Raw genomic sequence first — 72,089 nt, 5'->3', positions numbered from 1 at the left:
ACACACCTCATACAAGCAACACAATGTATTTTTTCTGTTTGATTATTGCTTTTATTTTATGAATTTTTGCAATTTTACTTGGATTTTAGTGCTTGTAGAATGTGCTGAAGTCTGCTTTGATCGACAGGTATGATTGATGATTGATAGCTCACTTAGGGTACATGTTGAGGCCAACTCAATGAGCTTCTGTTCGTTGAATAAAACAATATTTTGTCCTGACACAAAGCTCTGCTGAAGTTGTGGTTAATATGGTACAGAACAAATGATTTTGTCAGGTGGTTTTATTTGGCATTTGCATACATATCATTCATCAGACATGCCTAAATCTGCCCTTTTGTCAAAATATGGTCCTTTCCCATTCCAAAAAGTCAAGATGGGAATGCTTAAAGTGCAAACGTGATCGTTTATATTGTCTCCAACAATAGACTGTAGTATCCAGTTTTGTTTTTAGAATTAGCGGAAAGCTTAGCCTGCAGATTGACTCTCTAGAGGTTTAAACATGATTTAAAAAGCTCAGAGAAACCAGCGACTCTTAGCCTAGCACTTTATTATGATTTCCTCTCTGTCGCTAACTGCAGTCTAAAATATAATCTGCAGTATCGGTGCAAAGCATGCCTACATTTCATCAGGGAAAATGATCAGCTCAATGCGCACCGCCCACCTTCCCTATCCACAAGCAACCCACAAGCCCCAGTGGTCGGATACCTTGCCAAGGCCTTTTGTTCTCAGCCATAATACATCTTTATTAGTATAATCCCGTTCCTGTGCTTTACTCACACTCCATTAGTCTTTATCCAAATCATGTAGTTACAAACAGACTGTCATTGAAGGCAGGGGAAATACTCTCCGGACAACAGCAATGGATAATTGCCTTAACTTTTCGACTAACTGTTTAGTGCATCAAGTCTGAAAAGCCTTTGGCAATGAGACAACAAGCAGCCCACATTGTGAGCTAAGCGTTGAAATGAAAAGCCTCCTTCTGACAGTTACACTGTTTCCATGCAGAAGCAACCTGGCTCTGCTTAGTCCCCGTTTCTCTCCCCCAGACTGGATACAACAGTGCGCACAGGGGTCCTGAGATTTATGGCAGCAGCTCAACATAGCTGGTGGGGGAAAGTCTTTGGGGGTTTTCACATCCCTCCATTTGTTTTGCACATTACTGATGTTTCCCTTAATGTGCTCCGAGCATCCCCTTGAGAAGCTTAGATGGGGCTGTTCTCAAGTTCAGGCTTCATTTAGTTTTCCTCCTGTTCTTCTCTGGAGATAAAACCTGACATACAGACCTCTCTGGCTCTCCTGAGGAGCTATTAATACAGGAAAGGGAACAGAGGAGAGGAGGTGGCGAGCCCCAGATCCACCTGGCAGACCAAGCACTGCCATGTTTATTTGGTTCGTACACGGGAAATGGATGAATAGGCAAGCAATAGCTTTTAGTAATGGTGGCAAACTGATGCTTCCAGGGTCCCTGATGAGCAGTGGATCGTCGTTGCAGCCAGAGTCCTTCTTCACTAATCAGAATACCTCTATAAACATCATTAATATAACAGTGAACTGTTTAAATCGTTTGTCACGCTGAAAAGTTTATCTGAAAATGTACGCTTTGGTAACGATAGGTTGGTTTAGAGCCAGCACATGAAGCATGTTCAGCATTTGTAGAATAGCAAAAAAATATACACAATATATATTATCCCTTTTCAGAAGCATAGTTTATTTCTCTAGTTTCTTCCTGTAACATTTTTCAAGCTGAGTCGTAGTGGAGGAATTTCAAAGCTGGAGATATGAGACACAGGCTTATGAATCTGGAAATCTCAATTTAATAGGACATGGAAAGATTATAAAGACAATATTGTGGTCACCAGGATTATCATTATAACTAACATTGCTCAAGTTTATAGTTCACATAATAAAGCATCCCATGGGGATTCAAAACAACTTATAAGGATACATAACAGAGCACATCTGGTGTTGATATCAATGAAAATCTGCTATAAAGTCAGTTCTCATGCACGGTAGAAGGTCGGTTTATAACATTAAACTCAGGTCAGTTCAGGGCATGAAACTCAGGTCATTTTGGGACCAGTCGAGACAAAAATTTCGTAACAGCTGCACAACTAAATACATTATTTGTTTGGAGTTTGGTTGCACTAGCTGTTCTATCTTTGACCTTTCACTTCATTGATTTCATTCTAACTGACTCTTGATTTTAAGTCTTTCATAATTAAGAAAAATGTGATTACCTCAGGGCATGGCCACTGCATCCATTGCTTCACCAAAGCACATACCACAATCATTTTGAGCAAAAGGGTCAATGAATAACTTAGAATTGATAAATTCTTTTAAAACATGTTTTAAAGCAGACTTTGGATTTCTATGAGTGCACATTTTTCATTTATGCTATTGTTATGTAAGTTGAAAGAGCATTTGCTTTATTTTCGTCCTAAAATTAAGACTAAATTCCACTGAAAATGTCAAATGTTGTAACTGCAAAAGACTGAAAACTATGACAGCATCATGACATGGAACAGATTTGATTTAACTCTCAAAATTAATTACAATAGTTTGCATTCCATTTATTTTATAACCTTGAACAAAAGTAGATAGTATGATTTATTGAGAATTTCACCTTTTCAAGTAAATTTAATTATTAGATTTTAATTTTACGCCACTCCAACATATTTGCTGTCATTACCCAAATATTCTCATTAAATAACAGCACAAATGTTATGAGGAGTCCTCAACAAAAATAAAGAAAGTGTGAAAGTAATGTGTAGGCTTATTTTCATATGGTAACCTCATCCATTGAAACCATATGGACATAAAATTGAAAACATGTCATTGACCCAAATAGGGAAAAAAAGTCTCACTGTCATTACTAAATCTTACCAATACAAAACTTAAAAACTAAACTTGCTTTGGAATGTCATTAATGCAGTTCAGCTTGGTATTTTATGCCTAATTTTCCAAAATCACAAACAGAAAAGCAAAAAAGCATAAGAGAAGTTATACTTTCTTGTAAAATACTTGTTCTGTTTTTGTGATCTGCTGACGATAGCATGCCAAACTAATAACCTTAATATATAGGGGTGGTTTAGCGTAGCACAGGGTGTCTTTAGAAAGAACTAAGGGCATAATAATATATACAGTGTTCCTACTAATATTCAAAAAATGCTGATTCTTGAACATTATGAGTATTTTTCTTCTGTTTTATGCACTTGGTGGTATTGTAGCGGTAACATTTAAAGTGAGTCTTATGGAAATGCCAAAAAGTCAGATGGAGAATCAATCTGTCAGAAATACCGATTAATTATTAAAATACTAACTACCATCGCCACACATTGTGACAAAGTACAGTCAAAGTCCACACAATCAAGGTTAATGGATATATTTATGGTTTTCCATAATTGTCCTATGGATCACGTATACAGTACACTGAATACATACACATTTTCTAGGGACAAGCTCATGGACGTGCCATTTGGGAATATAAATTTTGCACATTAGTAAAGATTAAAAAAATGAGTGTCCTTGTGTGTGACTGTCCTTTCAGCTATTTTTCATTCAACCACAAGCAAGGTACATAAAACCCAGTCAAATGTGAGGTAATTCCATGCACATACACACAGACACGTCCAGACTGAACAGGACACTGTGTTCACCCTATCTTTACTGTTTCTGCAGATCCCACTGCCATGCCTCAGTCTCCTCTGGCCTTAACATAAGGACAATGAGAAGAAAGCGATAAATCTTTATTGAAGCAATTATAGAGCAAATGTTATTTACACCACCTAATTGGGCCTGGGTATCTCTCTGCTCATAGAAATTAAGGCTCGAGGGGAGTTAAAATGGACACCAATTAATTTTTGCTGACAGAATCAGCAAAACAGCAAATGGCAACAAAGGGAGTTTCCCCAGGAGGTAGTGACTTTAGAGAGAGGTGAGAATAACTCGACTAATGTAGTCACAACATCACACCATTTCCATATAAATAACTTCCAAAGAAATAAGAAACTCATTTGCGCCGTTGAAAAGAAATCAATTACAGCAACAAACAGGCTAGCTCCATTCCCCTAGACCTTGAAAAGTGCGACTGACATGGTTATAGTACATTCTAATGCTTTTGCTTGGGTTCTAGTAGAATATGCATAATGTTCACTGACGGACAGGGAGGGGTAACGTCAGCTAGTAAATGTCAAGTACACATACAGGACCACACACAGCTTATTAAAAAGCTGTCACTAAGAGAAGAGAAGCTAACAGGATGTACCAGACTTGATGAGGATTTATTACCCACTGCCATCTTTGCTAAATGGCATTCTTAGACTCTGGGAGTCTTAAAATAAATCACCCTGCTGAAATGAGTGTGTGTGTGCTTGTGTGTTTGCATGTGAATGTGTGTTATTGGGTCACTTCTGAAAACTTGCTTTGTTGTGCATAGTTTTTTCCTTCCTTTTTTTGGAGGGGGAGGTGAGGATTTACAGAGGGCACAAAGAGTAGAAACAATTTTAAGTGTCGCTGCACAATAAATCGAATAGTCACAAGGAAACGTGGGTTGTGCAGGTTGTCGTTTTAAAACTTTAGCTACATTTACTTGTTGTAAATGGGATGTAAATGGCATACTGTCACCACAGTCAGCCTTAGAAATCGGAGCAGAGCTGAAAAGGAGCACGGTGGCGGATGTGTTCATTATTTAAGAGCTCTTGAGCTGTTGTCGCAGGCGCCAAATTTGTGGCATCCTGCTGACAATTTAAACAAGGTTGTTCTTAGAGCCACACACATCAGCCACAATTCATTAAATACGTTTCTTCCAAATTGTTAAAAAAAAAAAAAAAAAAAAACAAGAGACAGAAGAGAATCCTTCTCACACTGGCCAAGTTAAATGAATACATAGATTACTATGAACAGCCAACGGTTAAATATAATACAAAGTGGAAAATGTCACTCAAGTAAAAGTTGAATTTTACTTTCCACATTTTTCTACTGCAGCTGTATATTTTCCATCAGCATCCTCAGAGGTTTACCTCAGACTGTTAATGAGATCTCTACTGGGGCTTGCTATAGTCTCGCCTGTATGGCAAGCCTCAAGGGACAATGTCAACAAACAAAACAAGAACCTGACAAAGCTCTGTACAACTATGAGTATACTGCTTATGTATTATAAAATCTCAGCATACTTGTGGTGGTAGCATACAAGTCTGTTACTGCTGTTAATCTGCTGCATGTTGTTTAAAAGGTAAACTAGGAAACATTTTACACTCATAGACAAACTGTTAAAACTTCACCCGGTCTCAACTGGATAGAGAAATACTTGATCAACAGTGGAAGAGAGAGTAAAAGCAGTGAAGGAGAAAATTCAACCATAATTTTCATGTTGTTTCACATCGGATATGTTCCAAAACATAAATAACCACAACACACCACTGCAAGACTCTAATGATCCAATATGTGTGATGAGATACAGTTGTGGAAAAAATTATTAGACCATCAAAAGATATCAAAAACAATAGTTATGCAACCAAATACTAACTACTGTGTGTATCATGTGACTAAAACTAGAAAAGCACTTGGAGAGCACAGACCTCCGCCAAGGCAGATCAGCCCCCCCGCCCCCCGATCACCACCAAAATTTAATCAACCTTGTGCCAGTATCGATATTTCCTGAAAATTTCATCAAAATCCGTCATCTACCAGCCAGCATGTCCATGTGGGCCCCATAAGGGTTACATTTAGGCTGGATATAAGGGTCCCAAGTGGGTTTATCCACAGTTTCCAAGGGGACCCCACATGCATTTGCCCATATCAGAATCAGAGATCTGAATATCTCATATTATTTATTTGTCACACTATTTATCCCATGATATTTATCTTTCATGTTATTTGCACTACTTAAATTCTATGTTTTACAAATATCTTAGTTTGCAATACTTTTTATTTTTTAATGTAACTAACAGTGCCTTTTACTGATATTTGTTGTTTTACTGATATTTGTTGTCTGTCTGTAAATTCTTGCACTGAACCTGAGAACTCTACCTCAATTTTGTTGTAGTTGGTACAATGACAATAAAGATAACAATTCTGATTCTGATTTTGATTCTGATATGAGCAATCACATTTGGGGCTACCATGTGCACGAACCCACTTGGTACCCTTACAGACAGACAGACAAACAACCCCCCCCCCCCATTACCACCAAAATGTAATCATTTGTCTCGTGCCAGTATCAACATTTCCTGAAAATTTCATGAAAATCCATCCATAACTTTTTGAGTTATCCTGCTAACAGACAGACAGACAGACCCTGATGAAAACATAACCTCTGCCATAGAATGCCTAAAAGCCCTATTTTTGGCAGTACAATGCCATAGCTATTGATGTAAGAACTTAAGTAATTTTGGTTATTATCAAGAAAACATGGAAAATGGCTAGATATTAGCTCTGAAATTAAAGTCTTATGAGATATTTTTGTTGTTATCATTATATTTGTCCAAACAAATGTACCTTTAGTTGTACCAGACATTAAAATGAACAAGAAATTGAAGAAAACAAGGGTGATCTAATAATTTTTTCCGTGACTGTACATGCTCAAAGGCAGGTTTATGCTATGCCCTGAGTTTTGTCTCAGACAGAGCTGCAGAACACAAAGAAAAGTTCAATAAGTGACGAGAGAAAAATTAACTGGAGACGCTTCATTTTTATTTTGATTCTGTTATTGACCGGCTCAAACACAGCAAAACACGAGGAAAATAGAAAAGGCAGAGAATGGGGTCTCTACAGGTAAATACAGTAACACACACCAACAGACAATCAGAAGTGAGGGTTGAGAGGGATGTGTCTATATATTGTATTTTTTTCTTTTAGAAGAATTTAACATATTTAAAGTCAGACTGTAGGATGTTGGGTTTTATTTCATTGTGACATCCACTAAATTTGCTGTAGATTGAAAAAGCTATTCATAAAACAATAATTCAAATCATAATACACCATACAACCGTGAAACTATGGTGGTTTATTTGCTTTTTCATACGGTTCACGTCAGTATAGTCATTGTAATCTGAAAATATTGTCATCACTAAGCATCTTCAGGTTAAATATGTATTTTGTCAGTGAACACATAGCATTTTCCCGGGTAGTTTTCAGCATTTGTTAATCATTACTTTAAAGGTTCAATGATAACTGCCTGCAACAAACTGAAAACCACCCTCAACCTCTAATAGTGTGGCTACAAAACATGGAAAAAGCTCCCATTAGAGCCAGAATCAGGATAATAACATAGTAGATAACAATAATGCACCTCAAAACTAGATGCTACCTGCTATAAAAAGAAAAAAGAAAAAATTGGCTATTAAGAATCATGGCATGGTTCACTCTACTGTGACATAAATGCAGCAATTAATATATTGAATGAAAGCATACTTATGAATGATAATTACATAGATACCCCAAAAAAAATCCTCCCATATCTTACATAATGGACATAAAACCATGTACAAAACATAAAGTATAGTAAAATTTCCCTGTAAAAAAAGATATATGCTTTGTTTTCTAAAATGTAACATCATCTGTTGTCTGCATATACAAAATGAGTGTGACAGTGTGATTTATTCGTAATAGATAAAGTGTTACAAGGAGGAATGTGACTGAAAACAAAATTATCATAACTTTATGAGCAACGGTGCATTATGAAAATGACACTCAAATATAAAAAGCCTAACTCAATAACAAACATTTGAAAAGCTTGCAAAGCCTTTCCCTCATAATTACTGTCATTTATCATAATCACTACAAATCAAAGGAATATACTGTATTTTTCTGTTAATACATAGTCGCACTACCGGCTTAGACCTTTCAGAGAATCATTAGGAAGTGATCAGTAGGAAGTGCAGTGAAGCTGAATCGTTCATGGGGACAGAAAAAACTGTCAGAGATTATTTTATCAAAGGGTGTCCAAGCTGCAGTTATGTTTTTATGATTCCGATTTTATGATCGAAACGTGTCTTTTTAGAGTCCCCTGACTCCCCAGTACTGTTCAGAATGGATGCTGAGTCAGTCAGTTGTTCGCCTGCTACACTTTTCTTCGAAAGTAAGTTGGTTTGTACTGCATCCTGTGTCTAATACATAACTCTAAATTAAAGATATCGTTCACAAGAAAAACAAACCCATTTTCCCTCGTAAGTGTTGAAGTGACAACATTTTCATCTGTTTTTATTGGATGCTGGTAAGAATTTTACACATTCAATAACTTTAAATTGAAGTAAACTCTGTGTCAGCTGTTTAAAGGATAAAGTGATGGAATTCAATCTGCTGAACAAACTGGGAGCAGTCTTCATTTGGAGTAGAAATGAGTGGGGCACCAGTGGGAAAAAGCAATATTGTCTGCTCTTCCCTCACTGGACAAGGTCAATTAGAGAAGGACATGGATTGGCAATCAAACCTGACACCAAAGATTGACTATGGTGATTATAACCATGCAGATGGGGGGCTTTAAAGGTTATTAATAATGATTTATGGAATTAATTAAAGAAGTAAGATAGGATTCCGTGCTTTAAATACATTATATAAGTCCAGCTGAGGGAACATTTACCACTTGCGGGATCTCCAGTTATAAACGCAATATGTTCTATGACTGGATGGATTGTCATTTAGGCTGTGGTGGAGTTATGATTATGATTACACTGAGTGAAGATGGATTAGCTGAAGAGAGGCGATGTAAATATCACATGTGAGATTTCCTAGATTGATTCTCAGCATGTTTGTCCCAATTTTATGCCCACATTATAAGTGACAAATGCATTGTCTATTCATAAAGCATAGCTTAATATTTGTATAACATGTATGTCAAAATACATTAGGTCTGTGTCTCCATCTAAGTCAAGGTGTTCCTGCACTTAATATCACAGGGATTCATCAGCAATCCAGCAGTGAACTACCTTTTTATGTAAAATATGAAATGCGCAGGCTACACACTTGAGTGCAGGTTCATAACTAAAGCTACATATTACTACAAAGCCTGAAATGTACATATAGTCTGTTTGTTGGGATTAAAAAGCCATGCATAGGCATTTTTGTGTTTGCAAATCTTACATCACCATCTATTAGCTATTAATGAATATCCCCATTCTAATCAATTGCATCATAAACACAGATTTTCTTTTTTAATGGGCTCGTCCCTGGCACATGCCCTTTCTTTTTGCAGTGTTTCATGAAAAAGTGTATATTAGAATTTGTGTGATCCTGCTGACACAAAAAAGTGTTGCAAAAACATGACTTCTTGTGAGGAGGTAATGATTCAACACAGCAGTGGATGAAATGGTAAAGAAGAAACTCTTACAGGTAGAAAAGATGTGTTCCATTTGTCCCTGGAAATGACAAAAACAGGAAATGTGCTGAATGGGGAAAGGTAACTGAGGTGAGAGCAGAGCTAGTCAGAGATGGTCAGAGAAGAGAAGGAAAAGGCAATATCTCTGTGTTACTTCCAGCAGTTATCTTTAAATGTTCAAATGCCATAACTCTTAGCTCACTCATTAGTATCAATAGAGCTGAGTTTCTGAGAAAGTGAAATAAAGGAAATTAGGTCTGCAGGAACACAATTATATGAAATATAGCTTATTTAGTCCTAAATTAAATTAAATTATTTTTCATGCCCATTTTTCCACATTACTTTCTAAATACATGTGTACACAAACGTGACATGGGCTAATTGTCTCAGCACGTCCTCTGTCTTTACAAAGCACAAAGCACTGACTGCATCGATTCTCCAAGAAAATGAGTTGTTAGTACATTGTCACCTATATTGCAGGTTGTTTTCATTAGATATAATATGTCTCAATGACATCTGTCTGGAGACTAGAGGCTCTGAATGTACGTGCATTTCTTAGCAATGGAGTGCCAAATGTGGCGGTGATCCCTCTGACCCTGTGGGTGGTCATTACCTCTACAGTGGACATAATCTGTCAGGGCTGTTTATACTTTAACTTTAAAATTCCATGAGGACGTAGTCGTCAAGATGGTAAATGTTGCATAAGGGAGAGAGTTCTGTTCTGCATGAGTTGGATACATTTCATACCAAAGGGGAAGACAGCAGCGCACCAACACATATATAACAAAACATATTGGTTTTCAGCTAATGAAGAGAGATATACTTTTCATTAAAGTGAGAAAGTATTTCACTGTTCCCTCCACAGCAACACCTGCTAAAACTGGAAGGCACAGACATTTATTTATTTGAAAATGTTGTACATTATTACCTTAAAGAAAAGTGCAATGCCTGAAAAAGTGAAGTCTCTTTTGCCCACTGGCCCTTCCAGCCTGCAAGACAGCCCTTGTAGCTTGTTAATCATTCCCAATGCACAGTCAAAACTGACATGATCATTTGATGCATTACTGTGTAATGCTCCAGTAATTATTCTTCCCTTTAACAAGGCAGGCAAGCAAAGCCAGGCTGCCCTCCTTCCCTCCCATGTCTTACTCATTTATTTCTTCATTTTCTCTCAACTTAGGAACAATCTCAGTCGTACTGGAGCATGGAGGAAATGTGACCATGGGAGTGGTGCTCTTAGGCTAATCTAGGATGGCTAATCGGTAATACAGCACACTGAGCGACACTTTCCTAACACACATAATTGTTGTTTTAACATTTACTCTTCCAGGGAGGATTGAATTAGCACAAATATTCTTCTTTCTGTGCTAAACTGTTCTATATTCAAACATAAACACCCACATGTGTGAGCTGCTGCCACTGAGCGTCTCCACAGGCACAGTTGAGGGTTAAAGGGCCTGCTCTAAGGTAGCTTTTGATGGAAGTCGCAGACTGACTCATTCACTTCCTACGCAAAGGTTTTTTCCTTCCAATCGGGGGATTTGAAACAGATGGGCCTCGGGTCTGCATACTTGCTTTTACCTCTGTGGTAAATTGTGTTTCTTGCTGCAGTTTTCGCTTTCTAGTCAAAGGTGTCAGAGATACACTGGGTGTAATTACAGGTTAAAGCATTGCATTTACAGAGGAAAGATAAGTGTAATGCATTCGTAGCATTCCATCACCAATTGAGATCCTAGTTTATTTACTTTTTATGCCAGCATTCGCATTGACACCTGTGAAGTGGGCAGATTTATTTCAGGAGAAGTGAGACGTAAGAGTTTCATGAATGTTTTTGTATGGAGGTGAGTGGCAGGGGGCGGCCTTCAACTCAGCTTGAATTATCAGAATAAAAAGTTTTGACTCTGTGAAAAAAGTCAATTAACACGACTTTTGTTGAAAGCCACTATACCAGCAATAGCAGATTGTATATCTTTTTACTGTTTAAATGGCTTAAATGTAGCTAAAATCTGAGTGTACACAGCAAGAAAGAAGTGTCTAAAAACAAGATAAAAACACTAAAGCTGAGGAAAAATATACTCAAAACAAGTGAAATATCCGTTCATGCAGCAACATGATTTCACTTGACAAGATTTAATAAGATTGAATTAAGGTTGTTAAATCTAGAAATAAGCAGAAAGTCTATAAGCACAAATCTACAGATATATGAACACTTAAAATAAGAAATTAACTCTTAAAACAAGATAAATCATCTAATAATTATAAATCTAAGTTTTTTTACTCAATTTTTAATCATCATTAAGAACCAAATAATGTGCAGTGTAAAATTCTTTGCTAATCAGTCCAAAACCCTGCCTGCTGGCATCCCTGTGATCCTCTCAAGAACTAAGTGGTTTGGGAAAATGAATAAATAAATGAATGAAAATAAGGAGATATTATATTAGGTAATTTGATATTTTCATTTTGTGTATGGATGATATTGCAAAACATTTTAGATACATCACACTCTTGAAGATGGCCTCTTCCATCTTACAAAGCAGTGTGTGACCAGGTTACATTTCAGATGAGTTGCTAAAGCTATAATCATTATAATATTTAAAAAATTAGGTTCTTCTTCTTGTTCTTCTTCTTTGTCATCTTTTTCGTTGGCATCCAGCTGACAGTGTGAACCAGAGTTATCCAACCCTTTAATCAATTAAGAACTGAACCTTTAACACTTTCAGTAAATTGTGTTTTTACTCTCTAAACCTTTCATGTAGTTTCATTTTAATAAATCTTCGAATCATTACCAAAATCATGAAATCATGAAAGTCCAAACAAGAGACCACACATTAGTGTATCTTGTTCTTCTTTGCACTCCTGTTAATCATGTGATGAGCCCTTGGCTTTATCAGTGTCCCTGTATATAAAACTGGACATAAAATAGCTCCTCCTCCAGCAATAGTAAAATGCTGCATTAAGGCTGAAGCAGAAGCTGTTAATTATCTCCTGATGTCACTTATAATCATGTATCAGCCAGAAGGACATAACCAGCACTTTTAGTTCAATCATTACATAACTATATTTTGCTGATAATTTTTAATGTAATTTTGCTGAAATAGGATTTTTCCTGTAGGTGTCACCTCACAACCAGAAGGTCCTGATCTTAAACTTGGCCTTTCTGTGTGGACTCTGCTGGTTTTCTCTGGGTACTCCATCTGTTTTCCATCCATTCCATTATTGTTTGTCTGTATGTCAGCCCTGTGATGAGCTGCTGACATGTCCCAGGTGTACCCTACCTTCACCAAATGTCAGCTGGGGTAGGATTTAGCACCCCCTGCCACCCCCCTAGAGCACAGGTGTCAAACATACGGCCAAATCCGGCCCGCCAAAGGGTCCAATCTGGCCCGTAGGATGAATTTGTGAAATGCAAAAATTACACTGAAGTTGTTAACAATCAATAGTGTAAAAATCATTTTATTTCAGGTTCCATACATACACATATAAACCAATTAGATCTCAGTTGGGTCAGACCAGAAAAAACCTGTCATAATAACCTATAAATAATGGCAACTGCAGATTTTATCTTTGTTTTAGTGTAAAAAATTTAAATTACATGAAAATGTTTACATTAACAAACTATCCTTTTACAAAAAATGCGAATAACTTGAACAAATATGAACAACGTGAAATGTCTTGAGAAAAGTAAATGCAATTTTATCAATATTTTACCTGTTACTAAATGTTTTGTATATTTGTAATTGTAATGTAAGTTGTAATGCACATGTGTAAATGATAAACTGATAAACTGATACAGAATATTGCTAAAACTGCACTTGTTTTTCTCAAGACATTTCAAGTTGTTCACGTTATTCAGATTTTTAAGGAAACGATGTAGATATAAACATTATCATAATGTAATTTTACTTTTTTCACTGGTATTATTTTACTGCTCCAGCCCACTTGAGATCATATCGGGGTGAATATGGCCCCTGCACTAAAATGAGTTTGACACCCCTGCCCTAGAGGATTAAACTTTAACAGCAAATGAATGAAAATAATTATTTTGCATTTCTGCATTGGTATTTCTACCTCAGCAAAGGATCAGAGCACCTCTTCCACCACTGTCAGGCCACAACATTAGTCTGTGATACTATCCAAAAGCCAAACAGTTTCCAACACTTTCACACTTTACTGCTGTGTTGGCTGGACTTAGGACCCCACTCACAAAGGGGGAAAAAAAAAGAGTGAATTTTGAGCACTTTCAACACATTGTCTCTTACTGTTGTCATTATCATAAGAAGGACATGGGCATGACGGTACCACTGAACATCGAAAAGCAATTCTTTGGTCTCTGTGTGTGTCCTCTTCAGAGACTAAGGAAAGTGAGTGAAACAGAGAGAACAGGTATAAATGAAGGAAGAGGAGGTGAGCCATCTAGAAACACAACCTACATGGTTCAGGAGACTAATTATACAAGAAGGCCAAGCTAAGTCGACCACTTCAGAGAGTCTGCAGGCTACTCAGGGACCATGCGACATGGATACCCCATTCAGAGGAGGGAAACAGCTTCTCATGCATGCCTTATTACCCCATAGACCTAAGTCTGTGGCAGATAAGTCACCTACTCCTTCTAGCCCTGCTCCTCTGCGGACACAGATCCTGTAATGATACATTTCACTTCTGGCGATTTCTAGTTTGATGGGTAGAAATGTGAAAACAAAAAAAGGAAAAAGCATGCAATATGGGACATCATCTCTGACCCCCATCAAAGAGTTCTCTCCTCACATCGTGTAGCAAGGCGACACAGTGCCAACCCCTCATTTTCCTCCGGTCCATCTCTAATGGGATTTGGGTTTTATATTAAGCCCACCCTCCCCTTGTCCTGACACTATGGTGTGAGTGATTTGAATTTAAAAAGTGGCTAAATCCACAGAGCTGGCTTCAAATGGGATTGTGTGCGCCGTTCACTGTTAAACAGGGCCTTCCAGGTAAGCCTGTCCTGTAAAATGACAGAAAAGGTGAGGGGTGCGGTTATGTAGGGCATCACTTACACACTTGCTCCCACACAAGCGGAAGCCTTCTTAGACGGTCTTGTACAACACAGAAAGGAGTGGTTTCAGTCAGAAAGTCGCTGCTGGCCAGTCCTCGTCCAAATGCGCCAGCAGAATGTCACTCGGGGCACTCCATGAACATGAACAGTCAGTGCACTCTGTTTTTGCACATCGCTTTCATTATCTACAATAATGACGGCAGATGAGATTCTGTTAAGTAAATGATTCAAGGTCAGGTAGGGAGTAACATCAATTTCATGAAGCGTTAAACTGCTTCCAGCTTTACAGTCTATGAGATAAACTGCTGCAGCTTTGTTCTCACCGCATGATATCATAAGATATAACAGCATTTTAAAAACATAAAATACATCTAAGAATGTCTGCAACTTCTTACACATATACCAATATAAAGCAGTTCTTTGTACAAAGCTGCATTTCATTGAATGTCATTATGAATAAAGCCTTCCAAAAGAGTTAGCTTATTCCTATTGTGTTAATTAAGTGCAATATAACATTTAACTCTGATCAAGATAAACTGCGTGGCTCTAATTTATTGGCATGCATCCATCAATGTGTGGCTTTTGTCATGCATTTAATCTTAATCTGGCTGACATGTTCAGTGTCATAGCTAATTACAGAAATAATGCATCGGCCCATTAGTAACTGCCTCGACAACACTAGAGCCATTTCTTCCGTAACTAGTTGGGACATTTGCTTTGGTCTGATAATATGCACCAAGCCATGCCTTCAGCTAAGAATGATTTTCAGTTTTACAAAAGCAAAAAAAAAAAAAGCTATCGACTGGGTGTTCAGTGCTGTATTATCACAAAGTGCAGTTTTTTTCCTGTAGAGACTCACATGCTTCACTCTTCTCACTTGTTTGGGTTTGTAGTGAGATGATTAGACAATGATATCAGACCCAAAGAAAAGTCTGAATAGTGCTGATACTTTTAGTGAAGACTCTTTTTTTATATGTTTGAGTGTTACTGGTTGATATTAATGTTATATCTTTTACTCTTTTCAGTGCTGCGACAGAGGAAGCGTATAACCAACGTGCATGTATCAGACTTCACTTGAAAAAGAACATGTCTTCAACATGTGGATGAAGCAAACAGCACAAAAATATTAGACCACCCCTTGTTTTCTTCAATTTCTTGTTCATTCTAATGCCTGGTACAACTAAACGTACATTTGTTTGGACAAATATAATGATAACAACAAAAATAGATCTTAAGAGTTTAATTTCAGAGCTGATATCTAGCCGTTTTCCATGTTTTCTTGATAATAACCAAAATCACTTAAGCTCTTAAATCAATAGATATGGTATTGTACTGACAAAAACAGTGCTTTTAGACATTCCATGTTTTCTTTTCTGCCTGGTTTAGTCACATGATGCACACAGGAGTTAGTACTTGATTGCATTACCATTGTTTTTGATGACTTTTGACGGTCTAATAATTTTTTCCACAACTGTATATCAGCTTCAAAATGTATCCCTGCAGCAGCACCTATTTGTTGTTTTTCACACACAGGGTATGGTCTAATAACAACTATGCCACAGTGGTGTCACTGTGGTATGTTTGGCCACAGTCCAACTGCACAAATAGTCTCCAGCCTTAACAACCATATAAACAAAACATCCATGTAATGGCGTGGTCTGATCTCTCAGTTCTGTCTGTAATGGGTCTCGATCCTTTGTGAAAAAATGTGTTGGCTTTTTCCTTCTCAGGTTTGTAGAATAATTTATAAACCAGATTGGTCACCCTATAATTGGTTCCTCTGTTTTTCTCAGCCCTTTATCCCAGGAAATGCATCCATCTTGGACAATAGAGTACCTCACTGTTTACATTCAGTGCTACAACAGAAAATGAAATGAACCAGGAGCAAATAATGCAGAAATAGAAAGCAATTGTATTGTAAATATTGCATTTTAGAGCATCATTGTGACAGGTAATAGGGTTATGGAAAAAATATCAGGAGTACTTTGCCATTTTCACATACTGATGCTATGATGTTGTATGATATACAGGGTTCACATATGGCAGCATGTTTTGATGTGCAACGTAGTCCAATAGAAGTCAGTGCAACTACTTAGACATCTGAAATTGATTATATATAGACTGTGAGACAAATTGCAAGGGGCAAGAAACTCAGTTCCAAAATGATGCAAATGTAGAAGTATCTTATAGTTGTATTTCTCTTCACGGCCACTAGGGTTGGCCCCAAAAAGCCCTCACTCCTATAGACTTAAGATGAACTTCTCTCTCAAAATACTAAGTAATTTTTTTCCCCCCAGGAGTCATTCTGGTCTCACTTGTTTTATCTGGACCATCTAATAAATCTTTAAATTTCTGCTTTGTTAATTAGATCTCAGGTTTTCATATCTGCCATGTTGGAGTTTAATTGACAGCTCTATATGACAGCTCCCTCGCCTGCCGAGTGGGACTTTCTGAGTTTTTGTTTGTTCAACAAAACAAAGACAGCTTGAGTGTCATTGTGGATAATACAGCACGTACTCTGAACAAGACTGTAAAATGACTTTGTTATACAATGCTTGATGAAGTTTTCTGTTATACCATGTCAGTAAATTAGTTCTTGGGCTCATGGTTCCAAAACTTTAAGTCGAAATATGGTCACTTCTGGTTCCAGAAAGCCAACATGGCGGCAACCAAATCGCAATCTACTGGCTCCAGAATTATAGTTCAGAGACCAAAGGGTGACATTGCAGTTAGTGCATCCACTAATTACAGTCTATTGCTGCGTTTCCACTATGTGAAACCGGCTCGACTCGGGTACCAGGTACTATTCCTGGAGGCCATTTCCATCACAGGATACTACCGACTTTTGAGTACCTGGACGTCATAGCGTACCTTTCATGACGTCTGCTCAGAGAGTTGCTGATAAACTCCCTCGTTGCATGTAGCCCCGTCAAGATCACGCTGAGTCTTTTCATTAGCCACGAAGGAAAGAAATGTCTGAACCTCCTCGACCGACCACAGTGTCATTTTGCGGGTTGTCATCATGGATTAGCCTACCGGTATATTTACCGTAAACGTCCGAATCTGTTTTTTAAAAATGGAGTATCGCACATTGATGACTGTCGTCGGTAGGACTATTGGTTAGCGGCACAGAGGAACAGAGCAGAGCTGAGGCAACATGTCCAGGTGCAGACCATAGTTTCCTTTATTTGTTCTCACCAAAATGCAGGGAAAAATATTTACTAAAAGACACAGGTAAGAAGTTAAAATATACTGTCTGTGCAAAGCATCATCCACATCCAGTCCAGGCAGCACATATGCCACACAATGAAAAAGAGCAGCCTTTTATAGGCTGTCCTATCCCCCAGCCTATCTTATGCTGACTACACAGGTAGGTTTCCCATCCCCCCAATTAATTATTTAAAAATAAAAATTTCCCAACAGTGCCACTATTTACCCCAACACAACATATAAAAATATATACTTTATTAAATCAACAATGAACAATTTTAAAATATCCATAAAATAATTTTAATAGGTCATTCAATTAAAACATTCCTGCTAATCCTGCTCCAATGGTCCCTCCCAGAACCTTCTTAAAGGTGCTCCGGCTCCCTGGAGACTCTTTTTGCCGGAACACCTGCGACCAGACACAAAAACACAGGTAAGTTAATTTCATGCAATTACCCCCATCCATCTTCAAATTTACCTCTTCTTTTTCCTCCATTTCCAGACCACATCGCCACCAAGAGCAACACAATAAACAATAAACACTTTAAAACATAACGTGTGTGTCTTCTTATTCAGTAATGGACTTGCTACATTACAATGACGCAGGGACAACTCTCTGACCATTCAGTGTCTGCAGTGTTCACACATCACATTTTAGTATCTCTTCACCTGTTTTGGAACCTCGGCCGAGCAAGTACTAGAAAAGTAGTACCGGGTACCAGATTCCAGGTTCTTTAACATAATGGAAATGCAAAAGGGCCAAGTCGAGTCGGCACCACATAGTGGAAACGCGACATGATATGTACACAAAAAATTCAGAATGAGGTGGTTGGGGATGGCAGGACACCAAGGTTTGTGTATTTCCACTGAGGACACAAGGGTTTATATCCAACAGAGGGTAAAACTGTTTTGCATTTTGGCCTTTTTGCTGACCCTTTTTCAGAAGCCTAACCAAGTTGTTTCCATATCTACACTTAACTATGCCTTTTAGACTACCCTGCTTGTCAAAAAGGAGGGTACTTCTTTCTCTCCCCTATCTTCTACTTGTCAAAAAGGGATGCTATGAAAGTTAATGCCCTGAGTGTATAATATTCTTCACCTTGGACAATGACATTTTAACAAACCAGTGAGAGTACTCAGCCCAAGATATGAAGAAGTTTGTGAATAATGTACCAAAGACCACATGCCAGGTAATTTAGACCCTTAAGGTGCAGAGCATATTCCTTTTCTTTCTCTTTTAGCAAACAAACAGGGTTTGTTTACCACAGTTTCCTGTTTCTTTCATATAATTCCACACCACATCCCAGTTGCACAACAGCTTTTCCAAGCACATGGGTCCTGTTCACCCACAACCAGAGTCCTGCCATGAAACCTGGACTTCATTTGAGAATGGAGGATCTAAGTAATAGCAATAAAGACTCATATCCTCTAACGCCCAGGTTCAGATGGTTGTAGAGATTATTGATTACTGCCTGAAACCGTAACGTTCCAGAGCCTCTACCCATGTTTTGTTCTATTTCCAGATTTCATGGTTGTTCTCATGATACATTGATGTTTTGAAATCATAACACCGGAAGGAAAATCCCATAGTAACACATCTCTCACCTCCACCAGAGTTATCCGATTGTTTTTCTACCTTTTTGGCCTCCATCAGACCAATGCTCGACATCCTAAAACCTTTTGCAAACTCAAGCGCCAGGAATTCACCAAAGTCAACACTCACACAATTCAGAGCAAAAAGGAAATGAAACACAAACACTTAAAAATACAACCATACACCACTTTATATTGAAGGACATTCAATTGCTTTGTTTTGTAGGCATGTCATTTTTCAAAAAAAAACAAAAAAAAAATTACTCAGATTTACACATTCCGATTTTTTTTTTTTTTTCCCATCTCTGATTTTTTTTTTCATCCAGGCCAACTGATTCAATAGTCAAGAAGGAATGGCTGGATTATACAGAAGAAGAAGATCTTGGTTCCAGGTAGGTCTCAACCCGTTTGTAACTTTGTGAGCCATTTCCTGTCCATGCTCCTTGACCCGTATTCTCACCTTTAGTGACAGCAACAACAAAACTGCTCAAGGATGAGAATCTCACCTACCTGTTCCTTGGTTCTGCTTGGTCACTTCTACTTGTGAAAAAGCTCCCTTGGTGTTTGAGCTCCCAGGGGGTCTCGTCTTCTCTGATGTCAAGTTCTGTAGACTTCTGTCAGAAGAACTCAAACATGATTTCATACATGGACTCAGACTTTATCATATTTTCTCAGTTTTCTAACTCTTCCTGGTGTTTTTTTAACCACTGAAATTATATAAATGTAAAGTACATTTACTTAAATATATACCTGGAGTAAATAAATGGGCAATAACCATACTTTAACAGAAAAGCTACAATATGGCATATTAGGAAACCTTAGAATTGAGTAAATGCATGTATATATAGCAAGTGTGTGCACTGTACGGTAAACATGAACATAATGATAGCTTTACATTCAAAAAAAATAATAAAAAGGCAACCTATAATAAGGAGTCACTCTCTGAGATTAATTCACAGAACGTTAAACAGCAGTTAGTGAGTAGCTGGTGATTATGCAGGAACATTTAACTTGATTTAGACGTTAGTAGAGACCAAATCACAAATAAAAGGGTGGTAAATATTGAACTAACATCCGTCACTGACCAGCAACAACTGTAAATAACTGCTAAGAACACAAAGAAGAGTATAGAGTCACAGTAATCAATGCAGTACTACTGTAAACTCATGGAAGGACATTGCTTTACAGTAAAATCACACTGAGCTGTAGATTAATAATATAATGAGAATAATACATAATAAAGGAATGGATGGGATGATTTGGGCTGGGATAGAGATACCTCTATACATCCACCAATTACTCTTCTTGTATCCTCTTGTTTTCACTCTTACCTCCTTCTTGCAAACTTCTCACAAGAATGTGTGACAGGCAATGTGTAAGCAATCTGAAAAATAAAAAAAACCTGAAGGATCCATGTGTTATATTAAGTGAAACCTAGAAGTGAAGTTGTAACTGTTGCTGTTTTTGTGTGACTATACACTACGTCTGAATAATTTCTTCTATTTCTTTAATTAGATCCTCTTAGGTCCTCTTCAGTCTTACATAAGAGGGTTATGCAGCTCTGGAAAAAAATAAGAGACCACTGCAAAATTATCCCTTTCTCTGATTTTACCATTTATAAGGATGTGTTTGAATAAAATCAACATTTTTTTTTTTTTTTTTATTCTCTAAACTACCGACAACATTTCTCCCAAATTCCAAATAAAAACATTGCTATTTAGAGCATGTATTTGCAGAACATGACACATGGTCAAAATAACAAAAAGATGCAGAGCTCAAATAATGCAAAGAAGACAAGGTCATATTAATTTCTAAACAACACAAGACTAATGTTGTAACTTGGGAAACATTCATACATCAATATTTGGTGGAATAACCCTGATTTTCAATGACAGCTTTCTCGTGTCTTCTCTCTCCACCATTGCTGTTGGATGACTTTATGCAGCTCCTGGCAGAGAAATTCAAGAAGCTCAGCAATGTTCGATGTCTTGTGACCATCCATGTTCCTCCAGAAGTTTTCAAAGTGGGTTCAGGTCTGGAGATTGGGCTGGCCATGACAGGGTCTTCATCTAGTGGTCTGTCATCCACACCTTTATTGACCTAGCTGAGGCCAGGAGCATTGTCCTGGTAGAAAAAACAGTCCTCAGAGTTTGGGAACACTGTCAGAGCAGAAGTCCAGTAGTTTCCAAAAATTATTTTTTATTCCAATTACTTTTGTGGTACTAATTGCCACCCAGCTAGTCCTATTGCAAGAAGATAGTGAAGGCCATAGTAGTGGTTTTTGTACTTCTCCTTCTCAAATAAGACATGGATCAGGTGTTTATTCAGTAGAATAAGGTGTGTTTGTGTTGGAATTCAGACACAGGAATGGAATGACTGTCATACATGCAGACATGCTGATTACAGAGGAAACGGCAGTGGTCTCGTAATTTTTCCAGACATGTATGTAGTATTCATATTGCATACTATAAACAAAAGGGGAAAACTGTGTACCAGAATGTACTCGCAACAGCCAAAACTGACAAACAATTAATTCTACATCTTCCTAGACTGTACCACTCATGAGTAAAGAACCAAGCTAATTTTTACACACATATTATCAAGTTATGGTATTGTTAAATTTTATCCTTCAAACCAAAACTCAAAATAACACTATTTTATGAACTTCACACCAGCTGATAGTTTACATTGTAGCAAAATAGCACAAATCACTTCTATTTTCCATACAGTTTGTGATGTCAATAGCTGCACTAAAGATCTGTTTGAAATTGTAGAAACAAACAGAACTGTCACAGTTTAGAACTGTGGATAAATAGACAGCGAACTTAGCAGAGATAACAATGTAGCATCGTAACTTTACAGCTTCAGAGGCCTCATAACTACACTCACTCATGTACTCGCTCTGAAACTTGTTTTTGCTTAGTTCTCCTCAACTCAGCCTTGGCATTATTGGTTTTATTGTTGTGGGAGACCAGCTGAATGGTCACCACTCCTTCTAGTGGTCCCATACTTCCACAGTGACATGTGGCTGTGAATACATTCAGTCCATATCTCTGCAATACAACACAATGAAATCTGTGAAATCATGTCCTAACACTTAATTCTGGACTCTAATGATGCTTTTAGAAAATTCTTTAATATTTTACTGTACAAATACTACAATTAACTCCTTGCAGCTAATAATAAATTTGTCTTCAGAAAAACTTTCCAGTAAGACCAACAGATGCAGTTTCCCTTCATGATATATCAGCTGAATGATGATACTTGGCTAGAAGACATTTTAACAATTAGCATTTACTACAAATCCTTAAGGATTGGGTTTAAAACTTTGGTCTGATACTATAGCTTTGATTGCTTACACATTTATCATCATAAAGCAAAATTTGGGTAATTAAAGTGTAAAGATTGCTCAGTGCAGTACCTCCACTCACATTTCAATGAACTAAAAAAAATGGAAAAACAGAAAAAAGAAAACAGCTTTTTTTCTACGTTATAGTTTTTTTGTTGAGAAAGTTTTACAGTAGAGAACAGTCAGTCTGCAAACAAAAACATTTAGCATACATTTACGCTGCAATGTTTAGAAAAATCGTTTTTTTAAAGATTGTGATAGGGCGGATGGTTAATGGATTCATGGATATGGACGGTTGGCTGCATCCAACCCTGGATTCACCCCACCACAAAGCATCTAATGTATGAAACAGCATGTAGTGTTTTTCAAGATGTATGTTTGTGCCATTAAAAAATGAAACTGTTTCAAAATCAGCATCCTGAATAAACTATGTTGTATACCAGTCTGTTATAAATATTTTCAGGAGATGTTAACTATAGTCTAGTCAGAATAGGTCTTCATTTCTGCTTGTTTTATTGAAAATGAGTGTTCTATCAGCTATTAATTCCATAAAGAAGTGTAAAAGTCACGGTACTGAGCTGGAATAAATTCACCTAAAAACACAGAGCTGGGTAACAGTGTAAATCAGAGAGGTCAATCTGACCTGTGTCTGATGAAAGTAATTATAGCTTTATTTGTGAAGAGCACAGTTTGGAGCTATTCGTGTTGTTTCCAGGTACTTAGATGAAAGAAAATTAGATTCATAATATAAAAGTAACAAATAGACACGTAATACACCTTAATAGTCTGTCATTTGTGCAACTTTTTCAAACCTACATCTTCTGAAGGTAAATGTATCACTGAGAGTAAACACCTTCCTCAGTGCCAGAATTTTTTTTTTTTTTTTTTTTTTTTTCAGTTGAAAGCATTTTGCTGCCACTTTGCAATAAATTACAGTCAATAATGCTAATATTTGCAGTTGTGAAAAGTATACTTCACCCCTGCTATCTTCTATCTCACAGGAGATCAGAAGACCTCAATAAAAGTAAAGTATAGTAAAGTATTTATATGGGTTTATAGTATGTAACTGTGTCCCATCATAAGACAGAACAACAATAAATATTCTAGCAATATACACTGAACAAAAATATAAACACAACACTTGTTTTTGTTCCCATTTTTTATGAGCTGAATTCAAAGATCTAACGCTTTTTCTGTGTACACAAAAGGCCTATTTTTCCTCAAATATTGTTCACAAATTTGTTCTCAATCCAGACAATCCATCCATCTCACAGGTATGGCATATCCAGACACTGATTAGACAGCATGATTATTTCACAGATGTGCCTGAGGCTGGCCAGAATGAAAGGCCACTAAAATGTGCAGTTTTACTGTATTGGGGGGCCCACAATGGTGGCGAATGGTCAGACCACCATCTGTCTCACACAGTGCAACACATCTCCTTTGCATAGAGCTGATCAGGTTGTTGATTGTGGCCTGTGGAATGTTGGTCAACTCCTCTTCAATGGCTGTGCGAAGTTGCTGGATATTGGCAGGAACTGGAACACGCTATTGTAGAAACTGATCCACAGTATCCCAAACATGCTAAATGGGTGACATGTCTGGTGAGTATGCTGGCCATGCAAGAAGCTGGGATGTTTTCAGCTTCAAGGAATTGTGTACAGATCCCTGCACCATGGGGTGGGACATTATCATGCTACAACATGAGGTGATGGTCGTGGATGAATGGCACAACAATGGACCTCAGGATCTCATCATGATATCTCTGTGCATTCAAGAAATCAAATTTTATTTATATAGCGCCAAATCATAAAAGTTATCTCATGACCCTTTACATATCGAGATGGTCGAAACTAGACTCTAAGCCAATTTACAGAAACCCAACAGAATCCTCCAGGAGCAAACACTTGTGACAGGTGACAGTGACTGGAATCATGCGTCCATATCATAACTCCACGGCCACTTTGGGCTACTTGATTCACAGCATTGACCTCAGAAAACCGGTCACCCACACCACACTATCCTCAGAATATTCACATCATCATAAACATTTAGACAGAGCTGGAATTAACACTATTCAATATCAGAGAAAATAGTAATATTACCAGATAAGACGTTGTCTAACACTGAAAAACTGAACTTAGAAGTAAACTGAGACAGGTGGTGGAAATGGAGGACCCAAATGCAACAGTTCTTTTGGTGTAGAGAATAGCAGAATTTATGGTAAAAGTTCTTAACAGGCAGGCAACAGCAGGAAAGTCTTTGGACAAGTGGTTGTGTGCAGAGAATACCGGAGTTTGAGTGCATAGCCCAGACTCAAACCTGGGGTTCTAATGTGGCAGCCGCTGTCGTTGCCACTCGGCCGAACAAATAGGCTGAAACAGAATCTGTGGCTCACCCTTTAACGGCAGCTGGTGTTGGGATTCTACTACAAATCTGACTCCAATTCTCTATCCCCCGCGTTTGTTACATTGTTTATTACCTTGACCATTAAACAGACCTGAAACAGGATTTAAGAATAACAATGAATCAATCATTTAATGAACATTAATCGAACTTACACAGATCTGTGGTCTCCCAAGGATACAGAGAATCAAATTCCCAAGCCAACAGACATGAGGTCACCAAGCATAGAACCTATCTCTCAGACTCCCTGTCCTCAAGAGCCTGGAGAAACTTTTTTCCTCATCCTTTGTAGTCATCCATGGAGTGTTGTCTCCTTCTGGCCTCAGCCTATAACTTTACACATCCCCCACCCTACAGCTGTCTGCTATATTCTCACCCCCTGTCCTTACCCCACAGACCTCTTAAACTCTTGTCTTTATGTATAGTAAAACAATAAACATTCCCCACTCCTAAAAACTGAACTAACCCATCTGTGTCCCTTTGTCTGTGTTTTCCATTCGACCCTTTTAAGCTTGTTGCCTTCTAATAATAATACATCACACAACTCAAAAGTAATCAGCTAAAAACAGACATCATAACTATAACATGTCACATTAGGGCTGCTCGATTACAGAAAAAAACAATCACAATTATTTTAGCAATAATTGAAATCATGATTATTAAAAATGATTCTTTGTTAATCTTAAAGTTGTTTGGGTTTTTTTCTTGCAAAACAATGTAAAATATACTCTAAACATAAATAAAGCTTGTAAATACTAAAACAAAGTATGTTCACTTTTGTACGAAACAAAAAAAATCTTTGAATGCAAATAAGCATACAGTAAATTCAAGTATGTTTCCTTTTGTAAACAAATAGTGCACAGTAATTAAACTGCTATAGACTTGCCATAGAACTGTAGCAATAAAAAAAAAAAAACTCATGTAAAGTGCGAACTATAAATTAAAGTATGTTCAATGTAGTATGAAACATGGTAAATTACATATATATATTCAGTGGCGTGCTGTGAGGTTTCAGTTAAGGCCTTCTGTATACATCAGCCATCACGTTAGGGCTAGGGTTTTGTGTTTTGGTTTTTCATAAGATTATCATAAAGGTGGCGGTGGTTAAACTTCAGATGGTTAAAAAGGTTTGTTGTGTTAGCGGTCGGTGCGGACACAACTACGAAAGACTTTTTGCACGTGATGTGTTTTTGCTCTTCGTCTTCTTCATCAAACCCAAAGTGATTCCATACAATTGAATTTGACGTGCCTTTTTTGTTTAACCCTTTCATGCATACTGGTCACTACAGTGGACAGCTATTCTACAGCTGTTCTGTTGTATATTCATGGATTTTGTTGTTCTTTTCATTGTCGTTGTTGTTTTTTTTACACATATCTTTATTAAAGTTTTAAGACACTACATATCTTTTCTGGCATGAATTGGTAACATTATGTAGATCTCTCCTGAGCATAAAGCCCCAGAATCACAAGCCCTCCCCATAATTTTCACACAATTTATCAATAAATACATATTTCTGTGTGTCAAAAATTAAACGTGTGGTGTCCAGCTGAGTGGACATTTTTGCAACTTCATGAAAAATAGGTTCATAAGAATTTTTTTTTTTTCATTATTATTTTTGTATGTATTTTTAAAAAAAATTTTTTTAATTATTATTGTTATTTTTTAAATTATTATTAATTATTTTTCAGAAGAAAATTTTTAATCGCATTGTTTTTTTTCATGCCTAAAGAGGAATAAAAACACTCAGGAAAAAATTTTGATTAAGGTTCTCATAATCCGTGCATGAAAGGGTTAACAAGCACTTCTGCTGTGATTCTCCTGCTATTTTTCAGGACCGCTAGGTACAACTTTCTTCGTGGGATGGACCTGCCGGCTAGCTGGCAGCTGTAGCTTAGAGGGGGGGCGGGGTGGAGCAGCTCATGGTAGCTTGTGTGCGCGTGAATTAAAACAACTCAAAATTAATAATCGTTTTTTCTCGATTACATAATTTTTGTAATCATTGAGTGTAATAATCACAACTGAATTTCAATTAATTGCACAGCCCTATGTCACATTCTAACTGTATAATGTTTAAGTTTTTTTATATGTTCTTCAACTGTACAATTCTAGCGCTGGTGAATGATGACACCGGGCTAGCAATTGCCAGGTCATCACATGCAGACAGCAATAGGAAATTCACAAACACTGATCTCGTGATCACTGAGAAAAGTGGGTTACCAAGGGTGAGGCGAGGAGAAGTAGCCAAAAACAGGAACAGGAGAAACACTGGAGAGTCAGGTAGAATCCAAGCCAATCTGGCAATGTGTGGATGAATCTGCTTCGCTTATATCTTGGCCAGGTGACTGGGGACAGCTGGGAGCAACAGGTGAAACGGATGAGGTTGATGGGGTGAGGTAATGTGAAAGAGAAGCCTGTAAACAGTGGTTAGAATAGATCTCATGCATGTTTTAAGACCCATAGTCTTATATAATACAGCTTAAGTGTGTGTTTTGTTCAAATGCATGGAATGGATAAGTCTTTATGGAAATCTGTGGTAAGATAATGTTGTTTCATCACAGCAGAAGAAAAATACATCAGATATTGTGATATTATTTAATGCATAAAAGCATAAAATACCAAAAAAGGGTATTTTGTGTCCTTGTATTAGAGGAAAAAATGAAAGATATTTTCCATTCTACTCCTTAATGATGCATTTGTCACTGTCTTATATAAAGCTGTCTTAAAGTACCCTCGCAAATATGAGGAAACTAGCAATGTTTACATGAGGCAGAGTTGTGAGATCTTTACTGAGGAATCAAGTCTATGGGATATACCCTTCTGCACAGTCAGTAAGTCGGTACTTTGGAGTTAATGTCACATATTTTATATTTCAAATAATGGGAAAAAAAATGTGTCAGTGTGGTTGCTTGTGTGTGAGGGTGAGAATGAGTGACAGTGATTATGAGTTTGCAGAGGTACACATGAGCGGAGACAAAATGACAGCCTGCAGGGAAGCAAATGAAGGGAAAAAGAAACGATTATTTGATTTCAGATCACACGTATCCACCAGGTTATCATTTAAAACCACTGTAGTTTTTGCTCATGAGCTGTTCATCATGTTGATTTCTAAATAATGTCAGGGAGGATGGTGACAGTGTGGCCAAAAAAATATAGAGTGGCAAGAAGTATGCGGACTGGCTGTAAAATGTGTTGTGATATGCATCTATTTAACAAATATTTATAAAAGAGAACTATGTATTTGGGTTTAGCATTGTTGTTCTCACTACTTTATGTATATTGTATGTTGACACAGGCTGTGAAGATAAAATATGTGACACTTACTGACTATGCTGTGAAGTACAGTGGTGTGAAAAAAGTGTTTGCTCCCCTTCCTTATTTCTTATTTTTCGCATGCTTGTCACACTTAAATGTTTCAGATCATCAAACAGATTTAAATATTAGAAAAAGATAACACAAGTAAACACAAAATGCAGTTTTTAAATGAAGGTGTTTATTATTAAGGGGGAAAAAAAATCCAAACCTACATGGACCTGTGTGAAAAAGTGATTGCCCCCCCTCTAGCCGCACCCAGGCCTGATTACCGCCACACTGGTTTTCAATCAAGAAATCGCTTAAACAGGACCTGCCTGACAAAGTGAAGACAGCCATTCAGTTTAAAAGATATTCTAAGTCATCAGAACATAGAGTTATTAAGTATCTTTTTGAGTTTTTAAAAGCTACCAAGCTAAGTAACAGAATATAATTTTTTCCCCCTTACAAGACATTGTCATTTATATTGTTATATCCTGTAAGTAGGGATGGGAATCGAGAACTGGTTCTTTTTGAGAACCGGGTTCCAGTAGCTCGATTCCTTGGAATCGTTTGCCTGCCTGCTTAACGATTCTACTTATCGATTCTGCCTTCGTTGCACATATGTGATGATGTCATGTGTACACTGAATTATTTTGGTCAGAACATAGCCAACATGGTGTTGAGGCAGAAACGGTCTAAAAAGATGACACCAGGTCCACTGGAACACTTGCAAAGCTTCCATTTCTTCAAAAAGGTGGAATCCCTCCAATATCCTCAAACATTCCTGTAAATGAATCACAGCATGATTCATTTACAGGAATGTCACGTATTTGATACGCTACTTAGTGATGCTTGTGAATGTAGCGGCAGAGTGAACGCCGGGCCCAGTTTTGGTTCCGGTGTGAGCAACAAACGTTGTGTCCCCTCAGATACAATTTTTCGAAGGTAGGGGAAAGGATATGAGGTGCACAACGATGGGAGAAGAGCCGAGCCGAGTCGAACTGGTTTCACGTAGTGGACGTGCGGCAATAGAGGAATTAGTAAAGTGTCTTAAGTTTCACTTTCACTGCCCCCCCCCCCCCCAAACTGGGCCCGGCGTCATCTGTTATTACTATTTGTGCATACTGTATATGTTATATTTTCTGTCCAGAGATGGAAATATAAAAGACAGTTCATACAAACACACCCGTTTGTACTCTTTTATTCCTTCACCCAATGAGAATCGATAAGAGAATTGATAAGGAATCGGATCGATAAGCAAAATCGATAATGGAATCGGAATCGTTAAATTCTGATCGATTCCCATCCCTACCTGTAAGCCAGAGCAATTGTTCACATTTGGAGGGTGGTGGTTATGTACTAATAGAGTTTGCATCCTAAACAACAAAGAAGAAGGAGTAGAAGTGAAGTTAGACATCATGCTGTGATCCAAAGAAATTCAGGAACAAAGACAAACAAAGTAACTGAGATCTATCAGTCTGGAAAAAGTTTGAAAACTATTTCTAAAGCTTTGGGACTCAAGCGAACCACAGCGAGAGCCATTATCCACAAATGGCCAAAACATGGAATAGTGGTGAACCTTCCCAGGAGTGGCCAGCCAACCAAAATTACCCCAAGAGCGAAGTGACAACTCATCCAAGAGGTCACAGAAGACCCCACAACAACATCCACAGAACTGCAGGCCTCACTTGCCTCAGTTAAGGTCAGTGTTCATGACTCCACCATAAGAGACTGGGCAAAAATGGCCCGCATGGCAGAGTTCCAAGACAAAGACCACAGCTGTGCAAAAAGAACATAAAGGCTCGTCTCAGTTTTGCCAGAAAACATCTTGATGATCTCCAAGACTCTTGGGAAAATACTCTGTGGACTGACGAAATAAAGGTTGAACTTTTTGGAAAGTGTGTGTCCAATTACATCTAGCGTAAAAGTAACACAGCATTTCAGACAAGGAACATCATACTAACAGTAAAATATGGTGGTTGTAATGTGATGGTCTTCAGCTGTTTTGCTGCTTCAAGGTCTGGAAGACTTGCTGCGGTAAATGGAACCATGAGTTCTGCTGTCCACCAAAAAAATCCTGAAGGAGAATGTCTGGCCATCTGTTCATGACCTCAAGCTGAAGCACACTTGGGTTCTGCAGCAGGACAATGATCTAAAACACACCAGCAAGTCCACCTGTGAATGGCTTAAGGAAAACAAAATGAAGACTTTGGAGTGGCTTAGTCAAAGTCCTGACCTGAATCTGATTTAGATGCTGTGGCATGACCTTAAAAAGGCGGTTCATGCTTGAAAACCCTCCAATGTGGCCAAATTACAACAATTCTGCAAAGATGAGTGATGAAATTCCTCCACAGCACTGTAAAAGATTCATTGCCAACCATTGCAAATGCTTGATTGCAGTTGTTGCTGCTAGGGTGGCCCAAGCTATTATTAGGTTTAGGGGGCAATCACTTTTTCACACAGGGCCATGTAGGTTTGGATTTTTTTTTCCCCCCTTAATAAAGAACACTTTTAAAAAACTGCATTTTGTGTTTACTTGTTTTATCTTTGTCCAATATTTAAATTTGTTTGATTTGAAATATTTAAGTGTGCCAAACATGCAAAAAAAGAAATCAGGAAGGGGCAAACACTTTTTCACACCACTGTAATGTTGCAGTACTCAGGGTTGGTCTTTTGACTCTATCTCAAAACCTCCAGGATATACTATAGGTTATACTCAGCCTTATCTCTGGATTTTCTTTTTAGGCCAGTTAAGTTATTAACTCCAACCAGTTACTTCATTCATTTTTTATCTGAAATTTGAGATGGCAGATCCACAGTGTAAATTCTGGAATGCAACACTTACTGAGAAGTTGTAAAGTTATTCAGCTATTGCTAGCAGTCTTCTTCTGTACCAAAACTGGTCCTTTGTTCATCATTTAGCCATCATTATCTTTGCATATACTGTACATAAGTCATTTTTACCAGCTATCCTGGTACACAGCCTACCTACTTCAGCTGTCATGTACTGAGGGAAGTAGCTACTGTGATGACTGGCTTGCACCTTTCATCTTTGCTGTAGTGTTGTAGTAGGCGGTGCTGCCCATCATAGGGATGGGAGATTCCTGGGCCCAGAGGTCTACGCTGCTATAAATCTCCGCCCTCACCTCAATATAGTTGAGTTCTGTTCACCAAGCACAGCACTGTGTCCTTTCTCTCATCCAACACATGGAACATCACTCTCCTCACTCATCCATACACTCTCACTTCACAAATGATTATAATAATTAGCACACTCCATTGTATTGTTTGTTTACTTGTAGACATTTGATTTAATTTCACTCAGATTCATTTATTGGCCTTAAACCTGTGTCTCAGCTGGTTTTGTTGTGACTTCTGAAATGGGCTGCAATGGATGGATGATCTCACGATATGACAATAGAATCGATCTTAATGTGGCATTTGATTCTTTACAGAGGATTCATGAAGTTTTTTTTTTTTTTTTTTTCACAGATTTCAGTCATTACCTAGAGCATGTCATGGAAGTTTCTAGCACTCTGGACACCATTTTGAAGCAAGAACACAAAAACTCACTGAATTTGAGTTAAAGCAAATATCGATTGCCAAAATACAAAACCTATCTGAAAAAATCACTTTTTTCAGGAAACAAAAAAAAAAAGTGGATCCTGGAGGATTCTGTTGGGTTTCTGTAAATTGGCTTAGAGTCTGGTTTTGACCAACTCTATATGTAAAGTGTCATGAGATAACTTTTGTTACGATTTGGCACTATATAAATAAAATTTGATTGATTGATTGATGGTTTAATTTTATTATAGTATGGCCTTTGTTGTTGTTGTCAGGTGACCTTCATGTCATAAGAAAGGGTGGGATTATCTTGCAGATAGACTGAAAATGTGGAGTCATCCTTGTTCTCATCATTTAATGTGAAAACTCAAAATCTAAAATTTTGCAGATAGGAGGTTTTGTTTTTTGGCCGTCGATATATTGTTACATGTAAGAATATTGAGACAACAGATTGTCCAAAGCCTTGCCCCCTGCTGTCTGACCAACAGAAGAAGTTTCAAAGCTTATATATGTTTAGTGTTTTCCCATGTTAGGTTAACTGCACCTTGATTTACCTTAAACAGTAAAATGAAGACACTTGGACAGTGAAGTGTTCCTTAAAGAGAAGGCAGACATTAAGTCTCGGACTCATCCATTTGTAGACAGTGAAGAAAACAACAAGCTTGACATGTTCACAGCAGGTGGCCATATGTTATGTCATGTTTAAAATGGGAATACTGGACACTGCAACATTTAAGTTTTCTTCGTCAAGCTCATGACCCTAGGTGAGGGTCGGAACGAACATCGACCGGTAAACCGAGAGCTTTGCCTTTTGGCTAAGCTCTCTCTTTACCACAACGGACCGGTTTAGCATCCACATCACTGCAGACGCCATCTTGATCTCCCTGTCTATCTCGCACTCCATCCTACTCTCACTCGTGAACAAGATCCCCGAGATACTTAAACTCCTTCACCTGAGGCAGGACTTCCTCACTTTCTCCCTGACCCGGTTAGGTTACTGAACTAGTGAGTTTATTTCAGTGTGTTAATTGCAATATTTTAGTGTCTGTCTACACTGATTTTGCAGAAAGTGTTGTTTTGCTGCTGCTGAACATATAATTACCATGGAATTAAGAATTACCTTAAGTTTGTCACGCACTGGTCTGACTTCTGAACTCCAACGTGCTGTTAGACTGATTCACACAGATGCATTAGAGTTATGTCAGAGTCTAAGAACATTTTTGACACGTTACAAAACTAGAGCAAGACAAATCTGGCCACCATAATCTAGGTACTTAATGGAAAAATTACAACTACATGTGCAGGAAAATGTGAACTTTATTTTACTTCATCGCTGATATTGTAAATATTGTAATAACATCAATCCAATCTTATCTGATTGAAGAGAAGAAAAATCATCATGGACTAAGCCTTTAGAAAACTGAGGAAACTAGAGAAAAACTTACTGCAGTTTGGTTCAAATTCACCTACTGTTTTTAAGAGGGGAAAAAAATTGTGATTTAGATTGTGGATCGTGATTCTACCTCAAACGTTCATCATATGATCACCCAGCCTTAGATGTAACAAATGCAGTGTGGCTTTGTGAGCGATAACTGTGCTACCTGATGGCAGTAATAATGCCTTTGCTGTATATCTGACTTGGTCCTGCTCTTGACTTGGTCTGATTTGGTCATGCTCTTTAAGTCTAGGTCTGGTCTCCATCTTAATCATGGCTTAGTCATGGCTTATTTTTGGTTGTCTTGGCTACAACACTACAGTGAAGTTCATGCATTTTCTGCATTTTCTCTGCTTTAAAATGAGATGTGTGATTTTATTTATGTATTTTTTTTTAAAGTGCTTCATGTCATGCTATAATGACATTCAAGAGTCTTATGCACTGTTTTCATATTGCTGTAATACACACCCACCATGTGATTGCAGTAATATCAGATTGTCTCACCTCTGTAAGACATTTTTTTTCTTTTTTTTTCTCCCTCCGCCACTGATACTAGCTGCCCCAGGTATCTGTAGCATACCAAATTTGCTTTCAACTTAAAAACATAATCTTATAATCTTCCTCTGTTCAACACAAAAGCAATACACTTTAAAAAGACATAATTTTGTCTAGGTGAAGGGAGCAGCCCGAGTGTTTCTGCAGTTCCTTGGACTCTGCATTCATAAACTCACATAGAAACCCAGTGAAATAACACTTGGAGGTCATTCTTAATCAAAGCCTTACTAGTCAAGCTCATATCTATGAACACTGGCCATCTCATTAAGCAGCAAATGTACAAGAGTTAAGTTCAGCCCTAAGTGCATCGGGTACCACTCAATGGACCAAAAATCCTTAAAGGCAGCAGTCTCCTGGTTTAGCATAATTTTCATCTCAACTAATTAACCAAGCAATGCCGTCTGCTCCTGCCACTTGCAAAGCCTGAATCTGTATGATGAGCAGGGTGGAGTGAATGACACCCGGATAAGAAGATGCAATTAATCTTAAAGCATAAAGCAAGCAACATTAGGAGAATATTTAGTTTAACATTAACAGACAAACAGTTTTAATGGTTTAGCCCTCAGGAAGATTAATTGTGGTAAACAAACACATTATAGAAGAATGGGACTATAAATTATGTGCAGCATCCTATAAAGTTATCAGAAATAATATGGAGATACTATGGAAGATAATGTATAATAAGGACTGAAATAATACAAGAAAATATCACAGGCGACATCAGGCCACTATAATCTCCACTGAAGACTTTCAATGAAATTCACCAACTTTAATGTTCTTTATTAATGTGTAAATTTATAAAAGAACACCGCTGGAAAACGGCTACTGAATTGTCATCCCAGATTTCTCAGGCTGTCAGACATGACAACAGCCCACCAGCAGTTTTTTTGTTGGCTGAGATGAGACATGATTGCTTGTGAGGACATTTCAGCAGCGGCTAATTAATTGTAATAAGGCTGGCTGGCACATACGTTGGCAGTGACAGCCCATGCGTATGAATCCCCTACAGAAACCATAGTGGAGTTTGGGCCGCTGCGCTCCAGAGACTTGCTCTGGCACTCACCTAGATACACATCTGCTCTGATTAATCGGCTGCTTCGCCCTGCGCATACATTTCATTATCAGCTTTAAGTGGGCGAAAACAACAAGGATCGGGGCATTGAGCAGAGCTGTGACGAGAGCAGGCATGAAAGGAGGAAATATGAGTTTAAGATATTGGATATTTAACCCTTTATAGGGCACTCATTGAAATACAAAGATGCTGAGAATAACTTATTCTTAGCTATTTATACTCTGCATTTATTTATTTATTTATTTATTATTGACGTGGTATGACTGGTTTTGTGGAGCAGTGACCATATTTTGAATTTCCCCTTGGGGATTAATAAAGTAAATCTATCTATCTATACATTGAAATTCAAAATTTCAACCTTAATGTGTGATTGGACATCGTCATCTACCTCCTCTTGCCATTAAACATCCAAGCAGCACTTGCTAAAAGGTAAACACATGCAATAAAACAACTGTTTTAAGGTCATAAACTGATAAAAATCACTCATATTCACTATTAACAGCTTCAAAATTTTCATAAAATCTCTCTGAATCACTGTATAGTATTATAAAAACCAATATGCTCCTGGACCTCACTGAGGGACAGGATTGGCACCATATTTAATGTTTGCAGAAATTACCAAAAATAGCCACTTGCCCGATAAGGGGTTAAAGGTAGTGGACTGCTAATGACCCCCCTCTTTTCACTCCTGGTAGCACTAAACAACAGTAGCTTTTATCAACTAGTTGAATTGTAACATCACCTAGTTTATCTGCAAGTACCTTAAACCTTTTTTTGTTCCTTTGAGCTACGGTGGCTTCTTTTTTATCACCACAATCAGCAGATCAAATGAGGTAAGGAGGTAAAACACAGAAATAACAAAGCTGCTTGTCGCTGTTTTGCCTGCATGGATAAAATCTGGTATGACACATATTTCTGGAGTAGGACGGAGGTTGTTTAGCACTCAAATAAGCAAAGGCTTTGTTACAAGTACTGCTCAAAAGCACTGCAAATCACCTATACATGTATTCACTGAGGGTAGTCAAGGGTTAAACAGTCTTGCTCAAGGGCGGCTTTCCAAAAATGTTCTGAGAAGATTGAATGCTACAACCTCCTCAGTCTTAAAAGGTGGGAAACTGTGTTCTCCAAATGAAAGCAGCTCAGATGAGGAGGGATTTAACCTCCACCACGTACCTGATGAAGGATGAACACTTATTCAGGCTTATTCATCCAAAGGTAATTCACTCAAGATTCTCTTGTCCATCAGCTCCTTCATTGATTTTATGATTGTTGATGTCCTTGCTTGTCAAGAGCACAGCCCCTCGGAGTTTGGTTTTCGAAATGTAGGAGAAACTCAAAAGAGCACGGCACAAATCATTCTTCTCCTCACCGTTGTCTTATGCCCTTTCATATGCAACGTAGAGCAACACTGCCATCCCCTGGTTTCCTCGGTTTAACACTCAGACGTCTCCCCACACAGAATAAAACAGCGGAGGGCACCAAAAAAACTCATAAGAAAGAGCAGAGTTTCGCAGGCCTGCTATTCTGCCTTCAGAGCACAGCAGTGGAACTTAAAATGAAATGGGTCAAGGAGATTTAGATCTGGGCCATTATTGTCAAAGAGAACAATGAGCATAGACTTGGGAGTAATTGGTAGAAAAGGGTAAGCATTTGTCATGTTGGTTCAGACTAGGTTCCGTGCATTCCTAATAGGGTTTCACACAAATTACAAAGGCATATTTGCTTTATTACAGCCTGCACCGTATTTGTTCTCCCCAAGAATAATTAATATTTGTCAGTGCTTGATGAAGACATCCTCGTTGCCCTGTCCCCACTGGCACACATCACAGCAAGAATTAAAGCTTGAATGGTGTTTAATTTTAATGTATGCAACTGTGGACATTTTAATTAAATTCCAAAACATTGTATCTATTATCCTTTAATTCGCAAACAAAATAACCTAAAGTTGAATCGAGTGAATGTCAGAAAATTGACTGGAAACTATTTTGATAAAGAATTAAAGAGTTTAGTTGAGAAAGCTAAACAGTATGCTCTATTTTTCTTTTAATTGCAGTATGTTTGGGGTTTTGAACTCATACAGTGACTTTCATAGACTAATTAATAAGCAGTAAACAACAAATAATAAGTCATACAATCATTTCTTGACCTGTCTGGGAGAATATTTCTGTCCACTCTTATACATATGTAGCCAGAGGTGTTAAAATCTACTAACAAATAACACTGAAATCAGCCAACAAATTTACAAAGGGGTACATATTCTCCGCACTCTACATGGATGCATCTCTTCAACCGCCAGTAGCAAATTTCAGACGTGCTGAGAACATGATATGACTCAACGGGAAGATGCTTTGAAATCTCCAACATAGATCTTAAATTGTGTGAGGTGCAAGATTATCCAATTTAAATATTTACAAAGAGCTTATCGAACACCATGGAGATTGAAGAAAATGAATGAGAACAGACTCTCAGACAGGTGCCGTCATGGCTGTGGATACTCATACACATGTGCTGATGCAAAGGGATTCTGGTTGTGTCATGAATTACCTGCTATTAAAGCTAATTGCACAGTTATAGGTATGCATGGGGAAAACACATTGAGAATGTAAAGCAAAACCGCACAGTGTCATATTAAACCGACAATAACAACTATTTTTTTTTTTTTTTTTTTTTTGCTGTTGATTTGTTAGTTTTTTGTTTTTGTTTTTTTTTAGTGATAGTTAACAAGACAATGTGGACAGAAAAACAACAACAACAACGCATAAACAAAGGGAAACTCAAACAAATAAACAAACAAACCAAAACAACAACGACAGAGTTTTGACAACAACAACAACGTCATATTACAAAGAAAAAGATCATAAATGTAAATAGCAACTAGAAGCACTCAGAGAGCGCAGACCTCCACCAAGGCTGATCAGTGAGCTCCCCCTGTGGGCCCCCCCACCCCCGATCACCACCAAAATGTAATCATTTCTTCCTTATCCCATTTCCAACAAACCCTGAAAATTTCATCCAAATCTGTCCATAACTTTTAGAGTTATGTTGCACATTAACGGACAGACAAACAGACAGACAAACAAACAAACAAACCCTGGCAAAAACATAACCTCTTTGGCGGAGGTAACTAAACCATATAGCTTGGTTAGGGGTGATAGGGAAAAGGGGAAGAGGGGGGTGTAAATGAAAGTGAGAATGAGAGAGGGGGGAGTGAGGGGGAAAATAATAATTGTTGTAATAATACAAAAATATTTAATAATACCAGTAGCCTAATTTGCTAGAATTATAGTGGCAGCGGTAGCAGCGGAGGCAGTCACAGTACTAATATTTGTAACAGTGTATTTGTATCAGTTACTATCTGTTTTGAGTTTATATGAATCAATTTAAATTAACCCTTTCATGTATACTGGTCACTACAGTGGACACTTATTCTACAGCTGTTCTCTTGTATATTCATGGATTTTTTTTTTTTTTTTACACATATCTTTATTAAAGTTTTAAGACATTACATATCATTTCTGACATGAATTGGTAACATTGTGTAGATCTCCCCTGAGTGTAATAGTTATAGTTTTCACACAATTATCAGTAAATGCCCGTTTCTTCGCTTCAAAAATTAAATGCATGTTGTCCAGCTGAGTGGACATTTTTGCAACTTCATGAAAAATAGGTTCCTAAGAATTTTTTTTATTATTATTACTATTTTTTTTAAATTTTTTTTTTTTCTTACTTTTTAAAAATGTATTCATTTTTCATAAGAAAATTTTCAATCGCATTGTTTTTTTTTTCATGCCTAAAGACGAATAAAAACACTCAGGAAAAAAATCTTGATTAAGGTTCTCATAATTCGTGCATGAAAGGGTTAATATGGCTGGGGGGGGTGATAACTTAATAAATTGCAAAAACATAAGGAAAAGAGGTTGAAATTACTGTATGTGTAGTTTCAGTTGTAATATCAGTGTTACTTCACTGGTATCATGCCTCGGCCATGAAGCACAGCACAAAGAAAAACCTTGCTGCGACACAGAATCGGAGATAAGAATGAGGTAGAAAGACACAGATGACCGGAGACGTCGCCTCTGTGTCCGTCTCTGTCTGCATCACTATCTGTTGGCCTGCCTGTCAGTCTGTCTTCATCTATCTCTTTACTGCTTTTGTTACTTTGTAAACACTGAAACACACACACGGGCCCATACCGCCTACTTTTCAAGACAGATAAAGCTCTAAATTGATTGGAGGCCACTGCATGATGACAGGTTAAAAGGGCAATGAAGCTTTTACACTCTAGCTGTCTGAATAAATAGTCTGACTTTATGATAGCCTGCTCTATTCATTTATTTAAACAGGAGTGCTTTGGTGCCATCCATGGAGATTTGAGTCTAAACAGATCGACTACAAGGTCTTGCCACTATGTGCCATTATAAACCCAAATGTAGTGACCCACATGCATTGGTTCAGGCAGATCTCCAGCTGAGTCCCAAGTGCAGGGATCTTATTTTTCTCCACTCTGCAGGTGTAGGTCCCTATAGAAATGGTGTAGCCCCCAGTGGCATGCACACAGTCCAGCATGGACATTGCCCAAACTCTATACTCATCTCCTTCAAGCCTGCATTTGGAATCCCATACCCTGTCTCCAGGCGGAAGCGTTCAGCGAGGGTGGTCTGGCACCCTATCAGGTACAAGCTGCTGTTCTGAGACAACATCCCATACACTGCAGGGAGTAGCAATATGACAATAAATGGATTTCCACCCAAGCATTTCTATGTAAATTTAGATTTATTGAATTGGAGAGGCTAAACTGGAAATGTCAACATACAACAGCTGTTAGCTTTTCCCTCTGCACTGGAGAATCAGTCATTATTCATGAGTTCTTTATTTCTATGATTAGATGTCATATACATGGTACACCTAGAAGTGGTTGAGATTTTCCACTGGTCAACATCGACCTTGTAAGTGGGTCTTATCGTCGCTGTCTCTGAAGCTGTAATTACCACCTGCAACTGAGAAACTGTTTCCTAACACTAGATTAGGTGAATTTTCTACACCTGACAAAGATCAGGTCATAAACTCATTTGGCAAAGGAATAAAACTCAGCTTGAATCCTGGAGTTAAAAAGATATGGAAGTGCAAAAATGAATGTGTGAGATACTTGATATGAAGAAACACACCTTACACCTTATCAGCTCCATCCATTCACTCTGCTCAGTGAATCAGGCAGTTTGTTCCTTGGCAGATTCTCCTCTGTATCCTTTCCTATCATACAGAGGGGTGACAAATTTCAGGAAAAAAAAAAAAAAAAAAAAAAAGCAATATACTGGAGTCAGTGTTAGGCTGCAGAACATCTTCAGTGTTCCTTGGTGTTGTTTCTACAAGTCTGTGAACTCCACTGAGGGATGAAAACCATTCTAACACAAGAAATACTTCCATCATTCTGTGTTTTGATGACAGTGGTGGAGAGTACTATCTAAAGTCTCCCCTTAGTGTTCAGCTGGGCTTAGGCAATAGCATATGATTCATATCATTCCTGAGACTGCATTGTCAGTCTACAAGAGACCTCTTCCATCACATCACCAATCACCAGTTTGTAGTGACACCCACTGCAGGCCACTGCTCAGTGATGTGCTTATATGAAAAAAAAAAAAAAAAAAGAAAAGTTTTATAAAGAATTTTAAGTTATCTAGCCAAACCAAATGAGTGAACAAAATGCTTATATGTCTTTATTTTAATATGACAAACACCAGCATATGTATACAACCAGCATCTGGTACAGAATGTTACTTACTTTGCAGTTACATCTAGCTTTTAAAATGCTTTAGTATGTATTATTTGGCTGGAAATTGTTTAGTTGGAGTCTAGTTTAGCATCAGAATCACCAACACAGGTCAAATTGACCCATACACCATTTCTAATCTATAAAAATGTCCTCTGTTATTGTACTAAGTTATTCTCATATCTTGTTTTGGTCATCTGGTCTCATATTTAAAATATCTTTAAGGACACAAATCACTTTTTGTAGACATCAGTACAAGTCAGTTTTAAACAACACTGAAAATGGGTATTATAAGATAATATCTGGGTATCTGCATTGTGTGGTTTATGAATCCCCTTTACATTGTGTCATAAATAACAACATATGTTTCATAAAAACCTAGAATGTTAAAACTGTTGTGAACATCAGTACATTTCTACAGGGGTTAATTTGACCCATTGACTGTTCTGTATAATGTTAAGGAGTGAAGCATAGTTTTTGGTAACCTGGGGAACTTTAACTCGCTTAAAAAAAGACGCACATTTGGAATAAGGTTGTAGGTAAATTGTACCCGACAAAGGCAAGACACAAAATAACCCATAAATGTCAGTTAAATTTAGGGAAATCATGGGTGTTAAGCCTCTAGAGGTTCACATGTGCTGGCCCTTCCACATTGCTCAAAGTTATTTGATCCATTGTCAATATAAAAATATTGATTACAGCAGCTTTAAATAGAGCATCCTTACACTTCCTTTACCACTGCAGTAGTGCCAGAGCCAGGAAAGAGCCAACTGGAAAGAATCAAACTCTAGACACAAATAACCAAATAAAAAAAACAATCTGATATTATATTTTTCACATTTCCTGGCAGTCAGCGTGGGCTGCCCTTCAGTCTAAAATTTACACCGCATCCAAAACTTCAATAGTATTCATTCTGTACCCTCAGTTTACAGACATGGTACATCCCAGAGAGGCAGCACAACATTTCTCTGTTGTGATTAGAAATATCGTCACCCTTCGCCCACTATCCTTGACAGGTCTGAGAACACAAAGGTCGCCAGCAGTACATGCCAGTTATTATCAACTCGAAGCTAGGTCTCATCTGCTTCAACTCCCCTTTGGAACATTGCCTCTGAGGAGAAAGTAGAAAGAAGCCTGTCAAAGTCTTTTAGCCTATAGTCACTGTGCATCTTCAGTAAAGTGTTGCAGGGGTCACATGGGTTTATGTCAAGTGAACCGCAGGGAGAGGCTTCGTTAGATTGTGGTTTGTGACCACAGACTGTTCGAATCCAGCTACAGAAATGCCTTTATTGCAAAGTCAGAACTGTTCTGTATAACTAAGATTTATCAGGTCAGAAAAATTACTTATTGAGGAGCAGAGTTTATGTTTGCATTCATTCGCTCATCTGTAACATTTCTCTGACAAGTTTTCCCAAAAACAAGTGAGCAGAGGCGATTTCTCAAAGACTGCAAGGGAAGCTCGGCTTCCCCTAAAATTACAAAAATTAAATGGTTAAATATGTACGGTGGCGTTGACATTTCATTGACTAGAAATGTGTTAGAACACGTTCATCTCACAGACGAGTTCGTTCAGAATCAGCTTTATCACAAATCAGCGGACTCAGTGTTGTTCACTTCTCATACATTCCCATTGTGCTGTTTTCTCATTTGATCTCTGCTCAGTGCATTTGCCCGTAGAAGCCCGGTGTCCATGCACTTCAATGGGACTGAGTGGAACAGTTTTTTTCATTGCCTCAAAACTGGACGGTAATTGGATAAATGCCACGATGTTGTCCCGCCCCCGGACGCTCGGCGTCTCTGGGGGTGAATGGAGCTGTGGGCGGAGCTCGGCCAGGCTGGACGCCAGGATTCCACGTGCTGATTGGAGGATCGGTCGAAAGGCTGAATCCCGTTTGATTGACAGCTATTTTGAGATCTACTCCTTCACTTGACACGATTCAGTTTAATACCGTTGTGCATTCTGCTGTGAAATCGAGAGAGAAACCACTGCGAAATTACTTGTTCAATTCTTGCACTGTAAATAAAACACACTCATGTTTCATGACTCATGACTCATGTGACTCCTTGTTTTAATTTAACATAATTTCAACGCTTTCTTGTTTACTTGGTACAATAAGGTCACTTCCCATTTTCTTAAAAAGGAACGGAGGGCCGAATTTATGTTTAAATAACTTGACCATTTTTTTGATGAAAGCCGACAATGAGCTTCCCCTGTCTGAAAGACGAGCAGCCGCCACTGCAGCTGAGCAAGTTTTAAGAAGCGAAATTACAATTCAGGAAAGTGTTCTGCTTTCCTTTTGGTTTAGTTGTAAAGGTTATACAAAATGCTAATCTAAGTTTCTCTAAATAGCTGAGGTCAGAAAGCTGATCTTTAACCCTGGTTTCTAGCAGCCTGCAGGCCATTTCTTCAAGGTAGGGCGCAACACAGAGCTGGGAGAACAACAGAATGCTAAAGCAAGTGTGTCCAGGACTCACTTTAACGCTCATAACTGCAGCAGATCAAATGCATTCAGCAAGCAAGCTATGTTCACTGAACTTACAGTGAGTCTGGATGTGGTCCTCCAAGCCTGACAGGGTTTTCAACAACCACACTGCAAAAATCCAAATCTTACCAAGTGTATTTTTCTCATTTCTAGTCAAAATATCTCATCACACTTCAAAATAAGACATAACCACCTGAAGAGTAACTTTTCAGTGAGATATAAGAACTTATTTTTAGACAATAGATCTTAAAAATCTTATTTCAATAAATCTTACCAAGATAGTTTTCCAGGCCCCACAGACTGAGGACACTTTTGAAAAATGTCTGAAGACCTTTTTATTCAGGAAAGCATATCCATAACCTCCCCACATCTGTGCATTCTTCACCTGTTGTAACTTTTTTTTAACTGTTGTTATCTGTCTTATTTGGTTTCCATTTTTATTTTCTGACTTCACTTTTAATCGTATTTATTGTACCCTGCCTGTAGCACTTTGAGGTTTTAGATAAAAAATGTAAAGCGCATTACAAATAAAATGTATTATTATTATTATGATTTTCCCTTGTTCCATTTGCATATTTTTTTTGCTTGAATTAAGTACAAAAAAAAATCTTGAATTAAGCTTCTCTTTAGGTGATTATGTCTTATTTTAAGTGTGATGAGATATTTTGACTAGAAATGAGAAAAGTACTATTGGTACGATTTAGATTTTTGCAGTGCATCACCACCATACTATTCTGAGTGGAATAAACAAATGTTCTTAGGTGGAGAGATCATCATTTTACCCCTAATTTAAAAGGATGAATAAAGGATTCAGGGTCACTAAGACAAGAAAATTGCAGCTTGAAGTCTTTTATCTTTATCTATCACAACTCATGTCCCTCCCAGCTAACAATCACCAGCTGAACAGGATCAACACAAGGACCATGAAAGCACTGTGTTCATTTTAAAGGTTTTTATGATAATTTATTAAACTCTGCCAAGATTTTTCTTTCTTTTCTTTTCCCTTCCCTTGTCTTTCGAAGGGTTTGGAGGTCAGGGTGAGCTGGAGAACAGCGCTGCGGGAGCTGGTAGGGCTTGATTGTCTCTGAAGACTAGTACAGCTCAGCAGATGTTTGCCAATATGTGTAACACAGGACACGGACCAAGATTGCGCACTTGAATGACTGCCTTTGAAAAGCTTGGAACATTCATGTGCAGCTCGTCCTCCGCAACAAAACAACCCTAGCCTTGATAGATGTTGTTGATTATATCTATTTGTGCTGTAATTACTATTTATTTACATATTCAACATTGCTCCAAGTGTGTTTTTGTCACTCCTGCTAATAAGAGTAGCTACTTCCAATATTTAGTACCGTTCATGAGGTTAGATGAGGAAACCACTTGGCTGGTCCTTGATTAGGATGATATGTAGATTTGGATGCTGGATCGGTGCTGATTGGCTGCAAATGCCAAAGAGGCAAGCCATCAAATATGAGAACCCTAGTCTCTTTAATGAACATAATCCATATATTTGCCTTTTCTCCCACATGTACACTTGAGGAGGTGAGTCCTGGACAGAGCAACACCTTCTGACAGCGAAGGACCAGAGTAGAGGATGATCGAATGGTGAAGTGTGTGAATAGGCCTCCCACAGCAAGAATGAAAGGGATCTTTTTTGAAATATTTTATTTTCAGTTTTCTATATGCGATGTGTACAAGCAAAATATACCAAGAAGGATAACCTTCTTACAAAAAGAAAAAAAATAGGGAAAAACAGTCAGTGCACAAGGTCAGTACAGACATTAAGTACTTGGTGTAAGAGATGCACCAATATGGTCTAATTTTTCAAAAAGGTGTTATATTGTTTTCTGAGACAGTAAGTGATTTTTTTTCCAGGGGGATGCAACTGTTCGTCTCAAAAGTCCACCTATCAATAAGACAAGTGTTCACAGAACGCAAACCTCCGCCAAACACCCCGAACGGTGTGCATGTGTGGATCGACTATTTCTTTTTAAATGAAATAGTTTCAAGGTTGTTCCATACAGCAGAAAAAGTTGAAGCTTGGTACCAGTCATGTGTATGTCACATTATATTAAATTCCAATCAATATTTGTTATAATGAAAAATGTGTCGGAAATGGGATTTTCAATGTTAAATTGAAATGTCCACAGAGTCCACATTCCACATTGGATGTGGACAATTTTGTGCCAGATATGGGATATTGTTATAAGCTACAGGTGTATCAAATTGGAGGCTAATCGGAGTCGTTTTGAATTTTTTATGAATTTTCGAAAATTGCTCAATGATGAGAAATAGGAAAATTTGAGATTTTGTGACCTTGCTGTGACCTTGAACTTTGGCCTTCTTGGCCCAAAATTTAATGGGTTGGTCCCAGGGCCTAGGCCTATCTGTGGGTAAAATGTGGTAAAGATGGTTGGAATAGTTTTCCTGTAAAGTTGCTAACAAACAAACACACAAAGTAAAGTGATCACAATACCTCCTGGCGGAGGTAAAGAGGGCAATCAGATTTCCATGACACCGCAGTGCACTTCTTGGCCACACATAGAGCAACTTCCATAAATTTGAGTTGAGCATTGTTTAGAGAACCACGAATACTTGTAAAGTTCCCCAGTAAACAAAGTTCAGGGTCCACTGGAACATTAACCCCTGTGATCCTGGTTAAAGTGGAGCAGATATCATGCCAAAAAAGCCTAATTTTCATACATAGCCAGGTACAGTGTAGGAAGGAACCCACATCAGTGCCACATCTGAAACACATTTCTGAAAGATTAGACTTGAATGAATGTAATTTTTCTGGAGTGAGGTATAATTGATGTAAAATGTTATAGTTGATCAATAGAATCTTTAACTGTAGGTAACAACTAAAGACTGTTTAGTGTGGATATGGGAATTTGTAATAAGCTGATTTGTTTGTAATACAACAGAAAAACAAATTCAGCCATGTAATTTGGAACAGTTTCAGTTTCTATGCTTTAATACAGTTAAACCTGCATAAGTTGTGCGTGTACAGTATGTTGGGACTGACAACATTTTTTGAATGTTTTTTAAAGGGAATGTAAATTGCGTTATTGCCCTAAGTCTGTTACTGCATTCTTCTGATTGGTGTGCAAATGAGACAGTTGCCTTCTGAAATCAAGAACCGCTCCTTTACATATTCATCAACACTTCATGCATAATAAATACTGTTATTGTGGTACGTAGGCATGCATCATTTGTGGTGTTACATTAGGGTGTTAGGTTTTTCACATAAACCTGTTTTTCCCTCATGTTGCTATTTCTATAGCATAATGACTAACACATTAGACATCATTAATATTACATTGGCAGCTAAATGACACTATGATATCTAGCTTTGCAGCTGATATTGTATGATTTTTTTTCAAGAGAAATAGACTATAATATAAAAAGTGTCTGTGATTAAATTCAGATTGACACATCACATGGATAATAGTCATAATTTGGTGTTAATTTATTTAAGAAGTGGGGAAATTGTAATTATAAGAACAGCTAATGTGGTTCTGAACTGGGTCAGGAAAAAGGCTTCATTTGAACACACATTTCTTCTCAAATAAAAACTGTAATCATGCCATAACATAACATCACACATAAAATACTTATGTTTCATAAATTGCTCAAGTCTTAAACTATATGAGCACAGATTAAGCAACAGTGCAGTATTTGCATTTTTCCCCTCAATCCACATACTGCACAATGATCAAATGTAGTTTGAAAATATTTTTCATTCAAGGCTTATGTTGAGATAATCTGGATTTTTGGCACTCAGATTGTGGCTCTCTCTGCTTCATAATATTAATAATTTGTGACTGCGCTGCATGCTGGCTCCTTCTGTTAGAAAGACTGGAACTGCCTGCTCTGCACTGGCTCCCAATCCAAAGCTCCTTCATAGTCACCAGCTGTTTCTGAGCCTCCTTTCCGTCCTTAAGACCAAACTTTCAGAGTAAACCTGTCCAAACTTGAGAAACTCGCAACCCAGTTTGACAGCCTCCCCGTTACTTATGCAAGTAAGCATCCTCCTTTAATACAGCGAGCCTCCTCTAAAGCTTCTTCCCACTGAAAAGTGAATTCAGAAAGTAAACAAAGCCTGCTGAGTCTTGGACCGTAATACCAGGTTAGATCTTAGGCAAGAGCTTTCTATGTGAGTTGTTGGCCTGCATCCTTTTCCAAATCCCTGTTCAAATCCCTATCCATTTGTGCCAATCTAGTGATGCTTCTCTGTCAGTCTTGTGAATGAGTATCTGTGCATCTTCACAGAACATAGCTGCCTCTCTAAACGCAGAGGATGAAACGCTTCTTCAGCTAAACACTGTTTAATGTTGAGATGACAGTAGCACATTATAGCTTTTATCAGTCATGGTTTATTCATAACTTGCCATGTTCCCCTATTTCAATTAAGTGTCTTAGAATCATATCATAGCATTCATTTAACTGTGTTGCATTGTACAGGCGTTTCTGACCATTCACTGAACAAAACATACAGACAAGAGAAATCCAAGGGGTTTAGAGGCTTTAATTGCATCCTTTATGAAGAAACAAACACACACATCACTGTCAACAACTTTAAAGCATTCAGCAGGAATACTTACAGGAAGCTCTAAGTATTCCTGCTGAAGACAGTGGTTTCTACTTGGTCTAGTTCCCAAGCTTTGTGATTTTCACAGTTTTATATTAGTTATCTGATGATATTTAAAACATGAAACCTCAAAACTGCAGTGTGGACTGATGTAAAAAGAAAGTAGCACCGACTAAATCATAGAGTATTATTAAATAGACATTGTGTAAACCTGAACCCTGAGTTAATATTATTGATTCAGTGCAAATATACATTATTTAGTTACTTTGTATGCAATAAAAAACATAATACAGATTGTTTTGTGGCTATGTTAAATCAATGAAACCAAGCTGGATACCAAATTATGCATTAAAAAGTAATGAGGTACAAATTAAACTCAAAGTTAACAGCAGGAAAATATTAGATTCTTGCTACTTTGTACTTTAGTTTTGCAACCACTAGAAGTTGAAGCACTGCAGGATTTACTAACAAATACTGCTGTTTTTGAATAATTCATTTATTTTGATGTCTGTCAAGTGCAGTTTGAAAGGTAGTCAAATTAGTTTTGACTACTTTTCAAACTGCTTAAATCGAAGAAAATTACAAGATGTTACAAATTTTTTTATCACATACATCACTGCTGCACTTCAGTGTGATCCATGAATCCTTGAATATGACCCTGACGTGCGCTTTTAAGCATGATGCTGATGTTCATGAACACATACGTACCTCTAGCGCACAGGCTTTACACCTAATATAATGACTGATGGGTGTAAATTTAAATATTTCTGTATAATAGATTCGTCAGCCTTGTGATGCGAACCCAACCTTCACCCCAAGTCAGCCGAGACTGGAAGGAAAATGTAAAATTAAATACTGTTTGTTCATAGCATGGGGTGGTCAGAGGAAGGTTAGACTGACAAGGGAAAATGAGCCTGAGGTTGAGGCAGTCCGTTGGTAGAGTGGTTAAGGGCGCCAACCATGAACCACAACACAACATAAATTCCCTAAGATAAAATCCTTACAGAATAACAAATTTCTAGCAGAAAGTCAGTTCAGTTTAAAACATATCCAACCAAAAAATTTAACTTTTGCAATTAAAAAACTTCAAAAAATATTAAATTACTCACATATAAAAACACAGAGTATGTGCCTACTGCCGTACAGGTGCAGTATGTAGAGTAAATGCATTATTTAACATAACTGAGAAGTTAATCAAGTACTGTGTAGTGTATTTATGACTGCATACTGGCTTTCAGTTCCTCTAGGATCTCAGTGCCACTGTCCCATGCCATGACTTTTGCTTTGAGTGAAGTGTTCTCTTCCTGACCTTGCAGTTTGTCCAGCAGCTTCGCCAGTGTGTACCCCTTCCTGGGCATCACCACATCCTGTCCTCTCAAACACGAGGTGGGGCAGAGATCATTCCCACCATCCCCCACATAAAATATCCGCTCATACTCGACACCTCTGTCTGACTGATTTGATAGATGAAGCTCCAGGACTTCTTTTTTGCAGAGGTTAACAGGGCATTGAGTGCAGTTATGGGTGTGGTGACAGTGTATTTCCATGTACCCAAGTTCACTGAACTTCGCTGGGTTGGTAAAAACCTGATCGACAGCTCCTTGTACTCCTGCGGCATGGAGGATCCAGTCTATGAATATAGTGTTAGAGTCAGAGATGACTATGCAGTCAATGGTGCTTTTATGCTCTGATATGAAAGTCAGTAAATCCATCATTCCTGCTGTGAAAGGGATGGTCTCCATCACACTGCGGACCCTGTCAGGAGTCACCTCCTGGTCTCCTGGATGAACAGATGGGAAAAAGGTTATAACAGGTAGATAATTAATGTTATTAGACCATAACAGGAAACATTTCAGCAGAATTTCAGAGTTTTATCTGTCTTCTTTGTATTCATAATCAAACAGATGATTTCGGGTTTATCTGAAAATAACTGTGCTGTTATATACAGTCGGGGAGAAAATGATTAGACCATCAAAAGTCATCAAAAACAATGGTTATGCAGTCAAGTACTAACTCTTGTGTGTATCATGTGACTAAAACAGACAGAAAAGAAAGCATGGAAAGCACAGTTTTTGTCAGTACAATGCCATAGCTATTGATGTGAGAACTGAAGTGATTTTGGTTATTATCAAGAAAACTAGGGATGCACCAATACCACTTTTTTCCAGACAAGTACAAGTACTTACATTTGAGTACTTGCCGATACCGATTACCAATAGGAGAATTTAATAATCCCATTCCAGTTCTTAGTTCCTTTTGTAAATGTGCTTTATTGTCGTTGTCATTAGTCTGACTGGAACAAAGTGCTGCTACTGACATTTTTTGTGTTGGAATGAGCGTTTCTCAATTAATCCACCAGGGGGCGCCGCTCTTAATTAACCATACTGGACAATTACCATGAAGAAGAGTAAAATTTTTTGACAAGAAGAAATTCAGTAATATCAAACATGGAGACGACAGAGGTAACACTAATGTGATACTGATGTTGCAGCATTTTCGCTGGTAAGGTTTAAAAGCGAAGCTTCAGGAGGTAGAGAAAAGAGAAATGAGCGATAAGTTTCATTTTCACTTCCGCTGGCAGTGGTCTGCACTGCTCCGTACCCCCATAGTATTATAAGTAGGATGGAAACTGGCCCGGCCCTGGGTAGTTGTCTTAAATCTGTCAGTAGTTTTTCTCTAACTCACACAGTGGCTCTTTGAACAGATCCTCTACCTCCACAGTTCCCGGCGGTATTCTCTATCTGGGTACGCATCCGCAAGCACCTGCAAAATGGATGGAATGTACGCAGAGGACGAACAGAACGTCTGTGTCTTTAACGTTACTTGCAGTCAGCGTTACTTTTATCAGCGTCATTTATTTTGAAAAATTTCCACACTCCCCACACATTATTCCACCGCTGCGTACCTGCTGCACTGAACTGGGAATGTCACACGGCCGTAAGTGGTATTGGTACAATTGTATCAGATTACTTTTACGAGTACGAGTGCAAGTACACACACTGAGTACTGGATCGATGCATCCCTAAAGAACACCATGAAAAATGTCTGGATATCAGCTCTTAAATTAAACTCTTACGAGCTTTTTTTGTTGTTATCATTATATTTATCCAAACAAATGTAAATCTTTAGTCGTACCAGGCATTAAAATGAATGAGAAATTGAAGAAAACAAGGGTGGTGTAATAATTTTTTCCGCAACTGTATCATAATAATAATAATAATAATAATAATAATAATAATAATAATAATAATAATAATAATAGTAATAATAGCTTTATTTATATAGCACCTTCTAAAACAAAGTTTACAAAGTGCTTTTGACAGACAAAGTAGAGGGCACAACAGCAGGATAGAAGAAGCAAGTAAAAACACTAAAACAGAAGCAACACAATAAGAGAGATGTGTACAACAAATGCAAAAACATGACACCTCGAATAAATTAAATGAATCGGAATAAAGAGGGCAGGGATAACGTAACATGATGCTGTCAAATCAATGTAAAAATAAAGGAGTGAGATAAGACAACATCATGTATGAGCATATAAATTAATAATCAAACAGGATAAGATTCAAATTTAAAAAATTAAAAATTAAAAGGGACAAACATCACATAAAAGCAAGTCTATAAAAATGTGTTTTAAGAAGTGATTTAAAAGATGTCACTGATTCCGCAAGCCTTATCTCCTCGGGCAGGCCATTCCAAAGTCGAGGGGCCCTGATGGAAAAGGCCCAGTCACCCTTAGATTTAAGCCTCGACTTTGGAACAGCCAGGAGCCCTCTGCCCGAGGATCTAAGGCTGTGTACTGGCTCATAGTCAACTAGCATCTCATCTATATAGGTAGGGGCCGTACTCATTGTATGGTCGGTGTTTAACTCTTCATCAGGTAAGTGACTATTTTTGGTCATTTCTGCATATATTACAAGACAGTGACTATGTCTGCAACAGTTACAGTGAGTCAACAATCTCAGGTCCAAAGTGGTCGACAGGGTCTGTAAGGTCCACCTCTGCATGAACAGTGAGTGTACCTGCTTTGTTAGGTACCATGAAGTAATGGTACTAATGTAAGGAATGATGTTCAAAGGGAGAATGTGGATGTGGACAGGGGTCTGGATCAGCATTTACGTTGTAATTTTCAAAAAGTGATAATGTTCCTTTCACCTTACATGTGTTTTTCTTGTATTTTTTATAAATAATTCTTGGACCCCCCCCATTTAGAACCAAATATGGTAACTTCATTGACCTTGATCTTCTACATGACAATAAAACATTTTGAAAATGTTCACAAAAGTAATAAAATCTTGTTAGGTCCTCCAATAACACACTAAGGTTGAAATTTTGAATTTCACAGTATTTCTGAGTGCCCTATAAAGGGTTAATGTTTCAATTTTCTGCACAAATAAATGGCATATAAACATCAAAATAGACTCTCACCTATGTACTTCATGACTCTGCCCATAAACTCAGTCCAGTGGCCTTTCCTGTAGGACTTCTTCACAGAATCAGGAAGAGTCTGATTTGGAAGACATCTGGGGGGAAAAAAGTAGATTTGCATTTATTTGAAGCATTAAAAGATCCTATCCCTCATTTGCATTGTAATAAGTATCTGACTAAAACTTTATTTACATGCTACTTCTTAAAACACATGGTTAGCAAGTACTGCACACATAAAAACAGAGAGATTAACCTTCAAAGACATAATCTACTGATCCAAAAATGTTTAATAACTTAATAACACTAATCCTATTAAAATATTTAACATTTAATCAGCATCAAATATGACTCATTTGAATGATCAGAGGCTCAGTAGTGAATGTGGAAACACCATCATCTTCTGCAAGACTGATTTACTAATGAAACCGAGTAGTTTGAAAAAATACATTTTAGTTGTTGATGTTGTGATTGACTTGTTTGTTTATTTATTTATTTTCTTTCCTTAAATATACCAGAATGCACTGTCTTGACTGGTTTGTTATGCATGTTTTACCCCCCCGCCCCCCCCCCCCATGAGTTCTGTTTGTTTGTCATGTCCAGTGTCAATCTTTGTATCATGAACACATTACTTGAAATTATAAGTGTTATATTTGTTAAATGTTGGAAAGTTCTATGAATGTTGAGAGGCTCTATAAATAAAGTAAAAAAACAAATAAAACAGAAGTAGTAGATGCATATTCTTATGTTCAGTTAATGATATATTTTGCTGAGAGAGTCACAAGTTTTCTCTGTTTTGAAACAATAAGCCTTGAATTTACTCTGACCTTTTTATAAACATTATCATAGACAGTAAATTAAATATAGCAAAAAACAACACTGAAAAATGCAAAATGCAGAGGATATTATAAAAAATAATGGTGATCAATCGCTCAGGAGAGGTTAAATGTAGAGAAAAATGCATTTAGAAATTGCCATAAAAACAGCTCAAAGTCTTTGAGGGTTAAACAAAAGTGCATCAAATAAGGTAAAACATTCATGACAAAACCACAGCACATAAGGACAGAGCGTTTATATGAATGGAAACAAATATGCAAAAAAAAAAAAAAAACAATATCCAGTGTTCAAAATGTGTGTAACCCCACACATATGAACTGAAATAACATACACACCTATACATAAACTTGCTAAAATACATAGATATATCTATTTAATTTACTAAATGATCCATGTATAGACGTTTTTTTTTGTTTGTTTGTTTGTTTTTAAATTTATTTTATTTTACCTGATCACCCATGTGTCACTGTTGTCATCCACCACAGTGTGGTCAAAATCAAACACCATCAGAGTCTTCATTCTTTCAATGAAAACAAACAGGAAAATTATTATAAACACAGAATTACAAAAGATTTTAACATTACAAAGGTTTGCAAATGCTCGAGGTGTCATAATATTTCAGTTTACTTTCGCTTTTTATTTCATATATAATTAGTAACACCAAACCAGCCTCTTTTAGACAATGTATTAAAATGTACAACGGCTACTAATACTGTATAAAAACTCCAGTGAATAAATCTGTATTGTATAAATAGACAGTATTCTGGTTTATTAATAAACACAGGTTCATTTCAAGTAGCAGTGCAGCTAATGATGAAACCCTCTGCTCTGACTGGGCGAAAATAGACAAAAAGACCAAATTAAACAACGACTCATGGGTAAAACTATACCCTGGATCCACACTCAAACACGTCTAAAATATCCATTTTAATACTAAACACTGATAAACTGACCTCTGTACGTCTGACATGTGTCCAGTCCACCGGTTTCTTCTTCTTCTAATTTTTCAACTTGTGTCTCAAGATGTGACTCATTACCGACACCTGCTGGTCAAAGCGAGAATTTCACTCAATATTCATCCTTGCCTTCATATAATAATAATAATAATAATAATAATAATAATAATAATAATAATAATAATAATAATAGTAGTAGTCCACTATGTTCATTACAATTTTGGATAATAATTATGATTGGCTTAGGAACTACCCAAAACACATTAATGTACTGTTGTAAAAGAGCAGACCCATTTCAGAATAGTAGACTTTAATGCTGCAGCTATGTGGTAAGGCTAGTTTTAATATCTACATACACTGCTGACAAGTTTAATTTATAATCACTAATAACAGTTTATCAGTTGATATGTACAAACTGCAAAATGTGTAATAATGTGTAGTAAGGTTATGATTGAGTATGCATGGCTGTGTATGTGTGAATAAGTAATAGGTGTGAGTAGTGTGCATTATTTTTCTTCTTCCTCTTTTTTTTTTTTTTTTTTTTTTTTTACCTTGCTTTAATTCATTAATAAGTTTATTTACTTTTTATTATTAGATGTGTTCTGTTCTTACTCTGGGCTTTGAGTTTTGTTGTATTTTCATATGCAATGACAATAAAGGAAATCTTAATGAGTCACTAAAGATTAAGTGACAGAAAACACGTAAGTACCCCAATATTTAACTACAACAACAATGCATGAGTAAATCTTTAATTTGAGTGTTCAGTTGTATGAAAGAAAATGTGACATGTGCAAATTGTTTTGGAAACCTGTGTCTCCTCTTCATTGGCACAAGACACTGAAGCAAGATTACTATTGGTGCTATTATTGATACATTAATGTGTTCATCTTTAAAGCTGCAGGTGGTAATGGCAAGGCTAGTTTTAATTTTTAGTTTTAATATGCATACTTTTAGCTATTTTAATTCCTAATTGCTCCATTACAATTTATTAACCTGATTTTTGTGATATTTACAACAAGTGGGTTACTAAAGGTGAAATAAATGTAGACTATCAATCAATCAAATTTTATTTACATAGTGCCAAATCCGAACAAAAGTTATCTCATGACATTTTACATATTATATTATATTATATTATATTATATTATATTATATTATATTATATTATATTATATTATATTATATTATATAGAGCTGATCGAAACCAGACTCTTAAGCCAAGATTAGAAGAGAAAATTCAGAATATTTGGCTTCAAATTGTAGTGGGGTGGAAATACTTAGGACAAAACACTTAACTACCTCAAAACTGAAGTACAACAGTGCATGAGCAAATATGCAAATATTAGTATTTGGTTGTATGGAGAAAAAAAAAATGAGTGTAAGTTATTTTGGATATCGTGTGTATCGTGTTACTCAGTGAATATTTTGTTGCTATTACCAACCCCAAAACACAAAAAAACAGGCTTTTGTTTGATAAAACGTGAGTTTACACCAGTGTTTTTCAACCTTGGGGTCGGGACCCCACATGGGGTCGCCTGGAATTTCCAGTAATTGATTAAAAAAAAAAAAAAATTACTTATAAAAAAATCTATGGTGAGTTGAGAGAGACAATCACAATCCATAAAAGACATGACAAACTGTGAAGCTGAAACTGAAGCACTGTGTTTCTGTTTATCTTTCAAATGTTCATTGTGGTCGGTTTCAGATGCTGCAGCTCTTTCATAATTCATAGTTTGAGTTTTTGTTTGTTCAGTATTAATTGTCAGCCTTGTAAATCCGAGGACACATAGAATAAAAACATTTTCTATTATGTCAGTTTTTTTGTGGCAAATAAATTCTCATGACTTTCAATAAACTAATTGATCATACACTGTCTTTCAATCCCTGCCTCAAAATATTGTAAATTTTGCTTCCCCACCCTGTACACCTGGCTTTTCTGCCTCCGTCCATAATAATATACATTATATAGACTAAATGTCATCTAAAATTAATGTTTATGTGCAACATAGTATAGCAAACTATTACATGATCAAAAACAAATTAATTTTAGAAACAAAAGGGTCTCTGTTTTGAATATCTGGAGTCACAAGAAATTTGTGATGTTAAAATGGGGTCAGGGGTCAAAAAAGGTTGGGAACCATTGGTTTACACCACTGTTTCTCAAAGTGTGGGGCGGGCCCCCCAAGGGGGGCGCGAAGGCATGCCGGGGGGGCATGGGATCTCTCCTGGGTGGTTGTTTTTTTTTCTCCTTCAGGTTAGAGCATGTAGCAGGTGGAACTAATATTTTAGTGTTGGAGCACCCTGGACTCATTTTAGGGACGTACAACAAACAAATCTACTGCCATGGTGATCTGTCACTAGACAAGACAAAGAGTTTAAGTTTGGACAATGGACAAGGACTGGACTGGAAAAGAAAAATGTGGAATGCTTCTGTTTTTGCACAGTTTGTACAGTTTGCACTTTAATGTTCTGAGATGTGCAATGGAAATGGGCTCATTGCAGCCACTGATATTGCTAAAATGTTCATCTTTATTACCAAAATTTGTTTGTTGTTCTAAAAAAAGTAACTTTATTGTCATAGTTGTAAGATAATTGCACATTTCCAATTTTTATTTGGAAAAATATTGTCGCGGAGCAGTCTGGTTGAGTTTATTTGTATTGTTCAAGCAAAAATCTAAGTTATTTTTAATTTGAACAACAAATTATTCAAGGAAAAGCAAAATGTATTGTTGCAATATTGACGTTTCTTTCAATAAAAGTTATAATTGCACCACTGTTACAATGTTGTTGGGGTTGGGGGGGGCTGGAGATTTTTCGTCCTCCAAAGGGGGGCCCGACAGAAAAAGACTGAGAACCACTGGTTTCCACAAAGGCGGTGAATTACATGTGTCTTACCACCAGGTGGCAGTAACACAAACTTCTACCAAAGTAAACAGAGTAGAAGAAGAAGTCAATCCCTTGGTTCAGTTCCTGGTTGCATAAAGTCAACAACCAGCCATATCGCTTTAAATTGCTGTTTTTTCCCCCCACCAACTCAGACAGAAACAGGGACTTTAGCCGAAATGTTTAAGGGTCTGGGGACGTGGTTGGGTTTGGAGACCCCGACGTACACTAAGACGTCGGATGAAAAGGAAAACCTGAGTGTGGAGCAGGAAGAAAAGGTGGTAGAAGCCCAAAATGAGGTAAACAAACAGCCCCCAGCTGAACAGGATCAAGAAGAACTGACGAAAGAGGACAGTTCAGAAGAAAGCAAAGGGCTGGGTGGTGAGAAATGACTTATTTTAATTTGTCTTCGATAATTCTCTGCTCTAGTTTAGTTAAGTTCATGCTAAGCTAGGTTATTGACGTTAGCAGCATGTCTCTTCTGTGTCTTGTGTTAGCTTCATCAGCCTATCGTTAGCTTTGCTGCTCATGTCAACCTCGAATTAATGCATCGATATACATAAAATTTACATTTGTTACACAATTTTCCCTTCTATTCCTCCGTCTCCAATGAACAAAACCATTTTCTTTTATTTTTTGTGCTAAACTCTTTCTACAGGGTGTCCCATAAGTCTCCATGCATAGGAAAAATAAACGTTTCTTGACATAAACCATTTTTATTTATATAATATGCTCTATATGACTGCCATTTTGTTGGGAACACATTTCAATGCGTGTCCTCCACTGCTGAAGAATTATAAAGAAGAAATATAAAGAAATACATGTTAGAACCGTATATATTTGGAATGTATTATGTCTCCTATGTATGGAGACTTATGGGACACCCTGTACATTTACCTTATGCTGGTATGACAATGTCCTTATTATACTGTTGCAACTAACATTCTCACAGTCGGACACAGTTGTAAACCATGTTATTCTCTCCCATTCCTGCTCCACTGTAGAATACATCTTCAGTTTTGCCACCAGTGCCACCAAGAAGATATCTGAATCAGTGGTTGAAACTGCTCAGACTATCAAGAAGAGTGTGGAGGAAGGGAAGATCGACGGCATCATAGACAAGGCATGTTGCGCTGCTGGTTTGTTTTGCAGTATTTTCAGGGTTAGCCTCTGAGATACAAGAGCTTTGATATTTTTTCAAGGTCATGCAGTTCCCAGCGAAGGTCTTTATTTGACTTTTGTGTGTTTTCTTTTTGTGCAACTCAAGACTTTTCTAGGAGACTTCCAGAAGGAGCAAGAGAAGTTTGTCCAAGAAAAAAAGGCAAAAAGATCAGGTGAACACAAACCTCTTTAAAGTAATACATATTGCATACTAATAAGCGTCATATTGCTATTTCAGATTCTCATAATGATGTCTTCATTTGAGACAGATAAGATTATCTTACAGTTTCAGATGCTTTGCACATCTGTCATTATTATGGGAAGCATTTTTATGTATCACGGTGTGTACGTGGGAAAAAACAATGGCCTCAGAAGTCTGCACCATTATGAAAATGATGGCTAATTGGAGCTTTAATTTGCACTGATTTCCAATATATATGGAAAGTGTGAACACCTCTTTGAGTGTTTCATCTTCAGATGTGGGTGCCTTGTTTTGAAAATACTGAAAATAAGTAAATACATCACATTAAGCAGTTATTTCAAGTTACATTAGAAGGAAAGTGTTGTTTCAATATTTGAAGTAAAAAAAACAAAGTAAACCCCAACATTTTACACTTCTGTGATTGCTAACAAATATGTTTCTCAATTCAAATAAGCTGTTATATTAAATACTGTCTTATTACAATTCTAAAAGTAAACATTTTTAGTAGGAGCTTTTGTGCTTGTAGAGTTGTTTGCTTGTTGGATATTTCAGCTGATTTCAGTGTCAGAAAGCTACGCATACATATCTAAAAGTGTCAAACTCAAACCTTGAGCTGAAATAACTGAAGATGTGCATACTGTTTGTCTCTAGAAGCGGCAGTACCTCCTTGGATCGGTTACAATGAGGAAGAGACCATTCAGCAACAAATCCTCGCCCTTTCAGCTGTAAGCAAAGAGATCATATCTAACGTGTTAGAGTCTCTGTAATTTTCTTGTTGTCATTTACCATTGTGACTTTGTGTAACCTGAGATTCTCTGTGGCTGTATTTTGTTCAATTTTAGGACAAGAGGAACTTCTTGCGTGACCCTCCTGCTGGTGTTCAGTTCAACTTTGACATGGAGCAGATGTATCCTCTAGCTGCAGTGATGCTGGAAGAAGACCAGCTCCTCAACCGCATGCGCTTTGACCTCGTCCCTAAACAGTAAGTTGTGTATTGGCAGGCTTGTGTGTGTGATTCTGTTTATGTATGTATTTATAGTCTGTGAATTACTTAGTAGGGAATTGTGGAGGTAGATGTTTTTGTACTGAACTCTTTTTGGGGTGCTTAAGACATCAAAACTTAATGACATAGTGGGGTCATACTTTTATTATCCTCTCTCCTGACACTATACAATTACGAAACAAGGGTGCATTAGTATCAGTGTTCTGATGTTCAGTCACAGCTGTGATTGCAATTTTTTTTTTTCTTATTTTAGTTGCTACATCTCTGCCTTTGTCTATAGATAAGGTGCTAGCCCTCACATTTACCGGCGTTTTACAACAGTATTACATGGTGAGCTGTTAAATTAAGCTGTTAATTTAAAAAGCTCTTTATTTTACCTATTTTCTCATAGCATGATGTCATTGAACAGGAAAAGATAAATGTTAAATATACCACTATATTTACATATCCCCAGATTGGAGCAATCATCATCTTAAGTCACCTAACAGTAGATAAATAAACTGTCATAACAAATAATTAAATCACATTTTTTTCAGTGTCATGTACAAGTTACAATTATAATTGATTGTGTTCTGGCCACATAAACTGAAAAAAACATTATCAAAAATACTCTTTCTTTACTGAAACTATATACCTTATATGACGGAGATAGAGAAACTATATATTAATTAATAATATTAAGAAGCAAACTGGTTTCATTTTGAATTTATAAGCATTCAGTCTCTGTACAGGAATGATGTTTTGTGATTTATGCAATTTTCACAATTTTTTTTGAATACTAAAACATTGTTTAACCTAATTTTTTTGATGTATAGCTCAGCCCTAATGTCAAATCCTAGCATTTATTGAATCAGCATCCAAGTATCATCATATTATAGAATCAGGAGAGACTGTATCATCCCAGTACTAATAGATTTCTGAATAAAGGACTGTTTTGTTGCAGATGGAAGGGATTGGGGTTGACTCTTGGTTAAAGTGGGATTCTCTTACAGTGGCAGCTGTAACTTGTATAGCTGTACAAATCTAATAAATGTGCCAATGCTTTTTTTTGCTGTTGTTTTGTAACATCTTTCTGTGCTGACAGATTTATTACAGCTTTAGACAGACTTTAAAATGTGTTCTTACTCGTCCATTCAGACACATTTACAGTACACCCCCCTGTCGAACTCTTTTGACAGTGTGAAGGAGGAGGTCTTCTGGAGGAATTATTTCTACCGTGTGTCTCTGGTTAAGCAGTCGGCTCAGCTCACAGCACTGGCAGCCCAACAGCAGCAGCAGGATGGCGAGGACCGAGGGGCCAGTGTATCACCTGATGACATCGTCTTAACAGGTCAGGTTCACATGTTGCTTTAACTGTTCTGTTTTTTCACATGAGTTTTTATTTCCGCTCACTACAGTTTACACCTGTTCTGTTTTATTATTAGCTCATCAGCCATCTGTAAACTGCCATAAACTGCACCAAGTTGTATAAAAGTGCACTCATTTATGATATTCTAGATAATAACAGTTCAATATCTCTCTTATGTTTGTCCATTACTTATGAAGCTGTAGCCACTGATTAGTAAATTTGAGCACAAAGATGGCAAACAAGGACAGAACGGAAAAGGAATAAAGTCCACCCTTAACACCCAACATTATGGTGTGCCAATTCTGTGCAACATGATTCCAGCCTGCATGTGCCTTTTTTAAGTAACTCCTCTTGATTTCTGCTTTGTTTTCTGTGCTAAAAGTTGCCTTCAAAGGACTACAGACTACTTCAAATCACAGAGCAACATGGGGTTTAGATAACTAACAGTGCTTAACTCTGTCTCTGTAGATACTGTCAGACCAAAAACTCCACCTGTTTCCATCAGTGACATAAAGAAGGTAGAAATGCACAAAAAAAAATACACATAGTATTTTTTTTTAGAATGGACAGATGAAGTCATGTTGCTTTTCGTTTCTCCATCCCAGCCGCCTCAGGAAGAGGACGAGGAGATATCGACAAGTCCAGGAGTGTCCGAGTTTGTGAGTGATGCTTTTGACTCCACAGCCATCAATCAGGAGGACCTGAGGAAAGAGATGGAGCAGCTTGTGCTGGATAAGAAGGACAGCACCCCCTCTCCAGATGGTCAGTTTTGTCTTACTATTTATCAGACATTTACACTGACAGTCATTAAAAACTTTGAGGTACAAAATTTGGTATATATGGGTAAGTGGGGAGGATGGGTTGATACAATTTTGTTTGATCACTTAGTGTGTGACTGCTTGAGAAACTGATGAGTTCTCTCTTGGTCACACTTCATTGCACATCTGGGGGCCTCTGGAAAAGTGGATAAAATGCATTTTGAGCAATAAACAATATGAGTCTGTACAGTTTGAGTAGTGGCTTGGAAAGCCTTTATATGGGTGTCTCTATGAAACTGGTCCCTAAAACAGGACAGAGGGGCTAAAAATTCAAACCAGATGTAAACTAATGTTATGAAGCAAGTTTGGAAGCACTTTGGGTCTATTTTAAAAATGAATATTTACTGAGATAAAAGAGAAATAATTTTTCAGATAAAACACATTTTTATATTATTTTTATACAATAATCTGCATGTAACATGATAAAAAGGACACGAAAATTACGTGCTACTGTTTTTTCGAATGTCTTTATTCTCTCACAGGTACATTTTGGGAATCAAACTAATTATACAAGGCAGAGTGTTTCACAAAAATGACCGCTGTTGCAAAATCACTCGCGGTTTATTTGTGTTTAAATGGGCAGGTTCCGCATGTAACATGAGTGGACATGATGGGTTACACACGAAACCTGGAATGAGACTGCTGATTCATGAAAAACCCACATGTCTGGATTAGAAAAACCACTAGGATCATCAAATTTAGCACAGTGTCTTTATTTATAGCGGTATATAAGACCATTTCAACCCATGTTTTCCTACGTAGCTTTTCTTGTCCCAATTTTACTCATATTTTTGGCTCCAGTATTTGATTAAACATGTATTAATTTTGGGATGGCTCAGAGCAAGAGTATAATTTTTTTTTGCATTCATCTGAGATCATCATTAGGTACATCCTGGGGGGAAAATGTATGAGTTTCTCTTCTATTATTTGGTCTAAAAAGCTGGCAAAATGCCAGGTACCAAAATGAACCCAGTTTCATAGAAGCACCCATATAGGGTCTAAAAAAGCCACCATTGTTTTTCACGTCAAAATGCCGTGTCTGTCACATGAAGACCGTCTGAAGGTCTTGGGGATGGTGCAGGCCGGTTTGACCCATAGGCTGGACACAACCCATGATCTAAAATTAGGTGGAACGGTACAACAACACAGGCACTGTTGATGACAGACCACTCCCAGGTCGTGAAAGAGTCACCACACCCGACCAAGATCGCTGTATCCGGTTGCAGCACCTAAGGGACTGGTTTCACCCTGCCAGTCGCGCAGCATGTGAGACACCTGGAAGACACACCCCCAGGATAAGCAGCCCAACTGTGCGTCGCCGCCTGTGAGAAGCCAACCTCCAAGCCCGAAGGCCTTTCTGGAGTAATGTCCTCACAAGAACCTGACGACAGACACAGCTGAAATGGAACAGACAGCACTTAAGGTGTTCTTAGACTAGAGCAGGTTTTGTCTGGACCACCTGGATGGTCGGGAAGGTGTGTGGCGTCAACATGGCGAACGTTATGAGGAGTGCTGTATTCATGAGCAGAGTCATCATCCCAGTGTCAGTGTGATGGCATGGGCAGGAATTTCTTGTCACCACAGAACATCTCTTGTGGTTGTGGACCTCAAAATGACTGCTCACCGCTGTATCAACCAGATCCCGCAGCCACATGTCATCCTGTTCCTGCAGCAGCACCAAGATCTGGTGGTATTCCAGCAAGATTAAGTTATTGTTTCAACCTTTATTAGACATTTTCTCATTGTTGATATGTCAGTGTAATAGTCTGGTACGCAAAACTTAAATTTTAGTTGACAAAGTAAAAATGATTCCACCAATTGTTGCCAAAGTTTTTAATGACTGTCAGTGTAGTTAGATTTACTATCAAACAACTAGAATTATCTGTAGGCCTCAATTCTTTCATAAAAATGCAGAAAAAGGAACCGTCTAATTATTGGTGCTCCCTGTCTTCTCCAGACGAGTCAGCTGATTGGGAGAAGGAGCTGCAGCAGGAGCTTCAGGAGTACGAGGTGGTAACAGAGTCGGACAACAAAGACGACCAGTGGGATCAAGAGATCGAAAAGATGCTTCAGGCTGATGACAGCTAGACGACTGCTCCACGTCTGTCTGCGGCAAACTCAGTGATCATCCCACAGTGAATTAATGAATGAACGAATTGTGAAGAGTGATGCACAAGGGGATTATTTCGTACATCCTGTGCCCCGCTCCACCTGCTAGCCCAGTGTCATTACTTGTCTGTCCTGTACACGATGAGGGTGTAGATAAGATAATAGCAAAGGTGGAGAAGTGGTTCTGTTCAGGGGTATAAATGAAGTGCTAATTCACTGATCCTTCCAAAATTAGTTTCATCCACCCTACCACCTGACCCTAGTGTTTTCTCTGTGTGATGGAGGGAGAATCCACCAGGTGGCGCTTCAGTACAAGTTCTACAAAGTTTACAACTGGCTTTGGTTAAAAATCTCAGATCTGTATTCACTTATTTCTCTTTCCCTTGCTGCTTTCTGGTGAACTGTACAGTAAAGTCTTAGTATAGGTATAGTACAGTAGAGTAAAATGTAAAATTACTTTTATGTAAATACAGAAGATTCTAACGCTGTCTTTTACTATAAGTTGCATTTACATGTCATTCTATTTGCTCTTTGACATTTTGTATCTCATTTTAACATACTCTGTGCACCACTGTGTTCCTTTGTTTCTCTTCAACAGAAATACTGTAGATTTTCTGTTTTATCTGCTGACCTTTAATAAATATTTATATGACAATGGACTATATGCTATGTGCATTATCTTGGAACTGGATGCAGAGAAAAAAATTAAATGGGAATATTTTCAAAGATATTGTATAAATACAGTAACAGTTGTGATGAATGAAGCCATAATGCATTGTATGACTTGTGGGTAATTGTAAGAGGACAGAATTAGATCAAGAGACAAGTTTATCAGTCAGGAAAACAGTTAACTCACTCAAAATATATTGTAGCTTGTCCAGACATTGTCAGAATAAAGGGCAAAAGATAAAAGTGAAAAATGAGGCAAGGCATAGGTCATTCATACCAACAAGACTGAACATAGATAAAATAATGTAATATAAAAAATAAAAGTCCCGGGACACAATTCAAGACAGTGTGCTACAGTGTAGAAAGATTTAAGTAACAGAATTTTGTTTTACTCCATACACGTTTTCACAGGTGTGTTTGTCTTGTGATAACCTTAATAACGTCAGAAAATGACACATGTGACATTGATGCATGACGTATGAAGTGTTTAACAAACGCAACTGGAAGATAACTTTGCTATGCATCAATATTGTATGTACTATCCATCATTTTTAAACATTTATAAATGCACTTAATATCACAACTGAATAAACTGATGCACATGTAATTATGAAGAGAATATTTTTCCTTTTTCCTCTTTTATTTCTTGTATTTTTCACTTTTCAACGGAGCTAAAAATCATTGAGTGTTAGTGACCAAATGCATGCTTGCAAATGAAAACAAGCTCCAATCAATATATTGACAAAAGTGCAGAATGTTATCAGTTTAAAAAAAAGAAAACAAAAGGTTAGTGTTCAGTGAATGTTAGTCTAAAACTACAGGGAAATGTATATTTAAGGGAGTCTTTGTGTTTGTGGATGTTTTTAGTACATACAGGAGTGACACTGACAATTTCCCCAACTGCAACTGTGTTTCTGACAAAAAAAAAGGAGCAAGATGTTGTTGAGTGATAAAAAGTAGATCCTATCAGCATCTGTGTAACTTTATACGACACCAAGTGCAGTCTTTTCAAGTGGATGCTCCTTCTGCGTTTCTACTTCAGACTTCCTGTAATATATAGTTGACAGACTCAATTTCAACGTCTGATCTGAGAACAGAAAGCAGAGGTAGGAGAGAAGAAAGTCAATCGAGTGAGTGAGTAAGTAAGTTTGGAATGATGGAAAGCGAGGCCCGCATGTTTTGCTGGTAGAAAGTCTGTAATCATGTTAAATGAGACAAACACATAGCTGTGCTTGTGCCAACCAGACAGCCAGGCTTGTCTCTACATGCTCTTTACGTTTCTGCATGAGAACGGTGCAAACAGATGGTACACTCTCTGGCTTGTCAACACCTTCCACAGCGCAATAAAGACACAAAAATGAATTGGAGAATAAATACTCATTTGCAACTGGTGATCAATACGCTGATCAATACACTAATGCCTACGTCTCCTTTGTGAGTCTCAGGTGTGTCTGTGCATATAATGTGGAAAACAGCAGCCTGTGTGTGCGGCCTTTTGTTTCTATCTCTGAAGCACACACATCCATGCAAACACACATCACTCTGATCAAAGCATCACAGCCAGAGTCCACCAGCTGGTCTCCACTAGGATACACAGCCGTCACCATGGTGACAAAGCCCGGCAGATGAGGACCCATGTGTGAGGTTTACTGCTTCTGTGAATGTACGCACTGATGGTTTAACAGTCTTTTAATAATTCATAAAGGTGGGTCTCTGGACAATTCTGTGTATGTGTCTACCCCACACAGCCCACAGAATGCTTTGTCTGTGGATTCCAGACAAAAAAATATATAAACAGAGATGAGAGATAATTACTGTTCAATGAAAGGTTGTCAAAACAAACTCAGACAGTGTGTGTTTAATAGCTGACACATAAAGTCTCCTATATCACACCAGCTTGTTATGTCTTAAATAGTACACACCAACACTCAGTTAGAAACACTATGAAGCCCACCAGGATGCAATAGGGGAGGTATATTTGTAATACAAGGGCATAGAAGGGGGGCAGGGCAGACAATGAACCATAAGATCAGAGGGAGGGATCAGGCTGACGGATACGAGAGAGTAGGAGTGAATAGAAGAATAGGTGCAGTGTGGTGACTCAGACCACTTTTTGGTTACTACCACTACAGGCAGTGTGCCAGCCGTTCTGGTGTTGCATAACAACCATATGTAAAACCGATCGTCAAGGGCGACCTGAGGAACTGGGCAGAGAAAAGTTTGCTGAGATAACAGAGACTGTAATGTGAGTTTGTGAAAACAGGAACCCTTTTGGATAATTTCCTCTACAACAGGAAGTAAGCTGGAGTGATTATTCACCACAGTAAAATTCAATGACAAAGAGACGGCTGAAAATACTCTGTTCCGCTGCTTTTTTATATTTACGCTGAAATGAAAGACCTGAACCAACCACTGTGAAAAATAATAGCTGTGGAAGTAACAAAAGTTATATCGCTTATCAGTTTGAATAGTTTTATCCATAACTAAGTTAACTTTTGATAGATCCTGTTTGTTTTACACATTTTTATTTCTACCTTTTTAGATACATATAAGGTGCTTGTCTGTCTGTCTGTCAGTTAATTGGTCTCCATTATATTAAAATACAAAATCTCACAGCCCTCAGACATTTACTGGGACTCAAGGATGCATTGATTAGATTTTGCTGACCAGGGGTCAAAGGTCAAGGCCACTGTGACCTCACAAAACAGATTCTTTGCCATAACTGCTGGTAACTGAGGAAACTGCATGAACAGATTGTAAATGTAAGGATAGTGGACACATCTGATGAACTTGCGGTTGTTGGTTTTTTTTACATGTAAAGTCCATCTATAAACCATGTTGATCCTATGAATTAAAGGCTTCATCTGACAATGTCATAGTAAACAAGCTGCTGAGAATGTAATCATATACTCATAGTACAAATTACATTTAGACTGATGTGCATGTGAGCCCCAGAAACTGACTGAATTGGTCTCAAACACAAAAGTCTATGGCTGACTGGTTGAACATCTCTAACAGGTGCACAGCTGATTTAAACCCCTATAAAACAGTTGTTTTCATAGGAAAAACTGTCTTTGACTTTTATGACTGAGCTGTAAAGTCATTTTAACTATAGAGTAGGCCCTGGGACCCCAAAAGGCTTACTTAACAACAACTCCTGTGAGTGTCTTTTACCACAAAAACATGTGTATGTTGGTGACAGTTGTATGAGGAACAAAAACAAGTGCTGGGTCTGTGGGTTTGAGAACAACAGTTAGTTTATTAAAGACAGTGCCTGTCAAAAGTTTGGCACTACATAGTTTTAACTGTTTTTGAGAGTAACATGCATATTTATATTTTTTATATGCAACAAAATAGATAATTTGATGGTATGAAAATGATTTTTTTTTATCGAACAAATGTATAAACGTACAGATATTGGTACAAACTCACCATAAGAGATTGTAATGGCATACACATTGCACTGATGTGTACATCATAGGATTCTGTTCATAACAGGTTTGGAGAACCTGCTAACTCATACATACGTGTAAGTTAAATATGCTATATAATGTGATTCTGTTCACTAATGCATGAAAAACAATTAAAAACAGTGTAATGGCTCAGCACTGATTCATGCCTATATATAATGTACACACCTAATGTAGCGTTTGCAGTTTTCCAAAATGGCTGGTAAGAACAAAATCTCCCTCAAAACATGTCAGTCTACAGTTGTCTGAGAAGTGAAAGCCGTTCTTTGCAAGCTATAGCAAAGATATTGAATATTTCTCTTAAAGGAGTTTACTACTGTCTACAGAGAAAAATAGGACCAATGGCCTGCAGCTCACCAGCATGATCTATCACAAATCAATAACTACTTGAAATTTGCAAGGTTGTCATGTTCTGCCGCTGTGTTAGAGTCCTGTGGTCTTGATGCAGGAGATTAATCTCCCAATAGAAGTGGGTGGTACTTTCCCTTAAGGATAACTCAACAAATTAAATCAAAGTCCATATATATATGATATATTTGAAACTTGATATTTGATATATTTTCATTTCATAAGCCATCAAAATATGGACCATTATAAACAAAGGCAAATTTTTAATATTTCAATAAATTTGTCCAAAATTCAAAAATTAAAGTATCTCAAAACTGTGAACAAACTTTGTAGAAATTGTCCCAAGGAAGCTACATATAGAATTTGGAATGAATCCAACCAGTAGTTTCAAAGACGATGACAAAGACGATGACAAAGACGATGACGGCAAAGACGATGCTGGACACAGTGCCTTCACAATAGCTCTTTGCATATCGGCTGGTGAGCTAAAAAGCAGTCATTAGTCTAACAAGGTCAGAAAAAGGAGAGGGGGGACCAAATGAACCACTCTACACGAGAAAAACACACTTCACCATCTCACAACAAAGCTCTATGCCACCTATGATGCACTGCACCAGAGTCAACATCCACCATCACAGACTACACATGCTACAGATAAACTAGACTACAGATTGTTTCTCATGCATTAGTGCACTCAGTTATGGTCTACACTTTAACCTACATGTATATTGGTTTAGCGTGTTCTCTAAACTTGTTGTGAGCATTAACTTGTAAGGTGAGGTTACATGTATTTCTTCCAAAATTTTGTGTTTTTTTTAAAGTATCTGTATGTTTATGTATTAGTTTGGTCAAAATAAATCTTCATACTGTTAAATTATCTACTTTGTTGCATATAAACATCAGGAAATGCATGTTTCGAAAGTGATAAAATACTAGTGTTTCCAAAGGTTTAGAAGGCACTATAGAGACTAGACTAAAACAAAAACTGGATACAACTAAGTAAGCCCGATAAAAAAAAAAAAAGGATAAATTAAAACTACAGTGAACAATGCAACTTAAAATTCCTTGATATATAATATGGCAGGTTTAATGAATAATGGTTTTGTAAAACATATCTGCTAAGAATTTAGGGTAAAGTCAACCAAGAATACACACTTAAGTTTTGCACGTAGTAAAGTACAATGTATTTGTCCCTGAAGGTCCTTACAAGCATGGTAATAAAATATTTTCCATTACACAATGTATCATTGTTAAGACTTTGGCTAACATCTGACCTGAAGGAGGTGTGTGCTTCCCCTCATAGAGTGGCTTATTTACTCAGCTACCGTCATAGACAAAACCCTACATTAAGGACATGTGATATTTGTCTGAAAATAACACTAAAAAGCCTTGATAGATTTAAGAAAGTTTGCTTTTGGATATTATCCTTAAGCGGTTACCGGTGGGAAACCATAATTGCAGGATGTTAGAACAACTACTAAAGTGACTGAATCATAAAGCGGCGTGTTTTATTTCCTGTCATTCCGACATTCATGCAATTTGACCTCGGTGTCACATGATCAACCACAAAAGTATTTGTCTTCGAGTTCAGACTATTTTTGACCATATTTGGAGCGTATGGCAGGTGAGAGCCCAGCTTTAAGCTCACAAGGAGGACTCTGTTCACCACAGGCAAGATGGCACAAACATTTTCTGCTCTGCTGCACCTTGTCCTGTTAATGCAGCTAATAGTTGACCTATTACAGAAAGAGCTCGATCCACCAATTCTGTTTTTATAGAGATGGATGATAAAATAACTAACATGTGCAGACTTGAGCTTGTTGAAACTCTACCCCTTGCATTTTTGTCTTTCGTGTTCTTTGTCTTTCACAGTTTCACCAATACGTCCCTCTTTGTCTACACAGCAAACACATGTGGCTACTGCAGGTCAACGGTCAAAAAGCGGTTGTCACTTTCGTTTCTGTCCCTATTTATTGTTTTGTGTGAGACTGTCTACATGTGCACGACTCCAAGCACACCTGTCACCGCTGAGACAGAGAGCCCTTTATTACCCCTCCAGCCCACACAACCACACAACTCAACAGAAAAAATCCTGCAAAAAACACACACACTCACACTCAACCACTCACACAGACAGTTGAACAGAAAAGAGGAGCCAGGTGCTGGGACGAGCCACTTCCCTTTTACTCCCCCCTCTCTTTAAACTGCTGCTTTTCTCCACTATTTACTGGATTATCTTGAATTACTGCATTTCAGAATGAGTTTTATTGGAAAATATACATGTTGTTGGACCATAGGCATTCTCCCACAGATAAACTTAAAGAAGCATGGGAAAAGGATATAGGTTTTCACTTATCAGACGATACCTGGACTACCATACTCAAACTGGTGAATTCATCCTCCCTCTGTGCACGTCACTGTTTAATACAGTTTAAGGTGGTACACAGAGCTCATATTTCAAAAGCAAAATTGTCTTCCATATACCCTGATATTAGTCCACATTGTGTCAAATGCCAACATGTAGAAGCTTCTCTCATCCACATGTACTGGTCCTGTTCAAGCCTTAACAAATATTGGACTGAAATTTTTCATACAGTTTCTCAGCTGTTAAACATCAAGTTAGAACCAAACCCCTTGACTGCTCTATTTGGTGTAATGGAAGGTGAAGTTAAGCTACCTACAGAAAGACAACACACTTTATCCTTTGCTGCCCTTCTAGCTCGACGAGCAATCCTGTGTAGATGGAGGGATCCCCCCCCCCCCCCCCCCCCCCCCCACACACACACACACACACACACACGCTCATGCACAGTGGTTAGAAGACATTATGTCCTGCTTAAAACTGGAGAAAATGAGATATTCACTCCAGCAATCAAATGGGAAATTCCAGAAAGTGTGGGGTCCCTTCCTAAAAACATTCCAGACCGTGTAAATGCTTGACTTTTAAGTGCAGTTTAATAATGCTGCTTACTCCATACCTACTCTTAGCGTAGGTTTTTGCCATGATAGTGACCCCTTATTATTATTTCTAGTGCACTGGCAATGACTGAGGAGGGATTATTTTATGTAGTTTGTTGTCTGCTCTGCTTTGCTTTTTTTTTTTTTTTTTTTTTTTTATTGTTTTTCTATGGTGCTAGTTGCGTTTAATTTACACCTATGCTTACTTGGGATTTCTTTGATGACCATTCAGCACTGCACTTGTATTATTCTGAGAAAACTTTAATAAAAAGATCTTGATTGAAAATGTACATGAAAAAGTCAAGTGACCACATTCAACGCCATTAAGATATTGCTATTAGGTTGCACATTAACCAGCTTTCACACCTGCAGGTACAGGTGTATTGTAGAAATATTCCGAAAGAGACTGTTAACGAATTCAGGTCAAAGTCAACACAATAAAATGCTCACAACATTATACTTCACACATGGGGCCTTTGTTGGGAGATGCTTTATTTAACTCTTATCAACAAAGCCAGACATTTATTGTGGTGCATTAGAGCTACTGACATAAACAACAGTGCCATAAAGCTGTAACTGTAATGTCTGCTGAAAGTCTGTAAAGAAAGAACATGTCTAGCACTAACCCTGACCCTATCTAAGGTGCCCCGGAAAAAAAACTGATTTTGGTTAAATTTTTGTATTTACTTAAAAACAGTTCTAAATCCCCTAATCCCAAAAGGATTCAATTAGTGATATATGAGGTATTTAGGAGTGTTTAAAACCATTTTTGAGGGGGGTGATCAGTGACCCCCTCGTGCTCAGACATAAGGGGCGGGGGGGGGGTTGTGGTTCAAAAAAAGAAGACATTTTGGTCCAATTTTTTATTTACTTAAAAATCAATCAATCAACCAAATTGTATTTCTATAGCACCAAATCACAACAAAAGTTATTTCATGATACATATAGACCCGACTGAAACCAGACTCTCAAGCCAATTTACAGAACCCAACAGAATCCTCCAGGAGCAAACACTTGTGACTGGTGACAGTGGAAGGAAAAACTTCCTTTTAACAGGCAGAAACATCGAGCAGACCCTGAGTACTGGAGGAAGGTCATCTGCCTTGACCAGCTGGGGTTAAATAGAGAGGGTAGAGGAAGAGAAAAGGAGAGAGAGAGAGAGACAGACAGACAGACAGAGAGAGAGAGAGAGAGAGAGAGAGAGAGAGAGAGAGAGAGAGAGAGAGAGAGAGAGAATTTA

The 72,089-nt window shown here is 37.7% G+C and overlaps 2 protein-coding genes and 1 long non-coding RNA gene across 4 annotated transcripts; 1 reads left to right on the top strand and 2 right to left on the bottom strand.

Annotated features, from left to right (window-relative positions):
- Positions 1-29,697: 29,697 nt before the first annotated feature.
- Positions 29,698-36,319, bottom strand: LOC115414389 (uncharacterized). The gene is made up of 3 exons (XR_003934611.1): positions 36,307-36,319; positions 34,820-34,824; positions 29,698-29,908 (listed from the first exon to the last, which is right to left on the bottom strand). It is a non-coding gene; the product is annotated as an uncharacterized LOC115414389 (long non-coding RNA).
- Positions 36,320-47,576: 11,257 nt separating this feature from the next.
- Positions 47,577-53,918, bottom strand: phospho2 (phosphatase, orphan 2). The gene is made up of 4 exons (XM_030131062.1): positions 53,878-53,918; positions 53,373-53,444; positions 52,091-52,185; positions 47,577-49,439 (listed from the first exon to the last, which is right to left on the bottom strand). Exons 1-4 carry the CDS (start codon positions 53,892-53,894, stop codon positions 48,874-48,876), a joined length of 750 nt encoding a protein of 249 aa, XP_029986922.1. The 5' UTR covers positions 53,895-53,918; the 3' UTR covers positions 47,577-48,873.
- Positions 53,919-56,827: 2,909 nt separating this feature from the next.
- Positions 56,828-64,063, top strand: LOC115415809 (synapse-associated protein 1-like). Of its 2 annotated transcripts, none has more exons than XM_030129459.1 (9): positions 56,828-57,144; positions 57,768-57,886; positions 58,031-58,097; positions 58,778-58,851; positions 58,969-59,108; positions 60,308-60,459; positions 60,946-60,995; positions 61,092-61,239; positions 63,253-64,063. In XM_030129459.1, the coding sequence occupies exons 1-9, from the start codon at positions 56,943-56,945 to the stop codon at positions 63,381-63,383; spliced, it is 1,083 nt and encodes a 360-aa protein (XP_029985319.1). In that variant the 5' UTR covers positions 56,828-56,942; the 3' UTR covers positions 63,384-64,063. The 2 variants fall into 2 exon arrangements, with proteins under 2 accessions (XP_029985319.1, XP_029985311.1); XM_030129451.1 differs by having other exon boundaries at positions 61,083-61,239.
- The last annotated feature ends 8,026 nt before the right edge of the window (positions 64,064-72,089 follow it).

The sequence above is a fragment of the Sphaeramia orbicularis genome, chromosome 3 (genome assembly GCF_902148855.1).
Source record: "Sphaeramia orbicularis chromosome 3, fSphaOr1.1, whole genome shotgun sequence".
In the NCBI taxonomy this organism is placed as follows: Eukaryota; Metazoa; Chordata; class Actinopteri; order Kurtiformes; family Apogonidae; genus Sphaeramia; species Sphaeramia orbicularis.
Note: the sequence above shows the minus strand (reverse complement) of the source record. Positions and strands in the feature narration are given on the sequence as shown.

What these genes read in the sequence shown, in the direction of transcription:
- phospho2 (XM_030131062.1), bottom strand. An exon ending in AGTGACACATGGGTGATCAG is followed by an intron (nt 52,186 to 53,372) that starts GTAAAATAAAAT and finishes TTTTCCCCCCAG; the next exon opens with ATGTCTTCCAAATCAGACTC. An exon ending in CAGAGTCATGAAGTACATAG is followed by an intron (nt 49,440 to 52,090) that starts GTGAGAGTCTAT and finishes CTGTTCATCCAG; the next exon opens with GAGACCAGGAGGTGACTCCT.
- LOC115415809 (XM_030129451.1), top strand. Translation starts at nt 56,943, where the DNA reads ATGTTTAAGGGTCTGGGGACGTGGTTGGGTTTGGAGACCCCGACGTAC. An exon ending in AAAAAAGGCAAAAAGATCAG is followed by an intron (nt 58,098 to 58,777) that starts GTGAACACAAAC and finishes GTTTGTCTCTAG; the next exon opens with AAGCGGCAGTACCTCCTTGG. An exon ending in AAATCCTCGCCCTTTCAGCT is followed by an intron (nt 58,852 to 58,968) that starts GTAAGCAAAGAG and finishes GTTCAATTTTAG; the next exon opens with GACAAGAGGAACTTCTTGCG.